This window comes from Platalea leucorodia (genome assembly GCF_965183815.1).
Source record: "Platalea leucorodia genome assembly, chromosome: 4".
In the NCBI taxonomy this organism is placed as follows: domain Eukaryota; kingdom Metazoa; phylum Chordata; class Aves; order Pelecaniformes; family Threskiornithidae; genus Platalea; species Platalea leucorodia.
The window spans coordinates 57,388,167-57,460,255 of NC_138826.1; the positions used below are offsets into that span (position 1 = coordinate 57,388,167).

The 72,089-nt window shown below is 39.3% G+C and overlaps 1 protein-coding gene across 1 annotated transcript; it reads left to right on the forward strand.

Moving 5' to 3' along the window:
• Nucleotides 1-9,436: 9,436 nt before the first annotated feature.
• Nucleotides 9,437-44,271, forward strand: SLC15A5 (solute carrier family 15 member 5; the record flags this gene model as incomplete). The annotated part of the gene is made up of 9 exons (XM_082310190.1): nucleotides 9,437-9,806; nucleotides 11,648-11,870; nucleotides 17,940-18,109; nucleotides 22,010-22,230; nucleotides 24,228-24,414; nucleotides 29,219-29,407; nucleotides 33,806-33,937; nucleotides 42,142-42,256; nucleotides 44,133-44,271. 9 exons carry the CDS (start codon nucleotides 9,437-9,439, stop codon nucleotides 44,269-44,271), a joined length of 1,746 nt encoding a protein of 581 aa, XP_082166316.1.
• Between the last annotated feature and the right edge of the window lie 27,818 nt (nucleotides 44,272-72,089).

Consider the following 72,089-nt stretch of genomic DNA (forward strand, 5'->3'; position numbering starts at 1 on the left):
TTGCGGGCAAAACTGAAAACTTTCAAGTATTTATTTTCCCTTTGTAAAAGGATGCTCTGCCTGCTCTAGCATTCAGCTCTCATTTTCTACCATTCTCCTACATCCAATGTGCCAAACTGTGCTTTTCTCAGATAGTGTTTTCTCACTCCTGTCTGTTGAGGGCTGTCTATGTTGTAGACATGATTAACTATTCATTGACAAAGAGCCTTGAATTTGCCTCTCCCGAAATTCCAGGAGAGCAGCCCTAATCTCTAGGTTACAAAGTCAGCTTCCCTACAGCTCATAAAGCTTTACACAATGTGTTACAGCTCCAGCAGGAGAGATTAAGAGACTATCTGGGCACTGCAGTGGTTGGAAAGCTCTTCAGTGAGGTAGGAGATCTACTGTCATTCCCTTGTCCTGATGAATATTTGCTTCTAAAAAAGATGCTGACATCTTTTCATGGCTTCTCTGAAACCAGTTACGTTGGATCAGGGATGAATTTAGAGCAGAAACTCCGCCATCACATAGTACTTATATATGTGTTTTAGAATACTAACCAGTCTACTAAATGGACTAGAATATAAATGAACTGTCACTGTGGGAGAATAGTTGAAATAATCTTGGATGTACAGATAATATTGTCTCAACTGTGAACCCTGCTTTAGAATCTCATTTCAGTCTGTACCTAAAAATCTATATGTCAAAAGAAAATATCCCGAGTGCCGTCTACAAACCATAACATGACACAAAAAAGCCATTTTTTATATGATAGAGCTAATTCTAATTTTCCCATTAGACCAAACAACATCATAAAGAATATCTGCCAACAACATGATATAAAACCATACCATGCATCATGAAAAATAATTGCAATTCAATTACTCCTGAATTATAAAACCGTCAACTAGGTGCAATAAGACAAGAGCCTTAGAACATATGAAAAACTGCTTAGCATAGATAATTATATATGTTTGAACAAAATCCCCAAAATAAAACGTGTGCAGTTTGAAGGAACAGGGTAATCATGCCAAAATAATTCTCATTTATAGCAAAGGTCTGAGGATCAGCAATTTTAAAACCATATCCCTGAAAAAAAATTATAAAAGTAAATTAGCAAACCTTTCTCACTCAGAGGGCATACCCAGCAACTGTGCAAGAAACTATTTTTTTTTCCCCTCTATCATCTTCTTGCTTAGATTCTGCTTTAGCAAAGTATTTAATGTTGCTGCTCAGAATCACAGAATGGTTGAGGCTGGAAGGCATCTCTGGCAATTGTGTAGTCCACTGCACCTGCTCAAAGCAGAATCAGCAGGTTGCTCAGCACTGTGTCCAGTTGGGTTTTCAATATCTCTAAGGATGGAGACTCCAAAACCTCTTTCAGCAACCTCTTCTGGTGTTTGACAACCACAGAAGTTCTTCCATGTGTTTAAATTGAGTTTCCTGTGTTTCAGTTTGTGCCTCTTGTCCTGTAACTGGGCACCACTGAAAAGAGCCTGGCTCCGTCCTCTTTGCACCCTCCCTTCAGGTATTTATATGCATTAATAAGATCCCCCCTGAGCCTTCTCTTCTCTGGGCTGAACAGTCCCAGCTCTCTCAGCCTCTCTCATATGTGAGATGCTTCAGTCTCCTCATCATCTTCATGGCCCTTCACTGGACTCACTCCACTATGTCCATGTCTTGTACTTTCTTGTACTTGCACTTGCTTAGCGACTGTGGAAAAAGCTGTGGAAGTTTTGCTTCCTGTCAGTTCTGTGCTTTAGCCCCACTCCCTGCTTGAACAGGAGAAAGAGAGAGAAAAAAATTACACTGGGGAAAAAGTGTACATTCGGGGAGAAATGGCTACAGTGGTCTTTCGTAGGACAAGCAGAGAGAAGAAAGCTTTTTGCAGAAGAGGTCCTGTCTGCACTCTCCACAGGGACCTCCTGGGCATTCTTGAGAGAGGGATTTGCTTCTTGGCATGTTACCTGTTGGCAAACTGAAGAAGAAAATGGCATTCCCACATAATTTTTAACTATGACTACACAAGGAAAAATAAACAAATATACTTCTTAAAATACAGCTTTGCTGCTAAAAGTCTCACCCTGGTCTTACACCTTCACAGACAAAAGTTGCCATGGAACAAAACAGGCATTATGTCTATCCTGCAGCAAGACAGAACTGGGCTAAGGTTCCTGGTTATATCTGGCTAAAGTGTGGAAAGTTTTGCAAGAATACTTACCAAAGGGAGAATAAAATTACTCAAACATGATGTGGTAGCATAGTCCCAGAACTTCCCAGAGAATTTCTCATATAATAAGTAATTTTAATAACTGATTATTTCATAGATGCTATTTTTCAGCCTTCAAAGTGTACTTTTATAACGTTTAACAGATCTTTACAAGATACAAAACAATTTTATTTAAGTAGATTTGCTAATCTAACAGATTCCACAAAAAAGCTTTCTCAACCTCCTGATAACTACATTCCAGTTTCTTAATTGACCTTTTACATTATTTACAGAGCACTTGTGTTTTGTCTCTGTTTGTTCTTCTGGCATGTTGTCAGATAAATATTAGTCAGCATTTTTACTGATGCTGATGAGATTCTTCAGAAGGAACTCTAAAAGAAGCACCGTCATATTCTATCCCAGTTCTGATTCGAGGCTATCTGCACAGCAGCCAGTGATAGGCAGTGCAGAAATCACTAAAATGGTTGTCTGAGGTAAGATTTTAAATAGAAGTTCCATTATTCCCCTGTGAAATAGGATATAGGACATAGGGTATAAGACAGTGTCCGAAGTGACACCTAAAGATGAAAAAAGAACAAAAAAAGGTGACAGAAAAGGACAAAGAAAGTTCATACTGGAAGTTAAATCTATTTTTTTAATATGAACCTTTGCTTTACCCCTTCTACAATTAAACTCTGTCCTCACAGACATTTTGAAGTCCTGTGACGCACATTCACAAGTGGCAGGTCATCTCCAACCTGTATAAGACCATGGCTTCCAGCACTTGTTTTTTATGCCTCAAAAGACTCGTAATTTGCATTTGTTGATTTTTCGCCTACTATAGGTGTAACTGCAGGGAAGGAAGAAAAGAGAGAAAGATATACGTAATATCAAAGTGTCTGACCCTTTCTCTGAGGCAACACATTGCCCTAGATGAAAGCAGGTATGAGCAGCATCTGCAGAAAGCGATGGTTAGCTACCCTTGCTGAAGGACACCCTGTAGGGATCAAACTGGGGGTGGTAACTGCTGTTATGTGTTTAACAGTGCATTTCTCATGCACATAAGAGAAGTAAATTAAAGTGGTGATTCTGTGTCATGGTTTAACCCCAGCCAGAAACAAAGCACCACACAGCCGCTTGCTCACTCTGCCCCCCACCCCAGTGGGATCAGGGAGAGAATTGGAAGAGTAAAATTGAGAAAACTTGTGGGTTGAAATAAAGACAGTTTAATAGGTTAAGCAAAAGCTGTGCATGCAAGCAAAGCAAACCAAGGAATTCATTCACTACTTCCCATGGGCAGGCAGGTGTTCAGCCATCTCCAGGAAAGTAGAGCTCCATCACGTGTAGCAGTTACTTGGGAAGACAAACACCATCACTCTGAATGTCCCCCCCTTCCTCCTTCTTCCTCCAGCTTTTTATTGCTGAGCATGACGTCATATGGTATGGAACATCCCTTTGGTCAGTTGGGGTCAGCTGTCCCAGCTGTGTCCCCTCCCAACCTCTTGTGCACCCCCAGCCTACTCGCTGGAGGGGCAGTGTGAGAAGCAGAAAAGGCTATGACCCTGTGTAAGCACTGCTCAGCAATAATGAAAACATCCCTGTATTATCAACACTGTTTCAAGGACAAATCCAAAACATAACCCCATGCAAGCTAATATGGAAAAAATTATCCCAGCCCAAACCAGCACATTCTCCATCGCTTATTCCATACCATTTATGTCATGCTCAGGTCCCACACTCTCCAATACATCTTCATTAACCACCACCCCCCTTCCCATTCTTTGATAATATATACAGATATCATCCCCTTAGTCTATGGACCACCCCTGTAAAATGTCCACAAAATGTCCACAAACGTCCACAAAATGTCCACTGAGTTCATTTAGTCCATGACCTTGGGCTCCATCCCTTATGGTGGTCACTCAGGACAGGAGAGGTCGTGTGTTGTGTGGAGTTATTGGGCACCAAAGCCAGCTCAGACTGGGTCACTGCTGCACTTGCACTGCCTCATGTAAGCCTTGTCCTCCATTGGTTCAGGTGGTTCTTGCTATAGTAATTCCCATAACATGCAACTCACATCCTGGCTTACAACAATTTAAAGGTATTTCCATTACAATCTCCACCCCTGGTCCCTTTGGACCAGACCATCAGGTTTAACATTACAATGAACTCCTCCCATTGCCCCTGCTCCGGCTTAGACTCATCCACAGACTGCAGTCCTGCTCCAGATGGAGTCTTATCTATGAGCCACAGTCTCTCCAGGGGTATACCTGCTGCAGCATAGACTTATCCATGGCCATGTCATTTTGAGGTGCACGTGTTCCAGCGTGGCCTTCTCCATAGGCCACAATGCCTTCAGAGATATACCTGCTCCAAGGTGGCCTTACCCACAGCCACAGTCCCTTCAGAAGTAGACCTGCTCCAAACCTGCAGCCTTATCCATGGTTGCAGTCCCTCCAGGGGCGTACCTGCTCTGTCGAAGGCTTATCCACAGTCACATGCTTTGAGGTGCTCCAGCATGACCTCATGCACAGCCACTGATTCTTCAAGGTGTACCTACTGCAGCATGGAAACAGCAGTGATGCCCTGGCCATCTGCCAGCCCAGGCGCATGGCCATTGCTGTTATCAAAATGTTCCCAGGCACAGCAGAGTAAGATGATAAGCAGTGCAGCAAGCAGCAGAAGCAAAAAGCAGCACTAGACTCTTAATATACATTAGGGCAGCTAAACAGCAATAACAGCTATAAATTCAATCATCTAGCACATTCCAATCGAATCTATTGTTATCTCGAACCCTTCGAGCCCCATGTTGGCTGCCAAAAAGGACTGTTGTGGTTTAACCCCAGATGGCAACTAAGCACCACACAGCTCACTCCCCCCCCGGTGGGACTGGGGAGAGAATCGGAAGAGTAAAAGTGAGAAAACTAGTGGGTTGAAATACAGTTTAATAGGTTAAGCAAAAGCTGTGCACGCAAGCAAAGCAAAACAAGGAATTCATTCACTATTTCCCATCAGCAGGCAGGTGTTCAGCCATCTCCAGGAAAGCAGGGCTCCATCACGTGTAGCAGTTACTTGGGAAGACAAACACCATCACTCCAAATGTCCCCTGCTTCCTTCTTCTTCCCCCAGCTTTTTATTGCTGAGCGTGACATCATATGGTATGGAACATGGTAAAGAAGAAATTCTTTACTGTGAGGGTGGTGAGGCACTAGAACAGGTTGCCCAGGGAAGCTGTGGATGCCCCATCCCTGGAAGTGTTCAAGGCCAGGTTGGATGGGGCTCTGAGCAACCTGGTTTAGTGGAAGGTGTCCCTGCCCATGGCAGGGGGGTTGGAACCAGGTGATCTTTAAGGTCCCTTCCAACCCAAACCATTCTATGATTCAATTGTACTTGCAAAGCAGGGAGCAAAGCATGGCCAGAGAGAAGCTCCTTCACAAAGCCTCGGTGTTGAACCATTCACAGCTCTGCAGCCCCGGCTTGAAAATATCCCTTTGGTCAGTTGGGGTCAGCTGTCCCAGCTGTGTCCCCTCCCAACTTCTGGTACACCCCCAGCCTACTCGCTGGTGGGGTGGTGCGAGAAGCAGAAAAGGCCTTGACTCTGTGTAAGCACTGCTCAGCAATAATGAAAACATCCCTGTATTATCAACACTGTTTCCAGCACAAATCCAAAACATAGCCCCATGCAAGCTAATATGGAAAAAATTAACTCTATCCCAGCCAAAACAAGTGCATTCTGAAAAGCATGAAGTCTATTCTTAACTTGTGCTTTACCACATCTCTTTTTTCTGTCAGTAGCCTGTAACTCTTCTAATTAGCTCCTCTGCAGCTGTAGCCAGACACTTGGTGCCAGAAGCATTCCTCCAAAATCGTCTTTGCAACATCTTCCTGCTTTCTCCCTTTCTGTCAACAAGCTTTGAGCTTTGTGTCTTTACTGTGGCTGCCTGCTCAACCTACCACCTTGGACCTGTGTTTACACCATCAGGCAGCAAACCCCAGGCAGGTTTGCCCCTGTTTGGCAATGCTCTCCCCCAGAGCTTTTGCTCTGCCTTTCTAATGTCTTTGAAATTGCAGTCCTCGGGACAGTGGTCATTGAGCTGGCTTCTCAACCCATGCAAGTTAATGGGAATCCTGGTGCTAGCTAGAAAGATTTGACCCATGTAATTTTTTATTTACAGTGTCAAAATTGTTGTGTTGCATTGTCAATCTGTCCATGTCAATTATGCTTCCTCCCCAGATATTTAGCAGGAACTTATGCTGCTATGATGAAGGGTAACACCTCTCACATGTTCTTTAAAAGAGTAAGAGTAAAGCTGAATTAAATTTGCTAAAACATTAGAGAGACTGACCCTTCTAGAACATAAACGGAGGTCTAGAGCCACTACTGACTTTTAGCCAGAGGAACTGTTGTGCTGGACATTGAAGTTCTGCTTCTTCAATTTCAATAAACTACCCCTATAATAAAAACACTGACAACAACTGTCACTTGTCAGAGAAAATTAGGAGAAAATTTTGGTTCCGACCTGTCCAACTTAATTCATTGCCTAATGCTAATTTATAGGTTCCAGTATGGGTAGAAGTAACCTTCTGCCTTGGTTGATACGCTATGAAAGAGCAACTCTCTTATTAATGGCCAGACCTCTAGAGAGCTGACACTATCATATTAGAGCAAGTATTTTTATAAACCTCTCTCCAAGATCTAACTGTCCCATTTTGAGAGCTATCCTTTAAAGATTTGTTTAAAATACAAAGTCCCTACTGGCAGGCAGAGGTACTGCCAGAAGCAGGGCTGGATTTTGAAATAGCAGTTATTTGGTGCAGCTAGTTTCTAGCTGCTTCAGTATATATAAAGCTCTACATATGTTAATACAAATAATTTTTCAACAGGCATGATGCAGTCCTACTGCCTTGTGTATTAAGAATAAGCCAAGTGAATACCAGGTGATTCAATTAGAATTCAACTAAAACCATGTGAAGTAGTTAGACAGACCACCTATAATTGCTGCAGAAATGATTAAAAAAATAAATCCATAAAGATCATATTGTTATATGAATTTGTATATTCTCTTAGCATTGAGCATGTTAACTCATACTGATTGTGATCTGTGACTATCATCACCACCACACCCATATTAGTCACATGCAAAGGCAATTCAAAAGTAACTATGAAAATCACCCACCTCCTCCTTTCTATGACATTTATAAGGCTCAGTCAATTATTTCTTTTCTGTAGCTTGTAACCCAAATTTAGGGTAAATGAAACCACATGAGGACTAAGATAAAGCCATCCCAGCTAGTAACCCTGCTGTCTCCACCGGTTCCCATGATATGATTCATTTTGAATTGCTAGCACCCATGAAAACAGGTAAACTTTGCATTCTTTTAAGAAAAATAATTTGTAGGAAAAGAGACTATTTTACATTGAAATGTTTATAGGAGCAAGCGTGTATTTATCCTGATGTTTTCTATCTGATTGTAAAATAGGCTCATATTTCCTTAGGAAAAAAAAAAAGATAATTTTCTTTGTGAATAGTTAGATAAGAGTAGCTTCATGCAACACAAGATATATGTGCCTTTTAGTCAAAAAAATATCATCTCTCCTGTTTTGATTTGGGATTGGCTTCATTAGGCTTTGATGGAGAAGCTAAGCTGAGTTACAGGTGATTTCTAGTTTGGATTTCTCTGGTTAGTTCATCCAAATGAAGATCGTTTTAGCTGTCATAGATCAGAAGACAAATAGTTCTTGGCATGCTACAAGTCACAGCTGTTTTCATCCGTAACTCGATATCTCTGAAAACTATAACTTCTTTGGTGTCTGAGTTCTTGCTTTAGACTCGTACTAGATTAAAAAATATATATTTCAGAATTATTTTAGGGAGCAAACTATTGCTACTTAAATTTAAGCTTCAGAGCTTCTAGGCTTTGTGTGTGAATCACAGTTGCTTTAGAAACAAGCCAGGGAAGTAAATCAAAACTTGACAGCAACATTCAGAGATTTTTTCTTTTTTTTTTTTTTTTTTTTTTTTTTTTTGAGGTAATCTTGGATTCTATCTTTATCCATACTGGTTATATACTATCGTGCATCTGTTTTGGGAGGTAGGAGTTCTCATATACTAAATAGATCTGAAGAGGTAAAATTTGAGTAGTTATATGGACAGATGGAAACAAACAGCAGAGCCTGTATCTCAACAAATGTCATCAGAGGTATTGAGAGCTCTATTTAGAGAAGCAGGACTGATTTATCACTGCCTTGTAACATGTGTATGCATTTGCGTTTGTGCAAAATAAATGTAGAATACTTCTCATTCTTGGTTGGGAGTATTTTGAACAGGTGTTAGTGATCTTAATGAGCTCCATAAAATGGAGAAACTGATCTGGGAAGTCTGCAGACTTTTCTGTGGATAAGGTAGCAGGAGCATTATAAAGCACTGTGAGTTTGGCTCTTCCTAATTTCTTTTCAAGCTGGTGGTTGCTTTTGGTTGATATGAGAGAACACATCATCTGTGCCACTGCCCGTTATGATGCATTGTAGCTATGGTGCAATACCTGGCTAGAGAAACAGTTATGGTTTAGCTTGCTTTTGGATTGCTTTTTTTCTTGGCTAATACATTCTACTGACTTTATTTTAAAATTTGCATTTCTAACTTAAATGTAGTAGCATTACTTATTTTTATAATTAACTTTATCTGAATTTCAACCAGAAATAACAAGAAATGTAATAATGATTAGGTATTGTTAACCTTTAAAAAAAAAAAAATCCTTCTCTTTATCTCTACTTGCAGTTTTTCACTTGTTGCCTAATTAAAGTATCAGATTATTTTAACAAAATTATTTCCTTGATCTGTTATTTGAATTCTGCTGAAAACGTTAGCTTTCCTGTGTATTTAAACTTTTATCTTTAACGTACAGATAGAGTTGCACATGCTGTATTGGATTCATATAATTTAATAGGTAATATAATTCTGGGGAAAAATCGTGTTCACCCCCAAATGGACTAATTAAATAAACAGATTGAGTTCCTGAGTGTTGCTAAATTGAAACGTTGATATAGCTCTGTGATTTTTTTTTTTTTTTATACTCTTTGATCCTATATGTAATGTCACAAAAGTGGCAGGTGACCTAAGAAATTTTAGTAGTGAAGTGTGGAATTCAAAGCAAGAGTCTTATCAGTTTGCTAATTACAGTGGAGAAGAGCAGAAGTATACCTGTAACTTAAGCTGCTCTACTCAGTCGTACTCAAAAAAGACAAGTATGCCTGGTGCAGACAGAAGAGAGATGCAAGAGAAGCAACTTTTGAACCACGTGGCTGACGAGGAGCAAAGACCATTATCTGAGAGAAGCAACCATGCTGGAAACCTATCTCAACCTGAGAAGAAGCTCCAAGAGGCTATTTGTGTGCTGCTGGTGGAGCTGTGCGAGCGATTCACGTTCTTTGGCATTGTCTGCAACATGATCCTCTTCTGCACTGTCAAACTTGGCTATCGCAACTACCAGGCAGCTATTGTCAATATGTGCTTTGTAGGCACCTCCATGTTGACGCCAGTACTTGTTGGCTGGCTTGCCGAATGCCTTGTGGGGAGGATCAAGCTTGTGTGCATCTGCATGTTTCTACACTTCCTAGGTAGGTGACACCCTGGTGGCTATTTCATGTTTTAGTAATTCTGTTGCAGAAATGCATTATTGAGCATTGTGTTTGAAATCTGGCAACTTTCTCCAACCTTGTGGCCACCTTCTCTAACAGCTACTTAGTTTCTCCTCTACAAAATGCACTGCAGTATTTTTGCCAATGTACTTTTGTGAGGGAGTGCTTTGAACCAGACTAAGGAACGTTTGCATGTGCATCTTGTGGATAGCTGGTGCACAAACTTCACTCCTCTAAAGCAGCTTAGCTATTCAGAACACAGATGCTCAACTCTTAAGATTGGTCCCTCTAACAAGCATCTAAGGTTATTAGTGTTTGGGGCAAATGTGAGGCTTTAGTCAAAGAGATAGTTTGAGAGAAAGTTTGGAAACTGTTTCCCAGCTGTTGGTGGTAAGATTTTATTGTATGTAAAGGTATATGACTGTTGTATTTGGACAAGAGGGAAAGATGTATTTAAGCATGTACCAGTATAAACAAATTTTGCCTTCATTAGAGAGGCTGTATCATAATACCTGTATTGGGAGCCTGCTTTCAGTTAGCACGTTCTGAATCTTCCCCACATGTTATTCTGGAGATCCTTTACATAAAAACACTGTTCAAACTAAGTGTGACTGTTCTGGAGCAATTGGTGCATCTCACAGCTGGTGGTTATTCTGTCAACTTAAACCAGGCTGAGAGAAATACTTTTTATTGGACCAGTTGTTGAGCATAATCAAGTCTGATTTCTGCAATAGCCATCCAAATTGTTATTTAGATATGCAACAAAGTAAGGAAAAAATCAGAGTCATTCCTGAAATGTTCTTGAGCTGATTGCAAAACCATTGTGCAAGCAGCCTGGAAAAATGATTGCTGTTATGTTCCACTGTTTCTCCCACGGGCTTCTGGTTTGGCATCTCTTTCTGGAACTTGTTCTTTCAATGCATATCTTAAAGTAGAAGACTGGTGACACAAACAGAATTTGATGTATTCAGGTATTGTTTTAACCAGAACTTTTTTTTTTTTTTTTTTGGGGGGGGGGGGGGAGGGGGCGGCGGCGCATGAATCATTAAACATTCCTGATGTATTAGGGTTCGATGCACGGTCATAGTCTTAGGTGTGGCTAATGTTGGTGGTGTTGACACAACAATATATTTTGAGTTTATTCTCCAATTACAACTTGGAGAATCTGTAGCTGATTAAATCTGAAAGACTTACTTTGCAGACTAGAGGTGGTAAATGCAATTCATCACATTGCTTCTATAGGTAAAGTTTCTGAAAATCATGTATTTTCCATGAAGCTGCAGCAGAAAAAAAAAGAAAACTTTCCACAAAAACTTTGAGAATTTACTTATTAAATTATGATTCTCATTACAATTCTGGGGTTTAAAGAAGATGCAGAAAAGGCTACACTCCACCATGGGGTGTTTTTTTTTGTTGTTGTTGTTGATCAGTGGTTCATCAGGTGAAGTTACATATTTTAACTTGGGCCCTTTGGCAAGTGGAGAGCTACTGCCGTCTATGCTCAGGCAATGGGGAAGGCCCGTGAGAGGAGCTATGTTTCCAGAGTGAGATCTTCAGTTGATTGAAGAACCTCAATCCTAAACAAGCGTTTCAGAAGAAGATTGCTTTCCTGGAGGACCTTAGTGGTCTTGCCTTACTATATATAGCAACATCCAGAAAGGTTCTGCCTCTCTATAGAATTAAAACTCTCCCTCTTTGCACTCCTCTGTTGTGTATCTTTGATTTTTCATCTGTCTTTTCAACATAGCTGCTTAAAAAATGTCTTATTCATCAGTCTGATTCTAATCCATTTCAAATGACAATTTTCTTTCCAATTCCAGGCACAGCCCTATTACCTGTTGTGGCATTCCCCTTTGAAGATATTTACATTGACAGACGACATATTCTTCATACACTAACCAAAAGGGAGCAGAAAATAGTATTCTACTTTGCACTACTCACAGCTAGTCTGGGAATAGGAGGCATAAGAGCTATAGTTTGTCCATTAAGTGCATACAACCTTGAGGACTGTGGACCGAAGGAACTTCTTTCTTTTTTCAACTGGTTGGTAACTTAATGTCAGCTAAATATCTGTTGGGGATGATAGAGCATTGCCTTGAAATTCACTGCTGACTTACTAAGCAGATTCTGCAGATGGTGGGTTTCATGTTTTGTTTTTAACTGCAAAACATTTAGATTTTGGAAGAGTTTCCAAGAATTTCTCTAAAAACTTTTCCTAAATTTTTCCTTTTGCTAGGACCAGTAGGTGGTCATCTGTTTCAGCCTCTTGTAGAAATCTTCAGTCAGGATTAGGATGAACTGATTTGCCCAAATGCTCACAGACTTGATAGCCTAGCTGTTGTTAGAACAACATATTCCATTTGGTTTTCTACCTTTTACATGTCTATCCCTTTAGGATATTTTGCTGTTACTCCCTAACTAACAGTGGCAAAATTCAATGATATATTAGAATTTACAGTAGAGTAAATATTTAGCAATGACAGGCAGCAGTAGAGTCTGCTAATTTCTTGGAACTAGGGATTGCTGGTAGTCTCTAACTGCTAAGCTCAGTGGCAGGAATCTGCTGTATTGTTTCAGTTCTGTTGCTGTGAAGTTTTGGTGTCAGATACAAACGTCAAGTGGTTTGTATAGTCTTGAATATTTTAAAGTTTTTAAGAAAACTTTGAGGAGAAATTGTTCCTAAAATGGTTCTTAAAATTCCAAATTTTTTTATATTAACTACTTGTCTCTCTCAGTGTGTCAGAGAGGTCATTTTTTATGTTACGTTTGCCTTTATTTACCACTTCTGTAGCACTATACAGCGTGCTATATACGTTCACCTGTACCCTCTGGTTAAACTGTGGAGTAAGGATCAAACAAGTCACAGTGGGAACCTCCAGATTCCTGCTTTGAGGCAGGGTGAAATAAGTCCTAAACTGCCCCCTTTTCTCTTCTTTCCCTGTGCATACACAGTTATTAAAATCAAAACTGAGCACATTTGCATATTGACAATGCAATGCTGAAGAATCAATTAAGATCTTAGTGAATCAGCTCTCTCTTCCTTTGGGAATGGCTTTCCTGGCTATTCTTTTTTCCTCCAATTATGTTAATATCAGAGAGTTTTGAATTAAATCCAAACTTCAATGAATAAGGCAGCTTTAGCAAAGGTGGATGAGACTGTTTAGTTCCTTAGAGCAGATTCTGCTTCCTTGACCTGCCCATAGGAGAAAAGAAAAAAAAAATATATCCTTCCTTTTCTACTCTATTCTGAGTTTTAATCCTTAATTAGCAACATCATTTTGATTAAATAAGACTCTGGGGGATTAAGACTGGAGAGCAATCAGTTGTTCTGAAAGATAGCTCTGGAGAATTTATTGTACTGTGGTCTTAGCCATTCAGAATTGTGTTTAATCAAAGTGACATTTCTCAGTGTTGATTACAAAGGAGACAAAATATGAATAAAAAGTTCCTTGGGGGGAATCCAAATGGGTCAGTTCTTCGGACTTTGGAAATATCAAGAAAGGCACATGTGCGATTAAAAAATTAATAATTTTTGCAGTGGCATCCAAGGAGGGGCTATTTGATTGCAATTTCAAGATTTAAAAAATTCTTAGCATTCTTAATCTCATTAAAACCTCTTGGAATATAATCATTTTCTCTTGGTAGGTGCTTGTCACAGGGCTGAATTTTAAAATAATATAAAATGAGATGGTTGCATACTCTTGGTGAGTGAGAGTCTGTGTTCTTAGCCAAGTTCTATTTAAACAATCAGAATTATTGGGTTAAAGATTGGGTTAAAAGACCCTGTAAATACCTGCTGTCTAATTCAATCCTTGAAGATTGCTTTGCACATCTAGGGCCTGGTTCTAACCCCTAGTATGAACTATGAGTCTGATATTTTAAATAAACAGAGTATACCAATGCTAAGTGAAGAAGGGACTTGGATTCTGCTGGACTAAGTTTCCCTAAGGACATCTGCTTTTCTGAGGTTAAGGTTGTGGACTGGTACTATTTTTGCAGCAGGAGAAGTAAATTCTGTCTATGGGAGCAGAGAATGAGAGCAAAGGGTACAATCCAGACTAGGGATCAGAGTTAGCAGTGTTGTGTCTTGTCTTACTGATCTGCTGGGGGGGGGGGGGAAGGCAGAGAACATGGAAGCAGTAGTATTTTCCCTTTCCCTCTACAGCAGATCAGTTTCTGCTGTTATCCTGGATGCACTTTACTTTGACTTTTTAATATGTTTTTCTACCTCTTTCGTGTTTTTATTCCCCCACCTTGTCTTTGCAGAGAATTCCGTAGTGACTCTGAAAAAAATGACCTCCTCCTACAAAGCTGTAGTACAGAAAAATATATAGCTTGGATACTGGTCCATACATGGAATATCTGGGTCCGAGTTTAGATAAATCAAAACTTAAATTATGAGAGCTAGGCATGCTTAAAAAATAAAAGCAAATAATATTTCAAGTGACAGGAAATCTACTGAGTCTTCAAAATTAATCTTAAAAAGTGACAAAAGGTCAATTTTGGAATATTTTCATATATTTTACTTGATATCAGATTGTTTCATTGAGCAGCTTCATCTCAATTGTTACATTAAGTAAAAGCTTTCTGAATCATGTATGAACAAACAATATTTTTCAATAACTTTAAAGAAGTAACATCCATTTAAAAGTATCACAATGAATACATTTCTGTAAAATGTTATAAGATTATTAGGTCTTTATGGGCATGTCACAATAACATTTAGGTTTGCGTCTGGACTGCATTCTTGAAATTAACCTCCCAAGTTGGCATTTGGCTCTCATTGTGTGGACACCTCAGAGTGCTGAAGCTCCAGGAACGAGCTGTTCCCTGCAAAGTTTGACATGATATTCAGTTTGTTGTAGTTAACTAATTCAGCTGTGCCCTACTGGGATCTCTGAGACACTTTATGTAATGCAACTCCAAATATTGCAATATTAGATAACTATAGTATATGAGAGCTAGCAAGATGTGTTTCTGTTAGTGTAGGTTCTGATCTGCTGCTGTCAGTATGATTTGGGCAAATCACAAAATTCTGATGTGTGCGTTGAGGTTAGTTTATCTTTCTTGTTTGGTCCATAGGGATTGCTAAAACACATTGGGGTTGGGTTTGGTTGTTTGGTTTTGTTTTTTTTCTCATTTCTGCAAGAGGGCGGGAGCTTTACATTTCAGTCTTACATTTCTTTGCTATATGGTGGTGAAAAACAAAAGCACTCTCCTGTACTCAAGGGTTTTCTTTGAAGGTTCCTACTTCCAGTGAAACAGTCGTAGAGTCATGAAGAGTGTCAGGACTTCAGGTAGCTCAGGCACACTTAGAAACTTTAGAAAGTTTGGAAAACAGCTACTGAAACTTCTAACTTTAAAATTGTCAGTTAGGAATTGTTTCAAAACTTCTACACAAGTTCCAGCTGACCCAGTTGTGTAACTGTATTTTTTTTTTTTTTAAAGCTTTAGTTGAACAGGGGTCAACGTGTATGTACAAAGTCCCTCCAACTATACCATCATCACAGAATAACATAATTCCAAAGTGCCTAGAGACTGCTTTCAGTGGAGGGGAAAAGTCCATGATTCTGATGAGTATCATCTCCTGAAAATGTAAATTACTTAAAGGAAACAGTAACTGGTTTGGAACTTCAGACGTGTTTTGGTGTGACTTCAGAGAAATGCATGAAGCAGGAGACCTCGCTGCTGTCCATGTCCTTGCTGCTTCCAGGAGAGCTGCTGCTGTGTGGCTCTTGGCAGCACTGAGTTTGCCCTGGTGGAGTACATCATTTTTCTTCTGACACTTGCCCTGGGTCCTGTGAGGCAAGCTGCATAGGCATGTTCCCATGCCTGTTGCTGCACAGCCCTGTGGTCATCTCCAATCCCTTAGCAGGGTGAGAGCGCGTTGTCTTTGTAACTGTGCAGACCTGAGTAGCATTACCAAGGTCCATACTTCTGACATGATAAAGGTTTCGCTTTCTTGGCACTAGCTAGATGTGATGTAATGGGCAATGTCAGAACAAGTGGAAGGAGTACAGCAGGCACTTCAATACTTGCAATATCACTGTGGTTTGTCTTGGCAGTTATGGCAGGCCATCTAGAAGTCATTTTAAATGAATGAAATGGGGTTGAGGAAGTCTCCTAGGTGTCAAGAGAGACGTGCAATGCCACTTTTAGGATTTTCAGCTCAAAACATTTTGCTGTGATTGCTGATACAGGGAGCTGCAATGGTAGGACAATACCTTGCTCCTGACCTACCCACTCATTTGCAGTTGAGGAGGGATCAAGCTGGAAAGCTTGGGAGTTGGATTGTTGAAGGGTAACTGGTCTTCTACAACATGTTAAGATTTTTTTCTTTTATTGTTGAGTAGGTAATTCTGGATTAATTAGGAGACATAAATACTCAAGTCCAAATAGCATACATGAGGCAGAAGTGGCACCAGACAAGAAAGCAAGCTTTGCTTCCTCAAGCAATATGTATTAAGCTGTATAATTATATATCAATTTATATCTCACCTACAAATGAAAACATTTTGCTAGGTTTCCAGCAAAGGTGAAGGAAACTCCTCTTGCAGTTGCTTACAAAATGTAATTTGTGATATATTGAGGTAGTACTACTCCACTATGGGTCCCTCTTCTTTGTTTAAAATACAGTTGTTATCTTTAAAGCCAACGAACTTGAAAGTTTAGTCAAAGTTAAAATTCTTAACTTAAAATTTCAAAGGCTAAGTCTGCAAGCCAGAGTCAAATCTGAAGCAAAAATTGCTGAATGACTGACACTGACTCTTCAAATGAAGTATCATACTAATCCCCGACAAGTTAGTATTTTTGGAAACTGTGACTCCAACAAAGCAGGTCCTCCCTAAATCTGATCTCTCTGCTGTGAGATGCTGAATATTCACCGAGTCTGCTCTGTAGCCTCAAACCCCTGTTTTGTGAGAGAGTTATGTTTGAAGGGAAACTTGGCTAAAGCTCTGCTGAAAGCAAAAAGAGAACATAAGTGGCATGAAGAACAGTGTAAGGGGAGCACCTTAGAATTTAAAAGAACTTAAAAGGGTTATAACTGAAACACTTGTAATTATGAATGGTAGAGTAAAAATTGGTCAGTCATGTTGTAAGAAGAGGGCTATGCAATAAAAGAATAAGCAGTACATTTTGTTTCACTTCACTTATGTTTCACTTTAATAAATAGCTATACAGTTAACTAACTTCTTGAAAAAAGCTGAATTTTAGAAAAACTCATGATTTAATGTGTTATGTAGGAGCCAGAATCCAAGGAAAAAAGTGTGGTGACAATATACTCCTCCTAACTGTGCAGATACAAACACATTTGCTAACATAAAGAAAATAAGTAGCTATCTGTTTGCATACTATCAGGGAAATGCATTGTTTTGGCACTTTTTATTTTTGGCAGTTGATTTTTGCTGTCCTTATAATTCCTTAAAGAATATTTATTGTGCTCTTGTCAGGGGTTCCAGACTGCGATAGGCCTATCGCTAGTGGTATGCCATATGCTTCCAAGAGTATGCGATTTTCATTTGAATATATTCTGTGCACATGAGGGGCTCAGCACTTACTTGGGAAGCTCCTCTACTGCCACAGGCAGTCTCAGAGCAAATTATGTTGGGGAACTTCCTTATCAAGATATTTCTAGAAGCCAACAAAAATTCATGCTGAGCCTTGCAACTAATGGAAAAGCCATCCATTCTGAGAAATCAAATTCTAATATTTCTTTAACAAGGGATGGTGGCATTACAACATTTCCTCGTAAGCTTAAAGTATGTGATTTGATGATATTGCATACACAAAACTTATGTTATTGGATATTAAATGTGTAAATGGTAAATGCTGATGTATCTACTTACTCCAATCCACAAGAATATTTCCAGTACTAGATTGATAATTTGTTCAGATCTACGGCCTCAGTACTGTTACTTTAATCATAAACTTCTTGGAGCTAAGACATCCAAGTGAAATTTGATGTTCATTACTGTGTCAGTGTGTGCATGGTACTGATGCTGTCCATGCTTCCTATACTTACCATGCCTTTAATAAAATGTTTTAATCTTCTGTAAAGGCCTTATATTATTCAGACTCTCCACTCTTCTCTCTCTTGTCTGTGTCTACTAGGTTTTATTGGCTGATTAACTTAAATTCAGCACTTGTCTTTGTCAGCATTTCTTATATCCAGCAGTCTGTGGCCAGGAACCTTGGTTTTCTTATCCCATTTGTGTCCATGCTTATGGCTACGATCACAATTCACATGGTGCGTGGTGAAATGATTTACAAACCCAAAACAGGTAAGAGGCAACAATATCTTGGGAAATGTCTTTAGAGGTTATTTTCACAGAAGAGATCAACTTGCATATCAAAATGAGTTCTTCCACAACACTGCCCTGTTTGGTTGGAGATACTTGGGTTTTAACTCTACAAGGTCTGTGTGTAAGAGACAATATCCATCCTCTGTAAAGATGGATCTGGAGATTCTGGATAGGCTGAAAAAGTGGAAAACAGTCTCTGGTAAATTTATGTGCATTTTTGTGTCGTGTCAAGACGTGGCAAAGCATTTGCCTATGCAGTAAGAGGTATATGCATGCTGCTGGTGGACTTTATTTTGGCATGTTTGGTTCAACGTATGCACAATGTGTTTTGGTCAGTTGAAGCAGAGTTTACGCCTATGCTAAGGCACCAAGCACACTTGTGTTTTCTCCTTTAAGTGTGCTCCATACCTTCACCTAAATTCTCACCTCAGCAGCCAAGCAGTGTGGTCAGTCAGCTAAACAGGAACATGCACTAGTAGCAAAGTTGTTACATAATGCCTTTATCTTGCAGAATGTCTGATGCTTATTGTTATTTCAACATCAAGTGTTTTTACACATCTGAAAATAACTAGAAATACTGAATAACTCTAAATAGTTCCTATGCAGACTGTGGAGATATTTTAAAACAGAAGTAGTTCCTACACTTCTGTGGCCTCACTAGTTAGTATCTGAGCTCTTCAAAATCCTTTGATGGCAACTACCCCTCTCCATTGACCAAGCACAGAAACATCAGTGGAGCCTAGGTGACTTGTATAAGGCTGTAAGTGCCCAAACCTTGCTATTCTTTTTCCAATAGAACCCAGAAACTGCAAGGAAATTGTTATTTCAGTCTTTTTGTTGTAAATATAATCTAAGCAAAAATATATTAGCAGTGAGGGAATAAATGCATAAATCAAGTGCCTGGGAATATTGTAATGAGGACGTCACTAGAGAGGTTTATTCAAAACAAATAGAACAAAAGAAATGTGTCCCCTCTTCAATACCCCAAAACCATCATGGTCTTTGCATGGTCTGCAAAGACTAGCATCAAATTAGCAAGCTTCTTATGGAGAGAATGGTGGCTGTCTGGCTCGCTGGGGCTTACTACAGGTTTTACAACCTGAGAAGGTAAAAAGATTCATTAGTATCCACCCCTGAGCTGGACTATTCATATGGACTAAATCTGTAGTTTATCATCTAACTAGTTTAATTCTACTAAGTGGAATAACATAAATTTGTATATTATGTCTGTCTTGGCCATCAATAAAAACAGCAGAATATTTTTTTTTATCAAATGTTTTTCCCCTATGAGTGTTTGATTTATCATATATTTTCCAAGTGTTTGCAGAATGCTGATCTCTACACTAATATCTGCAAAGTTTTTTATCTCCTTAGTCAAGATAAACGATAATATACTTTGTACCTTCCAATGAGATGATGAAATTTGGAAGTTCTTCAGAAGTGCAATTCAAATCCATAGGTGACCTTAAATGATTTTTATATATGCTGCCTTTTTTATTTTAAGGTAGCTCTTCAAATATGGATCATGCATTCAATTATGTTTAGCTGTCAAGCATGGATTTCATTTGCATTTCTTCCCACTGCTATAATTTTGAGGACTGGCAGGTGACCAGAGATGAGGAAAAAATGTGTATCTACCATCTAGGGTGCAATGTAGGTTTTTTATTGTAATTAAGTAGCATAGATATTCATTATTAGATCAAGGTCAAAGTAGCAGAACATTACAGCTAAGGACTGAAGTATAGAGGAGAAAGATAATCACCTTCTGAAAGCTGCGATTTAATATCTATAGAGATAGATTTTATTTTTTTTTAAGAAAACATTAGAAATACAAGTATAGAGTATACGATGTTGATCTACACAATGTGTACTGGTATAAATATTTATGCTTTTAAACATATCTCTTACTAGCTGATCAGATTTGTAATCTGAAGAATTCACCACTATGGAGTTCTGTGGGGTTTACTTGTTTTCTTTTAAAGAAGGGGTGAGATACTTATTCTAACTACATCACTGGCAAAATCCTCTTGATATCGATTAGGTCTATGTGTTATTCACGTTGATTTTTGAACTACAACTTCAAGCAGCTTTATATTCCCAGTTTGCTAGATCTTATAATCTGCTGGAATTCCCTGCCAAGAAACACAGCTAAATAATATAGTTGTCATTATTTTGCATGAGGCAAAACAGACTGAAATTACATTAAAGAGGGCCCCAGCTGATCCATTAGGAAAGGCAGTGAAATGTCAGGACTTGTCTATTTTAGTCTTTTTCTTCAATGAGAATAAATAAGAAGAGTCTGCCCAACATCTTCCATTCCAAAGGAAAGGAGATGACTGTGGCTGTCTTCAAGACTAGGTCAGATAAACCAGGACACAGCCATATTGTCACTTTGTTTGAGCTGTCTGCTAGTCTTGTCATGGGGCATCATGTGCATCTTCTGATTTCAATGCTGACTGGGTTCAAACCCTTGTAGAGCAGTAATAACACCACTTTACTGCTTTTACTTCCTTCTTTGTGAATGTCTATCCTCTAGCATGTGGCGAAGCAAAAGATTATCGCTTCTCTGACTTAAAACATGTAATTACTAGTTCTGCCAATGAGTTGAGCTGATACTGACTTTTCTGCTACCTTTTTTTTTTTACTTATGAAAATGACTCTGCTTTGACAAGAGCCCCACGTCCCACTTGTTTTCTGGTTAGCTGCTTGGTCAAGTCACTCTGGAAGGCTGCATATTTTTCTTTTGGTCTTCAGATTTGGTCTTGAAATGGTTTAGATCCTAAACTAAAACATCACTTAAAATACGTGTTAAGAATAGCTGCCTGTACAGTCATACAGAACAATAAAATCTGTACCAACTCTCTGTGTTTGCAAGCTTTGATATGTTCTCTATTTCAGATTTTATTCAACAGTGCCAACAGTCTACAGGTTAATGCTAAACAGTCAGAGTTTTAAATGTTAGTTATCTAATAAAATTCCCTTTCTTAATACTCTAGAGCAAGTGCTTCCAATAGGTGTCAATGGATATTTCTAGAAAATAGTTTCCGTACCAGAGATAGGGGAGACATTTTTCCCTCTACCATCTTCTTAGTTCACTGTAGTTTTTTGAAAGTATTTTTTATAGATACCCCATTTATTGTAGTGCTTAAACACTCTTGGAAAAGCAAAGAAGTGCTATAACCCCTATTTGCATGGATCGGCAACTTACCAAAGGTAAAAGAACCTGCATTCCCAAGCCTGAAGCTAACAGTTTTATCCTTGTTTTAGTTCCATTGCCTCTGAGTTTGAGAACTAAGTTAGCAATTCCTGAATGCAGTAACCAGTGGGCAAGTTTTAATATGCCAAATACTAGACTGGAAACTTCTTTCCCACAGGAAGCTACCTGGAAGTCCTGATATATTATTTCTGGCTTTGACATGCATCCATGAAAATTCTATCTCATCAGCCCTCTTTTGAGCTCCTTTCCTTTCTCACTTCACTACTACCCTCCCCTTGCTGGACCTCAGCGGATATGCAATATTTCATTACTGTCTTGAATTAAAAACTAACCTCATTCAATCAATAGAAAGCAAAAGCAAAGTAATACTCTACCTGCTCAACCACAGCAACAAATTGTTGTGGTGTGTTAAATAACTGGTAGCAAAAGGCAGTTTTCTCTGTGGATGTTGGGCTGGCTTGATTTTTTAACCATTACGTTGTAAACCAACTGGTTTCCAAAAAAAGAATGTTTTAGAACAAATCCAGACTGTTATTGCCTTCCCCCTCCCCAAAAAGACATAAAGGTGAATGTATCGGGTTGTATCTTCCCTCCCAAAGTGATGTGTCTTGTCTTGTTTATTTTGGCAGCAAGTAAAAACATATCGATGTCTCTGTTTGCAGACAGTTCCCTGCTGACGACTTTTGGGGTAATCGCTAGTGCACTGAAAACATGCTGCATGCGATATCGCTACTTTAGTGGAGGCGTGACAAACTGGCTAGATCATGCCAAGGAAAACTGTGGTGGTCAGTACAGTGAGATTCAGGTGGAAAGCACAAAGTCGCTTGCCAGGCTCTTCCCATTGTTTGCCTTCCAAATTCTATACAGAACATGTATTATGCAGGTGGGTACTCAGCTTTTAAAAAAAAAATCTTGAAAAATACAGTGACATGTGTTTACGACTATGTTTCTGGGCATGTTTTTTTAAACGGTTGTTTTACCAGCAGAGCAACCTTGCAGAGTAGTTTTAATTACATGAGAATATACCTTGTTATATCCTCTCATCTCATCAAATAAGTAAAATCTACTTCTTCAAGACTCATGAAGGAGCTTGTGTAACTGCTTGCTACTTATTTCTCTGAACCCTTACTGGCTGAAACATCTAGTGCTAAAGTCCTGTGCTCCTCACACTGCTGTGCTACGGTTATCAGAGACTCAGGCTCAGCATTCTTTTGAGAGGAAAAAAAAAAAATGAAAACAAAACCAAAAAACTCATTTCTTAAATGTTCACTCCCTTTTTGGGAGAGGTAGAAAATCTTTTTCTCTTTTCGTTGCTTATTTCTCTTACTGTTTTGGCGGGATTATGTGGGTAGTATACCTATGCTGGAAATGGGTGGTTTTCCATTTGTGGAAAGTAACATTCCTTTCACAGCCTCTCTATCAGGCTACATGGTTCTTTCCACTTCTGAGAGTATGTATGTTATATAAATGTAAATGTGTCAAAAAACTACTTACGCTGACATGATTCCTTCAGGTTCATTTCTGTCTGGATGATCCTGGCTAAGCAGGAGTTTGAGGTAGCTTACCCCTTGGCAACTGGCATAACAAATTTATGAGCTGGCTTGGAAATTCATTTTTACTTATTGGTGTTAAAATGCTGCTTAAGGAAATTCTTCCAAATATGTAGTGTATACTGCTTTATTGACACTCCCTCTTGCCATCATTTTACATTCCCATCCATCTGCCTCATTCTTTTTCCTCTTCCCTCCCCACCCACCCAAAAGTACAAAAAACCCAAGCAAACAAAAAAACCCCACCCTAAACCAAAAAATGCACACATATGGCTGAGGCTATGCATTAATGACCATATGGAAGTTAACACGTATCATTAATCAGAGTTTTAATAATCAGGTATATGTCTAGAAAAGATAAAAGTATTTGCACTGCTGAAAGAGGTGACTTTTATTCCTTCGGCAGAATTTCCAATAAGTTTAAGGCTCGCTCTTAGGCTTGGCAATAGATCAGTATGTTTTTTGTAAAGATTAATAGTATTTTCTCCATATTATTAAGTTAACAGCTTTCAGTGCATGTGATTCATGTTAATGATATTTTAATTCCTATTAAGAAGTCAATTCTGATTTGCAATAGGCAGTAGAAAGAAGGAACCAACAAAATTTGGCTCAGTTCTTATCTTTCATAGTTCTGTTGCCATTTATGCACCCTTTTACAATTTATATCTTCTTTTGGAGGTGGAATGTAGGTGAAAAATATTTTTATTAAGAGCTAGCATTTGAGTAATTCTTTAGCACTGAACAGACTCCCAGTGAGTAGGTTTGACTATAACCATTGATGAGAAACCCTAGATGAGCTCAGTTACTAACTATACATTAATTTTCAGACAGCTATAAAGCAGTAATATTCTACCTGGATTTAGCATTGCTACTCATGTTGAAGAGCCATGTGCTGGTAAGAGTCTTAAAAATTACTCCCACCTTGAGCACACAATCAGAAGTGCAAAATAACTGCATCTTGCTATTCTGTTCTGTTAAGCACCATCTATGAAGAAGTAGTGACTAAAGTATTGGGCAGAACCATTTAGTGTATTGACTGATAGCTCTAACTAGGAATGATCAAATAAACCAATGGGCTGGTTCTTAGATTTGTTAAACTGAGGAGCAAATGAAATAGAAGGAAAATGTTACATTCTGGCAGAGAACAAGAATGTCACTATCTGAAAGGCTTTCATCATAAATGGTTGTTCCTTTTGGCCAGCAGGTATTTGGTTTACTGTGATTTCTTCAGAAGGAAAAGAGGTGGAGAAGTTTCCAAATATAGTAAAAAATCTTACTCATGAAAGGTTACTGGTATACTAATGGAGTGGGTTTTTATTCTTCAATACAGATTCCTTCAGGATATTATCTCCAAACCATGAATTCCAACTTGAACTTCAGTGGATTTGTCTTGCCAGTTGCAGCAATGAATGTGATAAGCATCGTGCCACTACTGATTCTTGTTCCTATTTTGGAATGCATTAACTCGTGTCTCTTTAGTTCCAAGGACACTGGACATTCTCCAACAATTTACATTGGTATGTATAAAGTACATGTGTTTATACAGTTTTAGTATGTATTCTGTTTTTGAAAGAGAAACTGCAGTAGGTGATGGATGATCCTACACAATTGTTTCTGACTATAAATATTAAGATGGACTTGTTTTGGGATGACTCTGAAGTATGTTTCAAAGGAATTGTTGAAAAGGCAGTACTGAAAAAACATATTAGATATAAAGAAAAAATGAATAGCTTTTGTTTAGGACAGAGATTGAGGCTCTTCTGACAAATGAAAAATTCTGAGACACACTCACAAATAACTGAGAGTCATCCTAAGGAACTGGTGAGAGAAACGGTACTAACCATTTAGGCTTGAGACTTACTCTGACTTGGTTCTCTTCTGTATGTTTGTTTATCCATTAACTTTTGGAAAGTTAATTTACTTTGGAAATCTTTTTTGGAGATGGGAGAGTCCTTCAGTTGCTCTCTGATACTGGAGAAATGTTCTGTTGCTCAAAATGGTGAGTCTGGACTTAAATAATTAGGTTAAGTAAAGGCTTGGTTTTTCTTACATTTTTATGCTATAACTTCATCAACATTAGGACTGCAGCTTATAAGAGTGAAATTGTATTATCACTAGTACAGTTTAGTTTCATCCCAAGTGAAATAGAAGTATCAAGTCTAATTCTGTGTCTGCAATAGGTGTTTTTAAAACTGGCGAGCAAAAGAAAACATGCAGACAACTATGTAAAATGGATGTGTGTCACTGGACTGCTGTTCCCATTGAGCAGGCTGAACATTTCACAGGTTGAAGGTTACTGGGAGAGGTACAGCTTTCCTTTCTAGTACTAGAATTTTCATTTGAATATCTAGTATGGGATAATCATTCAGGTGTTTAATAATTTTATTTATTAAAATCCGAAACTGAAACATACCTTAATGTACACTCACCTAAAGTAAAGCAAAGAGGCATCTGCAGAGATGAAGTATTGCCTCTTTCTCATAGAAGTGGTACAAAGAAGTTTTCTCTGTTGTGAGTCCCAACATTTTCAGCAGTAAGCATTGTAAACTCAGGCTTGCAAGTTGGTGCTTATTTCAGAGAAGTTCATAGCCTAGAAGTCATCATGGCTTTAATAGGGGTTGGTCTTCCTTCTGTGTGTATGTTGGGTTTTTTGTTGGTGGTGGTGGTTTTTTGTTTTTTGTTTTTTTTTTTAATTCCCCCCTACCCCCAACCATCTTATGTTCTAGGATCTGGAGGGACACTCTGCAACACTCTTCTGATATCAGCTACGTCTATACCACCAGAAAAGCAGCTTCCATTCTGTATTTACTTAAAACTATTCCCTTTTGTAGATACTATCATTAAACTTCCTACATTTTTTTTATTTTCCAGCCTGCATTACAAACTGCAGACAAAAATACTTATAAACGACTATTTTCTCAGTGTGCTACTATTAATTCAGTGCCCCATGGCAAGCAGCACAGTGAGTACTGACACACACAGAGGTATTAATCTGACTAAATTAGCCTAATTAAGAGTGTTATTAAGTTTTATACAAACCAGATGCATATAACGCAGCAGGTTGCAATTACCCTAGTTTTTAAAATAACATCTGCATTAAAACACAAAAAACACATTCAGATAATAATTTTCCTTAAAACCATGGAAATTTCAAGTTAGTATTAATGTTCTATCCTGTTACATTGAACAGCAGTAAAGTATATGCGGTGGTTTATTCTTAATAGCTTCATTTATTAAAATAGCCTCCTGTTAGGGGTGATAAATTACCTGAGGCATAAAAATACCTGTGAGTACAGGCGATGGCTTTAGGTATCAAGGTATATGACTGCACCTGCAAATATGGTAGACCTCTAAGTGCCAATATTTTTGCCAACAGTTAATTAGGTTCACAATTATTTTCAGGAACAAAACTGAAAGTATAAATAGACTGTTGGTGTTGAGCCAGACTATAACTATATTTTAATTCAAGTCTTGTAGGAGGAAGAAATCTAAATAGTTTTCTGGAAATTTTCAGTATGTTAAGAATAACAGTTTTTAAGGACGAACCATGTAGACAATGTTGAACTGAAATATCTGATTGCTTTGTAATAAGGATCTACATGAAAACTGTAATCTATGTTACTTTCTCTATAGTTACTGGTTTATTTGTAAATTAGGTGTAATCTAAAAAACATTAAAATCTTAAAGTGAATTTAGATTGTGTCCCAAATATATTGAGTATCTGGACCTCTTTATGAAAAACATGAGTATTTGGTAAACTTAGAGTTTGTCCAGTTTCATAGTTATTTTGGGTTTTTAATATGTTTTATGCTACTTGATTTAGTCACTAGTATAGAAGATTCAGCAGAGAACTGAACGTGTGTGTCTGCTGGGTAGTTGTCCTTCAGCTACAGGCAGGGGGCTCTAGCTGAAGTGCCTGAGCCATAGAATTCCTTGCTCTAATATTCTTAATGCCTGATTATACTGAATTGCCATATAAATCTTGGATTTACTCCATCCAAGAGCGATGTGGGGAATAGCTGTCTGTACAGTACACAAAAGCAAGCCTCCAGTCCAATGGCTATTTCAGGTGATTTACGAGTTGATGATGACCATTTCTCCCTAAAAGATGTTCTAGTTTGAACAAGTATTCATTTCAGGAAAGCTTTTTGACAAGTTTTACTCAGGATATGAGATTAGGTAATAGCAAATGTCCAATACAACCTTAGTGTCTAGATAATATACACTACCTTGTCCTAGAATCAGCCCCAAGTGTTCCTAAAGCAGCCTGTTCTCCTGTAAAACCAAAGCCTTAGATGGTCATTCCAAACTGCTTGTTTTAAAGAGGACTAAAGGGGGAAGAGGTAGGAGGAAAACCACGTCTTCACAGCTCTCGGTTTCTTCCTCTGCCACATTATGTCTTAAAAGAAATATTACAAATGTTGAGCATTCAGAGGTTACTTTTTCTGAAATGTTTTGGCTTTTAGTAAGGGAAATGCTTAAAATATAGCACTGTGTAGTAATATTGAACTGCTTGAGGTTTCTTTAGTACTAACATAATTTTTCACTAGGAGAACTCTTGCGTTGGTAGATTACAAGAAGTTCCTTGAGGGTTTTATACCTGGCCTCAATAAGGTGCATTGGCTAGAAAATGGTGTTGAATTCCCTCTCATCATCAATTTTCAAGCAATAATTCATTGATGTTCTTATTAAGCACTAGAGGGGCCTTGACAGCAAAACAGCTTCTAGGCCTCAGGTTGGGGGTGGGGGTGGGGGCGGTATTTAAAGTTCTGAAAATGCAGGAATAATGTGCTGGTGGAAGGGTGCGAGTTTGCTGCTGAGAGAAGAAACAGATGCATGCAACAACATAACCAGGCTAAGGCCGCTTAGCTATATGAGTTTTCTGCCTGTTCTGTCCTTGCACCCAAAGAGAAATTTTATATGTATTATACATATAAAATGAAACAAAAGCCTTTGAATGTTGATATCAAATCTCGTAAGTTTAACAATTTCCAGTCATGAAGTGAGATGAGGTTTCTTATGGGGAAAGCAGTGCACAGTCCAGGTATTTGAGCCAAAGCTGTGAAAAGAAACCAAATTCTCACATCTGTACTTATAGCTTAGAAATGCTGAGGAATCACAAACTTAGTCAAAATCAATGGGAGCTCAAAACATCAGAAGTGTAAATGTTTCAAGTTCAGGAGTCTTACGTGAAAACTTTGCGTTCTTTGTGTTTTTCTGACAGGCTACAACCACTTCATACTATCAACATCAAGAAATAGAAAATCATACATTTAAATAGTATCCTCTATGCAATGTGTTGTGAAGTGTGCAGTATTTAAAATACATCTGAGTTTTTATTAGATTTTTTTCTTGCATTATGAGGCTAAACATACAGGATTTTTTCCTGACCTGTGTGCTTGTGCAGTACTTGTACATGTGCCTTACCACTGAGGCAAACAGTAAGACTCCACGCATTGCATGTGCAGTAATGTATTGAAATGTGTTATGGATCCAGCATGTTATGGTTATGGATCCAGTATATTGTGGATCATGCAGCGATACTTCTTCAGGATAACTGAAGAAGGCAGGAGGCAACTGTAGTCCAACGGCTTATGTGTAAATGCTTAGAAAGCTGGAGATTATGTCTTCCAGTAATGCAGCTCATCTCATCCCAAAATGTTAAACAGGCCAGCAAATGCACTATCCAACAAACTTTCAAAAGTAGATCAGGAGAACTCTATAGTGGAGGGAAAGGGGAAAATGTAGGAATGCTTGATCTCCTGAAGTGTGATATGCACTGCTGATTTTTTTTTTTTCTTTCCCATCTACCATGGCCTGCAGCCTTAGAAATCCATGCTTCAACTGCCTGCACTACTACTTTTTGCATAGAAAGCAAATGGGTAAAACATACGGTGTATACGTATATTTCAGAATCTTATTGCTGCTTGAATAGCAGCAATTCCCACCCAATGTCTTGTGATATCTAGAAGGGCTGCTGCCTTTACTTTCTCTCCTCCTTTATTACCTCCCCCAATCTTAAAAAAAAAAAAAAAAAAAAAAAAAAAAAAATTGTTCTTTGTGACTTTGCTCTTCAGAAATGTTTTTCCTCTCTCATTTATTATGCATCCCTAAGTTCTTTCTGTGTTGAGCTGGTGTCCCTTTGCCACATCTTTAGAGTTAGGCTTGTGGTGTAGCAAGTACTCTGTCCATGTTTGTGTCCAGAATGGATGTATTGGGGAGGAGGAGGAAGAAGGGAAGCTGCTCTTGCTCTCTTCATTCTAAATACATGATAATTCTGTAACTACAGCTTGGTGAATGCTCTCTGTGCTCTTTATCCAGTTGTAGGTCAGTTATCTGCTGCACTTTCTGTGATGGTTGCTGGCTTCTCTGAAATACACCGAAAGCACTTCCCTCAGGTGGAGCAGATGCTTTCCGAGGAGGTTCTCCTGGTCTCCTCCATGCCTTGTTTCCACTTAGCTCCTCAATACATCCTACTTGGAGTGGCTGAAGCTTTGGTAACTCCCTCCTGTAAGTAAAATCTAATAGGCTAAAGCAAGAGTGTCCTGATTTGCAGAGAATTATATCAACTTCCTAAAAATAATCACTGTCATCTGATATTTTATCCCTGGCTCTCTTCCATGGGCTTAATGAGCAGATCTGTGCTTTACCTGCTTCAGAGTAGCATAATTTGCCTTGCTGGCTGTAACTCAGTGAGCAATGACGTTGTTCCAGATTAACTAGAAGGTGACACAGCCTGGTCAGGTCCCTGGGGTGCGTAATCCACTGTCCGGCGGGGGGATGATCGGAGCAGTGGGACTCTGGGCTCGGGTGCGTGACAGGTCTTGAAGCTGAACCTGCTTCAGGCAGGGGCTGGACCGGATGAGCTCCTGAGGCCCCTTCTGACCTGAACTCTTCTGTGGTGATTTTCTTGAGACAGAACAAATAATCACATGACAGCTGAGCTGTGGTTACGGTCCATGAGCACTTCTTAGGCCACAGTCAAAGCAAGGTGAAGCAATTTAGCTTAACCCTTTTCATTTGTGGACCTAGCTAACAGAATTATTACGCATTTTTCACTGACACAGAGCATATGCAAGCGGGTAACATAATTCAACTGACAGGCTAACCTGGAGAATATTGTAAGCAGATGCAAGATTTTTGTTTGTGCTCCATTCAGGAGTCATGCGAACATGCTTGCACAGAGCAACAAGCCTTAGCTTGTGGCATGGAGCCAGAGATAAACACTCCTGTTTTCCAGAGCACAGGCAGAGCTTAGCTCATGCCTGCCATCTGTAAATTATGTGGACGTGCTCTTGATTGTGAATCTGAACCTTCTCTCCCTTCCATAATTTACCTTTCCACATCTACGCTGACATTCCTGAGGCTTATTTTCTTCTGAGGAGCACACAGAGTGCTTACCAGTGTTTTACCTTGCAGAGCTTAAAAAAATGTTAGTATAACAAAAATAATCTAATCAACATTCACTTAAAGAGACACAAGTAAAGTAATTGACTAGCTGATCTCTGCAGGCATTTAATTCTACAGGTTGAGTGTCTATTGTTCCAGTACAACCCCAGAAATGTTCAGATTTTTATTTAAGAGTAGGAAATAACTTCAGTGTCTCAGCTTCATTCTTATACTCTAAGACTACTGAGAGCTGTGGGTCACGGTCTGTCACTAAAAAGGTAATTTTCCCTAGTTTTAAATACTTAGCACTTTCATAATGCCTCTTCATCCGATAGCTCTCAAGTACTTAACTGAGACAGGTTTCTAGGCAGGTAATGTGGTTTCTAGGTTACAGGCTAAGTGTAAGTGAAAACTGTGACCTTCTCTGTTTAGCTTAACGAAAAAAAAGGTTAGGAGGTGACTTGCTTACAGTCTTCTCATGCAGAAGCATGAGAAGAATATTGCTGGTACAATAAGGCTTTTTAATCTAGCACACTGGGACACAACAGAAGTTCAATGGCTGGAAGATGACATTACCCTTTAGAAAAGAAATAAAGCTCCATGTTGGCTTTTTTTTGTTTTTTGTGTGGTTTTTTTTTTTTTTGTTTTAAATCTCTTTAAAAGATTGTGATTAGAATTTCTGAGGAAGAAACGTTGTCTTCCCCATTTAAATAAAGATTAAGCATCTTGCTAAGAGCTGCAGTTAGAGGTGTGATTCAAGAACCTAGGTAAATGGGACTAAGCCTGAATTTGAGACTTGCGTGTAAAAAACTAAAGGCAGGCACCTAAAATAGCACGTTACTACTGTAGTCGATGGGGATGCAGGCCTCCACTTGCCCCCACATAGGTGTCTGGCATCGTTTGTCATGGAATACCTAGGCTATGCCCGTGGGGCAAGCAGGCTCTTTATGGTACTTGTGTGGCCCCCAGCTGCTGCTGGGGAAGAGCATGGTTTTCCCGTAGGTCTTGCACCTTATCGGGCAGCCCCGTGCAGATGGCTTAGGGGCAGTAGAGCATTTCGGGCAGCGCTGGGCATCTGTGTTCAGGCTACTGAACTGAGCTTTAGGTTTCTACTTCAATTTGACCTGAACTGCTGTTCAGGAACCATTCAGTGGATCTCCATGGATGGTAATGACAGCCTAGACACTTAAATAGTTGTTTCACCTTTGCTGACATTTTACTGCCTTTGTTATGCAGAAGGTCAAATTCAATTAGCATAATAATTTACTTGACCCGAAAGTACATGATCCAAGTTGAAGACAGAAATGTTCACACTTGTAATTAGAGGGAAGAGAGGAGATATCTCATTTCTGAAGTGCTTGGTTAGAAGAGCTAGATTTGGCATATTGAACTCTTTATCTATATTTGAGTCCTGATACTTACAGTTGTGTTTTATACAATATATTTCATTATCTTGTTGATAGGAGTTTTATATAATCATCTGCTTCAGGTGGCATGAGCATCTCTTAGAATAATATCAGCATTTAATGTCTCCCTAGCATTGAGGTAGTCTTTAAAAAATAAAATAAAACTGATAAAATAATTGCTCTCCTCTACAATGTTAGAATGCAAGATCTCTCAGACCTCTGACAGCTTGAATTTGTAACCTTAGCTTGGTTTAAACTAGGAAATTACTCTTTTAAAGCCCAATGATTTAAAAAAAAAAAACCAAAAAAACCCAAAAAAAAAAAAAAAACCAAACACAACCAAAAAATACCGCAAACTCCCCCAAAAACTGAAAAAGATACTGCCACAAAAACAAACAAACAAAAAAACCCCAAAAAACACAACAACAGCAAACAAAAAACCCAAACAAAACCAAAACAACTCCATCCTGTGGGACAATATTAGCAGGCATTTGCCCCCACAGCGCATGATATTGCTGGTGATGGGAAGCCAGCCTGCTGGCCACAGCAGCTGTGTTACACTGCCAGTGTCCAAGCCGCCTGGTGCACTGTAACTGCTTTGCCCTACAAAGGGTTAGCAGATTTGCAGTGTTTGCTAAAGTGCTGCAAGAATATCATCCGCCCATCAACATGTCTCAAAGCACTTAGAAATGGGAAGCCTTATAACAAACAGCTCTGTTAGTTAAAGGATATATTGGGGATCACTTCACCCACGAATGAAATGCAATAGTCTCCAGGGTGAAATGCAGCAGCTGTTTAATAGTTCACAGCAGCACTGTGGGAGAAGCGAGGAACGGAGTATGCAATTGAAACAGCAGGGGTAATTTAGGTAAGTAGGATGCAATTACCCAAACAGAATTTGGCCAAGATGCATGTTTTGCACCCCTGGTTTTAGAAGGGAGGAATAACCAAAAACTTTTTAGGCTCTCACTGATTCAAATTAGCTAGGACACTGACTGTACAATGTTTCTGACTGTACTGTTGCATCTACAGATGGTGTCCCGGGCTCACCTGCTTTATCTTGCCCTCAGGCTTTTGGTTCCTATTGTGAATGAGGAAAAAACACTGCCCGTGGTATTTTTGTCTTTTCTTTAATATGTTTCCAAAGCTCTCATTTGGACATCCAAATTAAAAAGGGTGGAAGATGATGATTGCAAAGCTTCATTTGTATTCAGAGATGCTTCAGGCAACTCAGCATCCAAATAGGATCCTCTGCTGTCAAGTTTCTCAAGCTGGAGGTCATTCAAACTCAACTAATAAAGCAGGTTGGGAGACACTGGGGCTTGGAGAACAAGTGTGGATGAGGGCTCAAGGTGTGAAATTAGGAAACGAGGTTTTGATTATCAGGGAAAGTTGCTCAAAAAGAATAGCTATCATAAAGACTTACTGTTACCCTAACCTAGTTTAGCCAGATTACAACTGGTGGGATTATTTGTAGTCATCCATGCTACAACAGCATGTTACAGCTCCCCCTCGCCACCAAAGCTGTTGCTTCTTCTGGTTTAGTCTTCTAGCAAGAAAGTGAAGAACAAGGCCTTAAAAATTAGCCAGTGACTCTGGGGGTTGCTCTCTGGGGAAGAGGAGCATTGTCCAGCCTTAAGTTAAAGCAAGGTGACTGTCCAAGTTAAGGTAGAGCTCTGGATTTTGGAAGTATTTACTAGTGGCTGTGCTGCGTGGGCTCTGGCATAGGAGGTTCCACTGTCCTGCAGTTAAATATCACATCTGCTGTCTTCACGCTTGCTGACTGTGGTGGTGTTTCTCTTGTCTTGCTATGCCTGAGGTTTTAAAGGTGAAAGCAGCTGTCTGGGTGAAAGATCTTAATGTACTTGTGGAATATCGACACTTGTATGTGGGGTGATTTTTTACAGAGGTTCATTTAAACAGTTTAGATAATCCTTTGTTAATAGGGTACATGCTAACACGTCTGCCCGTGTGCAGCAAGAATATTCTCTGTGTAAAATATGGAAAGTCCCTATTAGAGACACTTTGGATTTTTTTTCTCTTACCTATCTTCTACCACCATTTACTTTTTTTTTTTTTTTAAACCTGTAACTGTATCTGCTTCTTTTCTAAGGTTCCTTACTTTCATTCCGGCTTGTGCCAGAAAGAATTAGAGGGATTTCCATGCATTTTTTAACTCTCTTTAATGGAGCTGGCTGCTTTATGGGAGCTTTCTTTGTTCTGACAGCCCACGCAGGCACTCAAGGTAAGAATATGCTCATGACCGGTGTTCCTGAGCAATTTTCTAATATTGATTTGGAGAATTAGGCAGCAGAATTAAAGGGGATGCCAAAGTTTTATTGATTTGCTCTCACAATTAAGATGGAATTAAGATAGGAAATAGCCTTCCAGCTGTATTCATCCAATTTTAATGAGTCATCTCAGTTTTGATAGTTGGAGTAATTAGAGGATGGCATCTTGCAGGAAGCCCTCACCTCCAATCTCTATACCTCTGTTCTGGAAGACAAGAAAATAAATTGTCTGGGAAGCACCTTTTTGTGTTCATGAAGAAGTACATTCATGTTAGCCATGCTTACGTGGAAGCCTCTGGCCATGAGAGCAAGATTAGTGCTTCAAAGAATAGAGAACATGCCTGCCTTTCTGCTCCACAGTGTTGTAGGGGAAAGGAGGTTGGGTTGAGTGTTTCAAAGCTGTCTAGGGAATTTGTTTCCCTAGACCCATCACTTCTCTCTTGCCTTCTCTATGCCTCTCCCTTTGCCCAGCTACTGGAAGAACCAGTTTCTGTGACAATATGGTCTCACTGTGATTTTACCCTTTTGCAGATGAATACTGCAATTCCCAGAGAATTTATTGTTTCAAAAGGAGTTATTTCAGATTCAGCCCGTTGAGGAGTAGTTAGTGTAAGCCCTGAACTGGAGTTTTTTCTGAGTTGCTGACTTTCTAGATAGGCCAAGAGTTTCTTAAAGTCTTTTTTCCTTTGCTGATGAATCTTTGTTCAATAGAGAAAAAACTTGTTTTGTAAGTAAATTTAAAAAGTAAAGCACTTGAGTTCTCGAACCAAAGAACAGGGAATCCTTTTGTTCACATATCTGAAATAGTTCCACTTGCTGAAGCAGTACTTCTAAAGATGCTTTCCATTGATAAGCTTCGTTGTTATTGCATTACAGAGAACTGTTCTCTTATAGAGCACAACTGTCATGCCCTAGTGCACGACACTGTTGCAATTACCATGGCTGCAGAATTTTGTAACTGCTCATGGTTAAGTTTTGGGTTCTTCTCTTACCTACATAAAGAACCATGTAACTTAAGAGGAAGTGGGTTGTTTTTTTTGTTTGTTTTTTTTTTTCTGTTTTTTTTTTTTTAGAAAGTATGACAAGAAATTTTAATTCCTACTTGCAAGATCTGAACAAAGGAATGGTTCTTTGACATGCAGTGTTTGTTTTTAAGCTAACAATTCAATTAAAAATTTCTTATGAGGTATAAAAGTATCGCCTAGAGATGGGTAAAAAACAGGAATGCTTACGCAAATGAATCGGGCAAAGAATTATGAAGTATGAAGGCACCCAGTGTGGAAAGCAGAGATCCTTGAATGTCCCCCAGTGGAATAGATTTTTTTTATTTCCCCCCCCCCCCCCCATTGGGTAATATGGGTTCAGTGAAACTAACACTTCAAGAAAGACTGTGTTGCTCACTTTTTTTTCTTCCCCTCCCCCCAAAAGTATAGAAATTAATAATTTCCATAAAGATTGAAATATTTTGTTTTAGTAAAATTGATGTATTTTACTGTAATTTGACTTTGGGTATAATTAAATATTTATAAAATAATTAAGCATAATGTCAGCATCAAAACATTTTGACTATGTTGTGCCACTATATATGTAATTTATTCCTTTATAGAATATTTTTATACAAAATGATAGAGGAAATCAATTTTTGGATTTGGTTTGCAATTCAGTAGATTTTTGTCTAATTTTATATCAAGGTGATTTATTCTTTTTCTGTAAGTGTGTATGAAAACATTTAATTGATTCAAAAAAGACAATGTTCATTTCCTGCAGAAATACTGTCTTATCAGAGCCTTCAAATTCTTATCCTGGTCAGGATCAAAAAGTCTGAACTCTCCAAATTCTCCACAGAGTGCAGTTGCCATGTTCTAACCCTTTTTGCTCAAGATTTTTGAGCAAACTGAAAAAGTTTCCTGGCTAAAATACTCCTCACTTTTATGAAGTTGAGTGGCAAACTTCTCCACTTAGCTTTGAAAAAAAAAAAAGGTATATCTTATGTCTTTATTTAACTTTGTCAGACCTGCCATTGCTGTAGATAAAATTGACCGCACCATTATCCTGAGCAAAAGACACTCTTAAATTTCCAAGGGTTCAGTGACAGTCTGTATTCAGATTAAGGTGCTGTAATGGGACTGAATAAGCCCCTAAATAGGGGAAGTCCTCTGCAAAACTTGAAAAGCTTTAGAGAAAATATAGTGAAAAATGTTTAATGTTTGCTCTGTTGCTCTAGTTAGAACCATTAGAGATTACTTTCCTTATTAGTATGTAAACAACATATTATTGGACTCTCACATTTTATTTCTAAAAATAAGTGGAATATCACTGCATTTCTCTTTCCCAGTGTTCCCTGCTTGAATGAGATTAATTATTCTGAGTTACCACAATTCAGGCGATTCACAGCTTGTAAATAATGGAGATAGTCCTGTATCTTCATTTGTGTTATAATGCTTCAGACTGGAGACTTAGAGTATTCATCTACTCATCACAGCTAAACTTTTGTCCTGCTGACTCGTAAATCAAAATAGGCTTGGGGTCAGACTGCTGGAGCTGGATATAGACTATAACAAAACCAAAGAGGCGTTTAGGCTTGGTTTTGTTTTTCTTCTAGTTTCGCAGGGAATATTATATACAAAATTCTCTTCTTCCATCTGTATTTTTTCAAAACTCTTCCATTGTGCTTCTTACAGTGTTCTTTGGTGCTTGTGATGAAAAGCTTAAGATCAGCAAAGTAATCACTTTTTTAATTTATAAAACCTAATGGTTACCTATTGAACCCTAGAAAGATGACAGCGCTTCAGACAGTAAAATTGTGAGTTCTCTTAGGTCAAATAAATTAAGCTCTCATTACTCACATTGGGTATTTTTTTTTTCATGTCTGTTTAAAGAGCTTGTAAAACATTTGATATCTGGACAATTTATGGAACTGGAGGTAAAGCAAACCAAACAGAACTTTTATTTCCCCCCCCCCTAAAAAGCTGAACTGATTTATTCATATTGGAAGGCCAAAGTTCTTTCTCTTTTGCTGAAAGAAGATGATAGCGTTTATGCAATGATTTTGTAAGATTTAAAAAGGCTTAGTGTGTGACTCTTGGGCTATGGGTGCTTTTGTCTTGTCCCATGATTCTTGTTTCACTAAGACCCGAGCCAAGACTATTTCTGGTTCTCCCATCTCTAAGCAAAGAGACCATGTTTGCCATGAAGCAATTCAGGATACAATGAAGTAGATCCTCCAGTTTGTATTTTGAAGTGCTGAAGCACAGAGGGTGTTGACAAAATTTAAACATTCTTATATCCTATTTCATGCCACTAGTTTAGAATTTTATTTGGGTTTTTATTGGCAAAGTTGATCAGATATCAGTCACAGTCAAAGCTGCATTAATCATTTTTAACGCATCTATGGAGGATGGTGTGAATATGATAAAATAAGACTTTTTTTTAAAATCTGACGAGTGCAAACAGATGACGGGTGACAGTGATATTTTCAGTACAAGCTGGGAAACTGCTTTCTTTTGGATCTCTTACCTCTCCTAACATTTTAACAGAAGAAGATGCAAGACAAAACCTGTCCTCCTATGCCAATCATTTCAGAATACATTTCTCTAAAAATATTAATGTAAATATGTAAGAAAGAAAGAAAAAAGAAAAAAAAGGTCAGAGGAAGGAAACTGCCCCAGACACAGTTTTCCTGCTTGTATTTAGAGAACCAAGGATTTTTTGTGGTTTGGTTTTTGGGGGTTTTTTTTCTTTTTTTTTTTTTTTTTTTCCCTTCATTTTGGAGCCTTGTGTGATTCTAAATACCAATGATGATAAAGCTAAAGGATATTTCTTGCAGTCCAGATGGTGGTGTCCACTGGTGCCTACTTAGCTAATAAGGATTAGAGGCAGACTGAGACTTTAATTTGGATATGATTAAACACTAAATGTATGCCCACTAACCTGATGACATTATGGAAGACAATACAATACTTTTCTAAGATGTGAACTAAATTTTTCTATAATCATAGTCTGGGTTGCAGGATAGGTGTAAAAATGTGGGAATCATACAGAATAGACTAACTTCTGGCATGTGACTGTTTTGCTTTGTCTCGTGTGTTTTCCCTAAAATTACTAAAATATGACGGTGTTATTCAGTAAAAAAACTGAATGCCTTCCTGTGCAACTTTGGCCTTTGTTGTGAATCCCTTGAGGGCTCCAAGAGTGCCATCATAGCACCAGATATACTAGTGCACACAAGGTATGTCAAAGACTGGCTTACAGCCCTTTCCACATCTTCTTTGATGGCTAGTATTGCCAGCAGTTGGTTGCTGTCAGTCATCCACCAGAAACAGCCCAGGAAAGTGTTTTTGTCCATGTCCTAATCCCCGCTTCACCTACTTTTCTGCCTGTGTTGGCAGGATCAGGTGTTTTCTCTTGGTGTTTTATAATATTCCTATTTCTTGTACTACCTGAGCATTTTTGATGCAAAATCGATAGCACTGCAAAATATCAGTGAAAGTTTACTAGGTACTTTACTTCAACAATGTATGGTATAGCAGGCTTGAGGAATTGATTCTGCCTAGACTTAATCTTCTAATTTGTTCTAAATTTGCCATGAAATGCATAACCAATTCACCTCTAACCAGTAAGAAAAGGCTCTTTAAAACATACACAGCTAAAGGAAACTTCTGATTCTCTGTGGTGACTCATGCTACAAAGTATTTCCATTGTTGGAATAAAAATGGAACTCAGGAGCTTGTTGTAGAAAGTTAATTCCCAGTGAGCAATTATCTATGTGACAAACCAACCTTGTAATAGGCACTTCTGTTGGCAATCTCCATAGAAAAGGAAAGGATTGACAGAACCCAAAGGCATTGTCTTTTGGGGGAAAGTGTATTGTTAGCATATTGCATGCTGATTCAAGGATGAGAAAGTGCTGGACTCTTCAAACACAGTAGTGCCCAGGGCATCTTGCTCCAACAAAAACAAACAAACTGACCCAATAGGTTCTTGACGTTCATGGCTGAGAGTAAAATTCTGGAAGTGTAAACCCCAAACCCAGTCAGTGGAGGGTGCTGGAGTCTGCAGACAGCTTGTGGAAGGTGTTAGTGGGGTAAGTGGTGAAAATGTCTAAAGGGAGTTTTGCTGCCTGAAACACATGGCTGATGTTTTAACACCGATGGCTGTTCTCCCAAGGCTTCCTGCCAGCAGAGGATTCTCTGTGCAGTGGGTGTAAGTAGAGGTAAATTTAGCCAGGTTTATCCCCTCTTTCATGGAAAACCAACTTCCATTTGAAAAAGGAAAAGAAGGAGGAAAAAAAAAAAGTTAGAAGTAAATATTTTTGGCTGAAGATAGGAAATGGTTACATTAATGTTTGCTGTACCCACTGATGAAAATGCATATTGGCGGTAGGATAGCAGTCTGGATATCTCTAGGACTGCTACCACCCCTGTTTCTCTGTAGAGAAAGGCACCCCTGACAAACCTTGTTGCCCCTCACTGAAAGGAAAAGAAAGCCTTGCTCCTACCTCTTGCTTTGGATAGAGCGGCGAAGGGGAAAGAGAGAGAGCGAGAGAGAGAGCGAGAGCACACGCATGCTGTGGGAGCTGGAGTCTTACCATGCTCAGTCTGATTTTGGCCTTGCCTATGCTGTTGCTTATTTATAATACAGGATTTTCCAAAGGCTTTGTGTCGTTATCCTGGCCTCACTGTTTAAACACTGGCTATTATTAAAACAAAAAGAGAGGAGACAGAGCAATGGTCTTTGACCCAGGCCATGGAGAAGACCAGTGGTGAAGTGGGGGCAGAATCCAGATCTCTTGCTTGCCAGGCTGCCCTCCCACCCTGATAAAACCAACCATTCCCACTTTCAGTGCTTCAATATGGTGCCTTTGCTAGCGTTAAGACAGTTTCAAAGGTCCATTTTACTCCGTTCTCTTAGAAGCTGCTAAATTCTTTTTTTTTTTTAATTTTTTTTTTTTTATTGCTCAGTGCTATTTTTAAGTACATATTTTCTGTTCAGGTTTCATTGTAAACGCCGTTCCATTAGGAAGCTCCTGCTGCTCATATAGTTAGGCTAGCCGATGTAAATAACCTAGCAGACAGTGTGAACTCTGCTTTGACAAGCTGTAGCACCGAACCCCATGCGTGCTTTCTCTTTCATCAGATACACACGCTCTCTCCGTGACTTCTATTGGCCACTGGGGGATGTGAAATGAAAAACTACCTGATTGTGAATTATGACAGTAAAAGTTTATAAGCTACTAAAATGAAGTTATAGCACCTAGGAGCTCAGTCAACTGACAATGTTAAATGATACGTTTTAAAACTCGCTCTGAGATAATACTACAAAAGGAACGGCGCACGCAGAGGTGAGGTGGTGCTGCTCTGTGACAGGCAGAAAGGTAACGTGGCATGGAGCAAGCTGCGGAGGAGTTAGGGAAAACTGCTGCACCGATGGCAGTTGTTCTCTGTTAATCCCAGGAGAGCTAAAGGTAACTGCTTTGAAAAGAAATGTGTTTACAACTAAGATGTGGAGGGAAGAGAAAAATGTAAATATATGTATGTGGTGGGGTGGGGTGTAATCTTTTGACTGCTGGCTCTCCTGCGCTGTGGAACTGCTCTTTTTCTCCACTTAGAAAAATTTGACAAGCTAAAAGAATGGCATTGGATGGCTAAAGATGGCATTAGTGGCCAAAAGATTGGTTAAGGCTATCAGGTTTGTACAGCACAGCTATGGCAAAGGTGGCTGTTTTTCCTCCTCTCCCTTTTAGGTCATTCAAGTGGTGAATAGCCACTCTGTTGAGATGGCTAGGGTTTGATACTAGACTTTGAGGCAGCAACGAAAGGTGACTTTGGGCACGTTGATGCTGGTGGTTTAGTTCAGATCAGGAGTGCTTTTTTGATCTGGATCTCCTGATCGCCTCTGATTTGCATCACAGTGTGATCTTGGAGTACGAAAAACCTGCATTCCTTTTGGCTGGAACTAGACCAAAAAAATGCTTGTGCCTGACGTGTTCGAGCTGTTAGTGGGAACTGGTCTATGTGAACCCCCCTGAGCTGTGTGTAGTGTGGACATCACGTTCTCAGCACCAGCTGTTTCACGCTCTGCATTTGCTCCTGTTGCACTTCACTACTTGCTAATGAAGACAGTCTCTCTTCTTCAAAGGCGATAAATATCCTGTATTCCCAAATAATGTAAAAAGGTCGTTACAGCACTGTAGAGGTCTCTCTGATATTCTATATCTACTGTAACTTCTTTTTCACCTTGGTTTTATGTTTTTCCTGTAGTTGATTATGGTACTTCAGGTACTGATTGTCTTCAAATGCAGGCTGACTGGGGCTGGCTTTCTTTTGAAGCATCTTGATTTCCATAGTTATTTACTACCTGAGATTGGTTGCAGGCTGGTTGCAATGGACATCAAAAGCAATACAGTTGCAAACTAAAGCACACAAAAATACAGGCAGGGAAGACTCTGCATGTATATAGGTGGTACTGTCCTCTGCTGAATGGAGTTTAAGCTGCCAAAAAGTCCCAGACACTATTGCCAAAAGCCTTGGTAGAAAAAGGTCTGATTCATGCAAATAAATGCTGTGTGTAAGACAAGGACATGTTGCAGACTCATGGCTAAAGGCAGCTATAAAGAAAGGTAAAGTAAAATGTCAGGTAGCATCTTGGTAATGGAGCACCGTCCAAGGCACTGAACAAATGCTTTTTCTGCATGTTTTGGGGTTTGGTTTGTTTTGTTTTTTCTTAAGAAGGGCCTATTAAAAGCGGGAGAGATGTGAATAAGGATTTCTGCAGACCACCTTAACTCTAGCTCTTCCTAAAATTTTCACATTTGACATTCATTTAGCTATGTGCACAGGATAATACAGAGGGAAGATGGCCCAATTATTACAGTAGTAGCTGTGCAGAGTTAGGTTTTCCAGTACACTTCAGATTTGTTAGGAAAGTTCTTTAGTTTCTCTAGATCTCTATTGCCTGTCTGCAAAGCAGAAGCAAAGTACAATGTAGACTCAAAAAAACATAAATGCTGTGAGAATGAAGTCTGTGTAAAGAGCTACAGGGGGGTTCAAAGCACCTGCTGTGATTTTGTCCTACACAAAGTTATCTTCGTGTCTTTCATATAAGCCACGTCTCATCCTGCAAGGTAAACTAATTCTGCTTCAAATATCTGCTTTGCCAGGCAACTGGTTTCCACACTTGCTGCATGAAGGTAAATTGGAGAGATTCTTCTTCTTCTTGGCTTCCTTAATGACGGTGAACACCCTGGGGTTCTGGACCATTGCACACAGGTATGTGTGAGAAAATGAAATCTTGATGTTTCATTTGTAGATATGGGTAGAAATTCTTGCAAAACCTGTAAACTAGAGTGTAATAAAGAATTGGTAGTGATAGATCATATGTTATTGTTCAGGGTTCAGACTTCAGTATTTTTCATCTGCCTTGAGGAGAGAGATTTCACAGTAAAAATTATGCGGTAAGGTTATTAAAAAAAAAAAAAAAAAGACTAGTGTAATTAGCCTTAAATATTTAAGGGGTCTTTATTAGTATGAAAATGCCTTGAAGAAAGAAGAGCATCCTATTCTTTACAGAAGGACATCAATATGTTGATATGGAGTTTAGATCACAGCACCAAGATGTCTCCATCATAGAACTGACCTCCACTGCACTTGGCTTTGTACCAATACGTAGAAAACGTTGCTGTTGTCTCAATGAGTTTATATCTTTAGTTTAGGACAGTAGGCAAAGGGGCTGCAAGAAAACAGCAGACTGCATACTGGTTAATGCTGTATGCAGTGGTTTCAACAGAATAACCCTGAAATACTTTCTGATACTCTACTGGGCAATGAGATAACAGCAACTTTCTGCTGGAGACAATGGAATTGCTCAGTTAGCCCCCGCACAGGAAGCAATTTTAGGCCACCTGTAGAGACTAGGTTTAATGCCTGCATATTGCCTGCAAAATGCAAGGAACTCACAATTGCAATCCCCTTTTACATCCACAGTGGTTTGAAAGTTGGTCTGCCTCCTGTATTCCAGAATAAATTATTTAATCACAATTAACTTTCTGTTGTCAGTGTTATAAGTAATACTTGTAGTTAAGAACAAGGGAGGGAAGTAACCTGTGTCACCAGGAGTGGGGAAAGGTCACATGCAAGTGGCATTCTCTCTTAGACTTTGGGCTGCAATTCTATGGAAATCCTTCAGAAACCTTGACAAAGTAGTGATTTGATAATGACAATAATAGAAAATTTCCAAGGGCAGTGTACTTCTAGAACTCTTGAGAAAAAGAGTGCACTAACTTTGCAGCACCGAAGATTACTATAGTGTCTTGTCAATTATTTCAATGTAACCTGAGACACAAGTGTCCATTCATTCTGGTGGGTAGTTCTTGATTCTCTTATTTTAAATGTGACCTGAGTTATGATTGAAATGTTTCTCCTGCATGTACTTTGTTTCCCTTTTATAAAATGGGATTTTTTTCTTCTGTAAAATGCAATTTTCATTTGTGACACTTACTGCTGAAAACTAAAAGGTTTTGGTTGTCAAAAAGTGGCCATAAAATTGGGTTGAACTCACAAATAATTTTGCGACAATTTAACGTATTTTATGAGGAAATCTGTTGACCTCCAGTCTTCCTAAAAAAAGAAAAAAAAAAAAAAATTGTATTTCAAATTGGTATTTCACTTCAAAATGAAGGTACCTCATTTTTCAATAAGACAACCAAAACCTACATTAAATATGTTTTTTTCAAAGTCAAATGCAATTGCTTCATTTTGTGCTGGATAAGAATTCTTCCAGGGTGGAGAAAAAAGGGTGAGGACTATTCAGATAAACACTGATTTAGTGGGGGGGGGGAAATCAGGCTTTAAAACTCTGAATTAGAAAAAATTTCTCTGAGGAAAAAAGCATGTTTCTTTTTTAAATTTATTAAAACGACACATTACAGCTATTATTAACACCTACATCCCATTTGGCACTTCTCATCCCAAAGTTCTGAAAGATTCTAGGAAAGCACATATCACTATCTTATTCTTTTGGCTGCTTAGAAGTCCAGGACCCAGAAGGCACTGTAACATGCAAAATATTACCTAATAAACAATGGGTGAAGCCAATCCCAGAAAGGATGATTATTTCAGTATTTTCCTTCCTTATCCTCCCTCCCAGATACAGCAATCTGAATCGGGAATACACCAATGAATTCAGAGGAAGTCTTCCTGAAGAAAAACTTCTGAAGCATGAAAAAGCCATCAAGCATTATGATAGTGTCCTGGAAAGTTCTCCCATTTTGTCTCCTATGGAGAAAACTTGATAAAATTTCACCATTGTTTGAAATTTTAATTGTGTTACCAACCAGCTTTCTAACGATAAATTACCTAGCATACTTAAGTGGAACTGCCAATGTATTTATGAATTATCTTAGGAATAATAATGTTATTTATAAGTTTACAAAATAGTGGTTGTCATAGGATTTGGCCTTGTAGGATGCTGCACTGTCGTAATGCACGTCAAGGACTATGAGAGCTCACTGCTTGGCATGGATCGTGGAGATAGGTTTTTAATCTCTATAGGGAAATAAAGAGGTATCCACATGTATTTGTACTTAGTAATGGTTCAAAATTAATAAACTCATGTATACATTTGTTTAGCAAATTACTTTGTGACAGTATCATTTACAGATAATTTTAGAGTCTGGTATTGGCTGGTTGATACTTGCAAAGGTGGGAGACGTGTACTATTCTTGGCTCTGCTACTTATCTCCTACCCAGCCTTCAGCAAGTTGCTTCTTTACCTTAGTTTCCCCATCAGTAAAATGGACACAGCCATACTAACCTTCTTTGCAAATTGTTTTGAGATCTACCAAAAATATACTAGATACTATATACCTGTAATAAGTCCATAAAGTATGTCATGAAACATTGATGCTGAGGCATATAGTCTCTTATTTGGCAGAAGCACTGTGAGATTTGTCATTCCTAAAGGATGATATACAGAAAATTGCTAATAGGAGAACTGGAGACTAGAACTTATTTACATCAAAATTACTAATTGTAGACCAGTTGAAGGGGGTGAAGGGAGTTAGGAAAAGAAGACTGGGAAAGGGTAAATGCAGTTGGAAATGGGAGAAAAAATTATTAGTAAAATGCATTCCACTTTAAAGATCTAAACAATGTTAAACACTCCCCAAATTGGCTGACTTGGGTATAGCGAGCGATGATAATCTAGCATTTAACTTTTTTTTATTTTTAAAGTTTTTTGCTAAAGAGAGTGAGGATGGAAGTGGGGCCTTTATGTGATAAGAAAACATACTGAACCCAAAAACTAAAGGAGCACTTTGATATCAAGATGTTTGTATTGGAAGTGGTAGTCAAGCCAGAATGCTTGTTAGATATGAGGAATGCTCTACCGCAGGAGAAACTACATTAAAGGAATATAATGCACTGAAGTGACACAGAGGGTAGTTTGTGAGCTGAAACTATGAAAGAGCTGGCAAAGGAAATCTCTCCACCATTAACCATATTTAATGCTGTAAGCTGGGGTTGAGCATTGCAGGAGGGGGAGCAAAATGTAGTAAATACATCTAAGAAGCAGGAAGGCAGGCAGGAGCTGTTAGTTTGATCTCACTGGTATTTAAGTGTGTGTGTGTTTGTTTGTTTTTTAAATTAAAAGAGAATATTTAAAGTTTTGAGATAAAAGGAAAATTGACTAAAATGCAACACATGTATCAAAGGTAGATTTGCCAGACTACCTTAATGTCTGTGTGTAATGAGAATTCATTTTCTAAACAAAGCATAGTAGACATGATCTGCCTTGATTTCAGTAAAGCATTTGACATGTCCCATGGGAAATAACTTGTGAAGATGGAGATCAGGGCCAGCAGAAGAGCTACAAGGTGGATGAGAGACCTGTTAAAGCCCAGATGGCAACATATATTGTAGAAAGGGGAGGTACCCATCTGGAAGCTAGTTTTTTGTGGAACTTGTTTAATATCTTCCTTTGTGGTAAAAGAGAATGTGATCCTAGGATGCACTGGTGAAGATGGAAGAAGTAAGTATATCTTCATACAAGTTCATCTGAAATGGTCATCCATGTCAAAGGTGTGCTTTCTGACTGGTGTGGGACGTCATGCCTTGATGGCAGAGCTGAGTGTACAACTCTGCTCTGTAAGAAGTGGTGTTGAGGGAAAAAAGGCTGCTTGCTTGCCTTGCCCTGGCTCTTGCCGTGCCAGCAAGAGAGAGCCTCTTTCTCCAAAAGTGACTGCATAAGCTGGGCTGGTGCTGGGGCTGTCAGAGGGAGACACAGTGGCAGTGAAAGGCTGAAGGACCTAGTCCCCAAGGGCACCGGACAATGGGAGGCAGACTAATTTCCACATATTTGAGTAAATCTGTCCATCCCACCTGACAATTATTTGCTTGTAAGTTATTATTTTCTAAATGGTATTTGTATTGCAATAAACCCAGCTTTAAGCCACGGAAACTCCTAGTTTCTTTCCATAAAGAAAAAGTGAGAAATTCCTGAATGCTTGACTTGACCTTTGTCTCGGCACAGAAAAACTGCAAAGATGCTGACTGGAGTCTGCTGACAAGAGGTATGTGGTCTCTGTCAATGCATTTGAGAGTTATACACAAAAAGAGAAGAACTATGTAATAAAAGGGTAAAATCTAAGATTTGAGCCAGTGACTATAATTGGGCTGGAGATGCTTTTAACACCTAATGATTTATTTTTTCTTTTTTTTAACTGCAAAAATAACAGCAGTTTGGAACCATTTACATCAAGAACAGGAAACCTAACTTTCTTTTAAGATAAAGTGTTTCTTCTGGTGCATGCTCAGGCTGAATGATCTCAAACTTCCTAAGACCTTTTTTTGCCGCCGCACCCACCCCCACCCCCCACCCCCACCCCCCTTGCCGAAATCAAAATGTGAGAACAGATGACAGCAGAGAACGGAATGTAACTATTGCAGTTTAATTGTCTGATGAAGATCATTCTGCAAGAAAAAGAGGATTAGTTAACTCCCTGGACAGGACCTCTCTGTCATGTAATCATGTAAGAAAGGCTTTAAGCAATGGAGAAGGAAGCAGTTGAGTAGCCTTCATAAAGTGGTACTCTGGAAGATATGGGTTAGAATGGGCTTTGGGATGAATAGTTGACTACTGAAAACTCTCTGCCTTAGTCACATGGACTAGAGGGACAGCTTTTTCTATCAGATTTAGTTAAGAATTTGGCCTTTTGGATGGATGGCAAAAGAAAAGGGATACCGATTGCTGGATTTTGGCTTATTTCAGCTGGTGGTGCAGAGGAAGTTATATGTAAAAGTCTATCAATCATGCTCGCTGTTGTGACAGAGCAATTTAGCAGTTATACCCAACAGACAGGGATGCTTCTTGAACTGCAGCATCTGGGACTCCATACAAAGCTGATGGAATCCTTTGTACTTTCAGAGCACTGCCTAAATTTTATAAATCTTGTACCAGCACACAGTGAAATTAGTATAAAGGACTCTATAGGTTTGGTCTTGACTTTGAAAGAAGCTGCTTTTCACATCTGGTTCAATACATTAGAAAAACAGACGGGACAGAAAAAATAAGGAGATGTGTGAACATATGAAATAATATAATAAGCAGCTAGAAAATGTTAGAATAGCTGCCTTTTGTTCAGCATTTTGTTGATCTATGGCAGTTTTCATGGGAGACAGCAAAACATTCAGATCTGATTGCCTGTGTTTGAGGTCACCTGTTGATGTTTCTTTGCACAAAGTAAATCGAAAAGATATGCATGTTTTAATCCTGACCATAAAGGATTATAGTTTTGAAATTTATTGTGGAAAAAGTTGTCTTCTAATTGAGGTTAGGAGTGACCAGAAACGTACTAGTTCAGTCTTGTAGTTTGAGTACTGCCTAAATTTTGTAAATCTTGTCCCAGCACACAATGAAATTAGTATAAAGGACTCTGTAGATTCAGTCTTGACTTTGAAAGAAACTGCTTTTGTGCCGTCTATCAGCTCTGGTTATAACTATTTGAGTAGGTGCTGTGCTCAGCAGAGGTCATTACTAACCCCGAATAGCCATATGTATTGCTGATTACTGCCGGTACAGTTTTGGGGATTTTCTTAAGGGTTAAATGTGTGGTTTATACTGTATTCATGTATGCACATACAAAAAATACAAGTTCTGTCCCAGACAGTTCATTGAGCACCTCAGTTAAGTCTAAATGCATGGGACACCATTTTGAGTGAGGGAGGGTGAAGAAAGCTTGCTGGAGAGGATTAAGATCTCCATCTGTTAAGTTTGCACTGATGATAAAACACATGCTCCCAGTTGGAACAAGATGCATTAAAAGAGCAATTTCACTTCTACTGCCTAGCAACAATGTCATTGAGCACCTGCAATAGTTTAAACATTAAGCATAATTGGCTTTGCTTGACATAAATCTGTAGTTTTGTAAATAAGAGCAGTTGAGTTTCCATGTAATACCAATTAGCTATAAGGAATGCTTTGTTTGCTGAAGCCTGCAGCTTTGCAGAGGAAAGAGGGAGTTGTTAAGACTCAGCAGTAGTAGTCAGAAGGTAGAACCCAGATCAGACATTACATAGGCTTTGAGTGTCCTTGTGCAAGTTATGTAATCTCTTTCAGTCAGGTTCCCTAGGTATGAAAGGAAGAATAACATTCAGAAGTCTTTTTTTTTTTTTTTTTTTTTTTTGGTAAAGAACCCTGAGTGTGTCTGACTAAAATACCTTGGTGGTAATTTTACAGCATTAAACTAAGCTGTCTGGGTCTGTGCTGGATTTCTTTCCCCTTCTTTTAGCTGGAGCTATTGTTGCATCTTGAAAGTTCTTGTAAATTTTCTAGAAACGCTTGCTTTCTGCCAGTGATGGAAGAAAGAGGTGCGTGACCCACTTGGTATGAAAATCAGTCTTGTTCACCTTCTGTGGGAACTCTGAGTTGGAAAGATGAGGTAGGAGAGTGCCTTTTTTGAGGCCCTAGAGCAGAGCTGCAGAGCAGAACTAAAGCTTTTAGACTTCAGTGTGGTGTCTGCTTGCTATAACGTGTACTAGATTTGCCTTGTCAAGCACAAATACAGCTACCTTCCAGAGGATGTTTTGAAAGACTGCTTTTATTTCATCTTTAAAAAAAAAAAAAAATTCACAAGTTTCCTTATCACATCTCTGTTCTGAATAGAATAAAAATGACCTTTGCCTTTCTATCTACCTGGTCTCTAGAAAGTCTCACCACAGAAGTAGTATTCTGTTGGTGTAGTACTTCAAATTATTCTAGTTTCAGTCTCTGTCTGTAACTGTAAGTGTAGATTTCCTTGATTCAGAGAAGGTTGACAGCTGAACCTTATCCAGTCTACTGGTACTGGTGCTGAGTCTTTAAAGTTAGTTAATCAGTTCTAAAACTCAATGGTCGTAAGACTGAAAGGAACTGCTCTGACAATGATTTTTCAGTGTTTTGAAGACACTTCATCTCTGCAGCGTACTGGATAATGCACCCTAAGACCACCAAATTGTAGATACAGTCTACACATTTTGTTGGGGGATACATGCTCTCAAAAAGAAAACTAGCAGAAACTTTTTTAAAAATATTGTGTGACCAGCAACTTTTCCTACTTTATTTTGGTTTGGAGGTTGGTTTGTCTTTTTTTTTTTTTTTTTTTTTTTTTTCCTTGGGAGGGTGTCATTTGTTTGGTTTGGGGTTGGTTTTTTTTGTTGTTTTGTTTTCTAGATCAAATAAAAAATGTAGAGTAGGCATACTTACAGTTTAGCTGAGGGGTAGTCCACCACCTTTCCAAACACCAGGATTTTGTGTTGAGCCAAAATATGCTCATTCCAATTACCTAATACACTTCTGAAAAAATGAACGTGTCTAGAAAGTATTGCAGATATTAACTTCACATTTTGAGGGTTAGGCTTCTTTCCTGTTAATATGGGAAACTCCTGTTTAAGTGCTTGCTTTATCACATCTGGAACAGCTTAGCTTAGAACAGAGGTTTTGAAACTGTCTTGTATACCCAGCCGAGTCTGCTGACTGGATGGAGACTGAATGCAGGTGTGCATATTTTCTGGATACTCCTTTTATTATTTAAAAAAAAAGAAAAAATTTTTTCCCTTTCAGATCAGAAGAAACATTTTGAAATCTGAAACACTTAACAAACAAACCAGAAAACCCAGCCGCCAGAGAGGGGGAGAAGGAAGGGCACAGAACCAACAAAAAAAACTTTAAAGCAGTCGATGTTTGTCCTACCTGCTTTGTCACCTGGTGAAAAACACCTTTTTGAAACCAGATCCTGAATGCTTTCATTGTCATGTCATGTGAACTTCAGAAGCCGGATTGCTGATGAGGTTGGGGATAGTAGTTATAGTAGTGCTTAGTAAAAAGGCACAGCAAGTTCTCAGCTTTGTTTTTCGGGTGGTCACTGAATACAATATGAATACAATATGTCTATTTAGCTGGCAGAAAGAGGCAATCTTTGATACCAAGCAAAATCATAAATTCAAAACAAATGTTGAATATTAAACCAAAGGTTGCAAGAGAATGCCACTTGAAAGCGAATCCAGCGTTACATGCAATTCTGAATTTCTTTACCTTGGCTCATAGAGTTTTCCTATTGTCTTGAAATTGTTCCTTTTTAAAATATTCAAGTGAAAAACCTGAGAGATCTTAATATCATGCTGACAGATGATAACCCCCTCAACAAGCTTTGTTTGTAAAGAGCTGTCATTTAGTGGAAACGCTCTTTAAGCGTAAGCTGTTTGTAAACTAAACTTTAATGGTGAGAATATTGTGTAAAACCTCAAGCAGCAAAAAGTTCTGCCTTACATATTCTGTGAAAAAGAGCTAGGGAATGTCTGTGACTTTAAGGGAGAAAATACGTTGCAGAGATCCAAGTACAGAAATGATGCAGGTCTTGCAAAAATAAGCAAATAGTTTCAAGAGCAGCAAACTGTACCAAGAGGGGAGGAAGGCGATTATTACCTATTGGAAAATGGTGTTGCTTCATTATGGAAGAGCTTTTGATTGCTGCTCCTTGCTTGGGGTAGGAAAGTCATGTTTATGAGAATATGTGAGAGTGGATGAAGGCCTTGTCTGTTAGATTGCATAGATGTTAAAAAGACTAAATACAGTGGCAGTGAGGGCACACCTGAAGTACATATTTCTTGTATTTTAAAAAAATTGACCAGAAAGAGGGTACTCTTGTAGTTCTGGCTGAAATAATTGAAGAGTATAACTTAGTAAATCCTGTGCTTCTTTTCTTTTCAGTTCCAATGTGAATTACCAATCAATTGATTCTTGCTTTTGCAAAGTTTGTTCATCTGATTAATGGCTAAAGTGGACTATTCTTGGCTCAGTTATTTAAAATAACAGCCCCTGTTGTAGTGAGGGTTAACTAAATCATGGTAATTTTGTTTTTGTTCTTTCCCCCAGTTAGCATTTTCAAGCTATCTTCCTATGCACACAGGGATTGTTACGCCTACCTTTCGACATTCTTTAGAAAACAATATTTTCACTTTCTTTGAGCCTTTTTAAGATGCAGTGAATTCCAAATAATCACTTGCGCAGATGCTCATAAATGCCGCCTTCTTTTTTTTTTTTTTTTTTTTTTTTTTTTTTTTTTTTTTTGAGATACTTGTGTGGTTCCAACACAGGCTCAGGCATGTAGATCCTTCAGAAATGCTCAGAGAGAGTGGCCCAATTTAAATTATCTATTGAATGCTGAAACACAAATTGCACATGAAATCCCCAGGCTTCAAGGGTCTCTGGCAGGTCACATCCTACCAGTCACTCAAACATTTAGTCAGTGCTACCCCCATGCACCTATGGAACTGAGGCTGTTTGACACCTCTGAGAATATTTCTCATGTTAGATCTGTTGTAAATGAGCACATGGTCCAGAATAATTAATGGTAACACTTCAGTCCTTTTTTGACAGAGTTGTGTTTCTTATGCAGTTTGTGCTGGTCTGTCTATTTAACTGCAATCAGCCATGCCTGAAAGACGGGAAAGAACAAGACGGACAAGTGTGTCAGTGAGTGAACCTCTTTTCTGTAATTAGAAATGCACAGGGAATAAATTATTCTCTAATTCAAGCTGTCCAGCTCACACTAATAATAACAACCCAAGAAGCAATCTGTTTATAAAAATTAAAAGTGAATTTGTAAGACTCCTTAGTGCAAGACAGGATTTACTGTGTAGTCTTGTTCTAGTTTATCGTGCTTAAAGGGCTCTATCAAGGCATTATGAATGTTTCAGGCTGGACTACATAGCAATTTCATGCATGCATTTTCTATCACACAAGATTAGCTAAAACTTAATCAGATATAACTGTAGCAACTCTGGGCCAAATTCTTCTCTGCTAAATTAACAGCTGATAAGGAACAAATGCCATAGAATAAAGGTATGAGCAAACTTGGCCTAAGCCATTTGTTTTAATTCTGTGGACACCTTTTAATACTTCTCCATTCAATTGTCTTCCAGCTTGCATGGGCAAAACCTTTTCTGTGGAGGCACTCAGGAGGACCCTAGCAATGGCTCGATAGGTTTTGTTTTCTTTACCTAAGTGTAATTCCTATGAGTCTGGTAATTCTTTGTAAACACTAATGGGGCTTAGTTGTATCTGTAATGGCTAAAGATTTAATTTAAATTACTCCGTAGTGGGCCTTACAATTTTCAGACTGTGATAATATTAAAATTGGAGGAATCAGACTGATTCTGAAGGGTCTATCTTACTATCACAGCCATAAGACTATAGGCTAAACTCTTCCTTCTGTGGGCTCTAGGGCAAAGAGAGTGGATGGGATCTTAAACTTTTGGGTCCCAAAATGTTTGGCTCAATGGATTTTAACTGTTTCTTGATATTTTTTTCTATTATTTTTTCCTAAATTTACATAGACCTTAATTATGGCTAACTTCTAATTGTAGCACCTGATTAAGATGCAAAAAGCTGAGTGCTGGAGAGTGCAGAGCACTCTTACTTGACTTCAGCTTGGAGTCAAGTGGACACGTAACATCTTGAGAGTGGAGGAGGTGCCAGAAAACCAGCTTTCCAAGAACGAGTCTAAAAATGTGAGTGCAGTCTCCATTTTAAACCTGGAAAAGTAATCAGGTCTTGGGATTAAATATGTTACTTATCCTCCTTTAGAGCCAAAAGCTATAAAGAAACCGCTCAGAATTTGAACATCTGTCATAAAGCATCCCTGACATTTTTAAGCAATCTCAGATCTTTGGATGAAGAGTCATGATAATAACTCCTATTTTGGAAGGCTGAAACGTACACAATGAATTCTCTCTGTCAGACAACATGCTGCAAAAGAGAGTGTTGACTACAAGAAGTCATCCTAACAGGTAACAATTTTTTATTACTATTGTGAAATCTCAGCAAATCACTTTATCCATTTTATTCTTCATACAAAGCATATGTATTATGGTCAGTTGCTGATCTGAAAGTATAGATGAGATCCAGGGGAGGGAACAAAAGCTATCTAGGTTTTCTGGCACATTTGTGTATATACATCACTTCAAACCGAGTAGAACAAGCTTGAAGAGTCACTGGCCAGTAATTCAGAGTACCTAATTAATTTAATTGCAAACCATGAAATTCTCAAATTAATTTATTATTCAAATATATTCATGCACTTCCCTCCCCCAGGGCCCTCCCCCTAAAAAAACCCCTGCCTTTTCAGTGCAGCTCTGTTTTGTGAACATCTGAAATCTGAACAAAAGAATATCCACAGTGTGTCAGACCAGTCATCCTTCTAACGGTGTGTGAGGGGGGAAAAAAATACAGAACAAAGCATGAAACCCTTCTGGTAAACCCTTCCAGGCATCCAGGCTGAAGGAGTTATCCTTAGTTCTGTGTTTCTGTTTGTCCCAATAGCTTAAGTAACTAATCAGAATACAAATAATAACTAAATGTAATACTAATTGCCAGTTCAGCATGTTCTAGTGAACTGTACGATTTAGATACTTGTTTTCAGTTTATATTTGGTTTTAGTATCCCTCTGCTAGTGTTTGTGCTCTTGCAGGTTTTTTATGCCTTGCTGTTTGAAGTCCGAGGGGAAGTCAGCTGTGGCCCAGACTCCTCACTGATCAGGCTTCTACAAGTGGTAGGAAGGGGAGACAGGATGGAGGAGAGAGAATAAACTCACAAATCACCTTCACAGAGTGCAAACTCTTCAAATATTATTTTGTATGAGCATCTGCAGCCCTTCCCATAGCTTTGTAGTTCAACATCTAACATCAGTGAGCTGCGCTAATAAAAGGAGATGTCGACAGAGGAGGAATCTGGTGCTTTTTGTGGTGTAGCCTCTCATCACAAGTGTGAAATAAGTCATGAGCTATCAGAGCTTGAGCTTTCCAAGTCCACAAAATAGACACATAGTTGATTTGAAATTTGCTTTTGAATCTATTAGTAGGAAATTCCTTCTATTAAAAAACAGGCTGATCTCTTCCCTTTTTATCATAGTAAGCAAGGCACTTGGTCCTTCCTTGATGGCAGAATTGGGTCTGGCTTTTTGTCACGGGACAAAATAAATAAAAATGAGTTGCTGCTAACACCTCAGCTTCCTACACCTTCATATGAACTTAAACCTCTCATATGACCTGACCTCAAAAGAAGGATGTGTAGAAGTAGTCTTCCTGGTGTATTTTGGGGTTTGTTTTTGTTTTCCTTTGCCTTCTCCAGCTTTCATCCCACCAGTGCCCTCAAAGCTTTGATATGAAGAGCACCCCATGGCGTTACAGTAGTTCTTTTGTTATTTCGGCTCTTCTGGATGCTTTTGACTGGCAGTTGCTCAGTGGTCTTATGCTGGCATAAGTTGCTCAGTGGTCTTATGCTGCTCCTGCTCACATTTCCTCTCACTTGTTATGGCACGAGGGTCTTTTCCATTTGCCCCATTGCATGCCACGCTCTAATCCAGGCTCCCTGCACATCTCCTCAGAAGTAACTCTGCTTTCCAGGCTGCCTCTGAGGATCTGTCACCCAGCCTCACTTGGTGTTGCATTATTAAACATCAAGTAGACACCAAGCGAACTTGGTGGAAAGTGTATTCAAAGAGAGTTTCTCTCTCGACGTGTGTGATCTGCTGTTCCCCTGCTCTGCGGTTTGCTCCTGCACATGCGGGCGCGTGTGTGCGTCTGCATGTGTTGGGGATTTGATTACTGTGGGAATCATCGCTACCTGTGTCCTTGCACACTCCCTGCTCTTTGTCAGGTCTGCTGGTTTTGTAACTGCCAGGTAGATGGTGTCTGTGCTGCATTTGAGGAACAGTGGGGACATCCAGTGGTCACATGGGTTATAATTAATTACTCCTGATCCTGTCAATAAGATGAAATTTCCAAGCTTTCTTTTTTCTCAGTGTTTGACTTGTTTTTCATCATAGCTCATTATGCTGTAAAGTGCCTGACAGAAGGTTGGGATGACTTCTTTCTCTCGTCTTTTTCTTTTTCTTTCCTGCTATGTGATGTTGCTTCATATCTGTCAACAGCTGAAATCAGAAAATTGAGTCTCTCTCAGAAGAATATCCGGGGACATCTTTTAATTGCTTTTCAAATGGAGAATTTGGAAGAAAGAGTAAGGAAAATATTAGCTGTTATTTTGAATGCATAACACTGGAATAACTGGTAAAGAAATGTTATTGCTAGAGATGGCAGATTAAAAAAAAAAATTGCTGATAAATAATCAGAACTTAAACTTTTTAAACAACTTTTTCAAATTACCTCCTGCATAATTCATGTGTACCTTGGTTCATCTGGAGTCTGTAATGAGACTGAGAGGAGCCGTCTCCTTCCCTTTTCTGAGTCTGGCGGTGGTCAGATTCAGTCACTGCTCATTGGGGGAGCAGAGTCTCCCATTTTTCTGAGTGGGATTTTCTGGAATAATTCTGAATGGGACAGATTTTAAAATAAATTCATAAAAAAAAGATCTATTCTGTGGTTGTCATAATATAGAATAACAACATCAGTGAATTCCAGACCTTTACATCAGATGATCGATGTTTCTTGCCCTGCTGTGTCTAATGACTACTTGTTGTATGATTGTGCAGAGGAGTCAACTGTCCTTTGCCCATGTAGTAACTCCAGAAATGGTACTAGCTGATCTTCTAGTTAGTAGTATCAGATCAGCAAAATGTCTATGCACTGTGCATCAGTATAGCCAACTTTGCTCCCTGGTTTTGTTCAGAAATACGAAAAAAGAATATGAACCCTCCAGGGATTGAGAGAGCACATAAAAATCTAACTGAATTTCTTAATTTTTTTCTAAAGAAAAAAAAATTATTATAACTTTGTGTAATATTACTATAGTCCCTCTGCTACTGGAAACACTGCCTCTTTTTGTTGTCAAACTATGAATTAATTTAAACAATATGATTGTTTCTCTGCTGTTTTTTGTTTCCACATTGAGATAAAATTTGTGGAAGCCATGGGAGAAATTCTAGTAAAGGTTACTGGCTTAATCATAAAATGTCTTTAAAATTTTTATGATCCTTTAATGGAGTGCTATTGGATAATTCCTTCTGGAAAGGATCTAGCTCTGTAATAAAGACTTTCGAAGGAAGATTGCAATTTTCGTACAGCTCTCAGCAACTCTTTTCCCCAGGTTTTGCATGTGATACCATGGTGGCAGTGACCAGTAGAAATGCCTTAAACGTTTGGAAAAAATATGGTGCAGAAGTGAAGCAAGAGAGAAGTAATGGAATTTAAACATTACCTTGATGAAAGAGTATGACAATTTCAACAATGAAAACTCTTATAAAGGAAAAACACTTATATAAAATGCATTTGTCATCTGAGCAAGTCATATCAAATTATCTCCACTTTATTTGTGAAATGATAACTGGCTTGTTCCAGTGTATCATGATGGTTGAATTTCAACAAATCCTTAATTTTGTCTGGGTGATGAAGATGGTGGGAATGCCAGACTGGAAAAGCTGTGGTGTTCTCCCATTTTCTTTTCTTCTTTGCTGGTGTTTTCTCATGCAAATTCATCTTCAATCCCTGTTTAATTTGGGTAAATATCATAAGGTAAATAATGAGTGTGACTGAATGCATGTCAGAAGTGAGCATTTACATACCTTAATTTCTAAAAACAAGTTTATCTTTAGGCCAGCCCTGTGCCTTTTATTGTCTGGTGGAAATCTTCCAAATATTGAGTTGTTCTTACTGATACCGAGCTTTGAAACAAACTAATTTCGAAGGGCTTAATAAATGTTATGTACTTGGTTTTTACATCTTGCTGACAATGCAGTATTGACCGTTCTTGTTATTTCCTTAAAATGAAATGGAAGTCTAGGACATTTGAGGGGGCACTCAGGAAAAGTCAGGGCTGTACATCCTGTGTAGCAGGTCATTAATCAGCTCAGTAGCAGAGCTGAGACTACACGGCTGCTCACCTGTTTCCTCCTCCACTTCTTTTTGGAGGGAGCTGCAGCTTCTACTTAATGTCTCCAAACAACCTACAGTTATATGCATTTGAAGTTCTGCCAAAGGAAAGCGTAACAGTATTTGACGGTAGCGGATATTGTGAAGATGGGGGGGGGGGGGGGGTTTGTTTGGTTTTTGATTTCTTGAGATGAGCCTTTCCATTTTTGCTTGAAGTTTTTCTTGATTAATGCATTCATTAAAGAGGAGTGACGGTAATGATTAAACAAAAACATCTTTAAAATGCAGAGTTCATTTCAACCCATTTGGTTTTGTTGCACACAAATTGGATTGGCATTGCATCCTGCACAGCAGGTACTCCACTTGAAATCAAAGACAGATGCTTTTATAGGATTAGAAAGGATATCTTGAGGGGTGGAAGAAGAGATTGAGGTTGGGGGTTTTTATTGCTTTTTCTTGTACTTTTTAGTAATAATGGTAAATGAATAATGATAATACTGCTGTTTTGTCTGCCTTGAGTACTAATAATATTGTTTGCTTACAATTAAAAGGAAAGAAAAGCTCCATTGTAACTTGAATTGTTAACAAATCAAGAATACTTAATTGAGATTCTTTCCCTCATGAATAGCTTATGACACCTGAGTTTATTTGAATTTTAATGCTAAATATCTCTGAATGAAAATATTTGACTGCTGAGTCATGCCAGGCAGCCACATTAATTTTTATTATTTTTTTTAATTATCTGGCAGTGTACATAACTTAAGTCTCTGCTCAAACAGAAACCTGGTGAAGGAGCTGCAGCTTGCAGGGGATTGTAGTTGGTTATAATAAATACAGTTGAAGCATGTCTCTTGAATGGGAGATCTCAAAGACTGAGTTGTGTGTAGAACTGCTGAAGATGCTGATCTTCCTCAAATCCACTGCAGCCAGTTGACTAAGGAAGCAAAGAGGGGGACAGGTCTAGGGTCACTTCTATGACTCCAGCAGTACCTTCTCGTTAAAATGCCCATTTTGGCTGCCCTTTAAGAGGTGTGATCTACAAGAGTCATGAGCAACCTGTGAAAATCGAGTTCGGGTGAAATATCATCTTGAGCACCCAGATACCCTTTGTCAGCAAACTACAAGCCAGCATTTCCCACAGAACATTTTGAGATTGTTTGGCATGAAAAATGATCATATCACCATGTTGGCATTGGGGCTCCTGAGTTGGAGTATCTTCCTAGTAATCTGCTGTGCCTAATCATCCAGTTTGTCTGCACATTACAGCCTTTCTGAGAGCGGCTACCGTAGTTTGCAACATTCACTACTTTCCATGCAACCATTCCATTCCACATTTATGGCTTTACAAAATATTTCTTATTTAATCTCTTTCTAAAGACATAATTCAAAGAGCTTCTCCTGCCTCTTGATGCTATGAAGCATCAAAAACATTGGGTTTTCCCCTGAAAATACAAAAACTTTTTTTTTTAAATACTGTATTATCTTTAGTCAAATCTTAGCCTGACCTGTACAGAAGAGAGTTGAAGGGAGGAGCAGCTTGCTGAGAACATTCACTTTTTTTAGTGTCGCTGTTAATTTCCTTAGTGTGTCCAAAGATTCAGATTATGTCTGGGGTTCACTTCTCTGTGTATTGTTCAAATACAACAGATGGAGTGTCTCTGACCCCAGGAACTTGTTGGTGCCTTTTGAAACAGTGAAGAAAAGAATAAGAGAAATGAGAGAAATATCACGTATTCCAAGCAATTAAAATTTTTCTTCAGCTAATGTCTTTTGATAACATCATTGCATGTGGTTTGAGTTTCATCTCAGCTGTTGGTGAATAATACCAGTTCTAGATCATAAGAATCATGACTGCAGTGGACCCTTGTTCAGGGTTTAACACCTGGTTTCATTTTGCTGCCTGACTTGACTTAAAGTCTTTTGTGAGGGTCTGAGTGTGCCCAGTATGTTTTGCATGAATGTGTGGTGTGACCCAGGGGATTTTTCAACCATAAAGTCCTAAAATTGCCATAAAGGTTTTGTTTATTGTTACTGGGTTTTTAAAATTTTCTACATTTTATCTGTAATGTATATGGTTTACAGAAGCTAAGAACTACATTTAGATTTTGATGATCATACCATAATAAGGTGTGGCACTTTGTCATTCATTACTTTACTGATGCAGAAAAATACTAAAGTCCAAGAATCTGAAAATTATAATTATTGCCCCAGACTCTTACCTGACTCTGCTTTCAAAACTGATCTCTACTGCAGATTTAACAATGTATTTTTCTCATACTTAAAGCCTTTTCAAGGTTTGCCTAGCACTAAATTTCTGTGTTCAATATGAATTCCTAGACTGGTGTAGTCAATTCTTGATGGGGCTGGTTTGGTTTGGTTTTCAGAATAAAGGATCTTAACCTATATAGTTCACATAGCCTGGGCCAAGGGAACAAATCAATAAGCTGCTGTTGCATGTTTTTTCTTGTCCTACTTCAGAAGCAAACTTTGCCATTTAACTACATGCAGGGCAATAACTCTGTCTTTCACAGTTACTCTCTCATTCCAGTCTTAAATCAACCTACAGATTCCAGAGGAAGACGTTCATTCCTGAAAATGAATAGACAGCTGGAAAGCAAAAATACAGGTCAGGATTTGTAGAGGGATTTTTTCTAATCCTAATATTTTTGCATAAGAGTCAGTTTGCTTTTTTCTGCCCCCATTATTAGTATATAAGCTCTTTAAATAGCTGAGACTTTCAAGAAGAACTCGGTAATGAATGTTTGCTTTCCATTGAACTTTTGAGAGAGAGACTTATGATGCATTCTTTTGAATTCATGAACAGAAAAACAGTTTGCTTACTCAAGAAGAGTATCCCCATTGAAGAAAGATGTGGTGTTTATCATTCAGCAATCAACTTAATTGGCTTCCATTATGAAATTGGCTTGGATTTTTGGGTTTCTGCCACGACAGTTTTTAATAGCACAAATGAATTTTTCATAGAATGAGAATGAAAATAAGTTCAAAAACTATGAATTCAAAGATATGTTTTTTCTACTGTGCATTCTTCTGTACTCCTGCTGGAAATCGGAGTCATATGTTGTTATTGCCTGTCAGAAGACTCATCCAGATGGGAAGTCCTTCTATTTTGTATTAGCAGGGGCTGTAGGAAGCCAGAAATAGGGAACTGGAGACAGTCCTGTGATCTTCCAGAACTGAATGCAAGAGGCATGTGATCAACCTCACACAAGCACTTGAGAAGTTTTACTTCTGCCTGACTTCAGTAGGAGCTTGGGTACCTATATAGTCATACTACTGCGAGCCTCGTCCCTGATCCACAAAACTTTTTAACGCTTATTTTCTCCATCGTAGAGGGGAGTATACAACAGGTCAGGCAGTTGCCTTCCTCTCGTCTTGGAAATGTTGGCCACTTCAGATCCACAACTGAGAAACACGCTTTGTGTGTGTGGTTGTAGGAATGCCGATAGACAGGCAGATTTGGGGAGTTTCTTTCTCAAAAGTGCTTTCCTCCTTTCCCCTCATTCTTTCTGCTTCACTCTGAGAACTGTGTGGTTCCTCTTAGGTTGGTCTGAGCCCTTACTAACTGCAAAAATTAAATCTGAGAGGGCAGCAGAAGCAACAAGAAGCGGTATGAAGGCTTTCCTAAAGGCACTGCTTAACGGGGTGATGTCACTAAGTATCTAAAAAAAAAAAAAAACCCTTTACTTTTATGAACTTGGAGGGGTTTTTGAACACAAAATGTGTAGCTCTTTCAACATGTCTGATGTTAAAACACTAGGATCCCTTTCCTCATAGGTATAAAGATAACTTCTGCTGCTATAGAGGGTTTTGCACATTGGAAGAAAATCTACATTAGTTTATGCCAATTTAACCAGGACCAGTTGATGTTTGATTGTGTCATAGCTATTTCACTTTAAAAAATAATTGAAAAGCACCCCTTAACTTTCTGTACTAGAAAACAAATTTTGGTTAACTGTTGTATTTTGCTGTGGGAGCTGGTATTCATAAACAGCATTTCACTACTTATTTCATGTGTTGTTTTCTCAGTCTTTCTCTGCTCCTGCGGTCTGAATATTAACATATCACTAAAGTTAATATTTAGAGAGATTCAGGAGACTTTCTAAAAAGAAACATTTTGAGGGTGCTGTAGGGTTAAAAAAAAACCAACACAGCTTTGCAGTGCTGCTTCTGCTTTGTGAGCACTGATTTCCTGGCTGCAGTTTTTTATTCGATTTTTTAAATTTTTTTTTAACTAGGTAATTTGTTATGCAAAGTTTTTTAATACCACTGATTTTCATGGCTACGTTATTGTAACACTGTTGCAGAAGATGCATTTCTCTAGGCATTTAAAAACTACTACTTAATTCTAAGTAAAAAATCTAAATTCCTTGTATCTCCCATGTAAAATGCAGTGATGAAAGCAAATGTTGCTATCAAATTTCATGTTCTCTATTCTGAAAGAAGAGGAAAAAATTGAAAGCTTTACTGGGATAAAGTTTTAAGGGTTTTTGCTGGATAATTCTTTTTTGGGAGGGGGAAGTTGTCATGAGAAAGAAGAAAAAAATGCAAATATAATTGTATAGAAATTTTTAAAAATGTTAAAATATAACTTTGTAAGTTATGCTGAAAATTATCAGAATCTGTGTTTATCTAAATTTCTCTAAAAATAGATTCTGAAGCCAAAGTACTTTAGAATCTTATAATGTAGGAAAATCAGACTAGTATCCTACACACATTAGTAAATGCTGACTTCTTCCACTGGTAACTGCACTGTGTGCTTGTAGCTGTCAGGAGATCATGTGGATGTGTTGTCTGATAAGAGCTGTATTTTTTTAATACCTGTCAAATTTGAAAGGATGTATTGATGGCATGCATGGTTTAAAAGGGATGGATGTGGATGTATACAGTATATGTCTGACAAGGAAAGTTGGAAATGTATGAGTTAATTGTATATTGTTTTGTAGTAGGGTAAATTTTTAATCACATTGCATGTGTACTTTTTTGGTGAAGGAAGTAATTGATATTTGGGACACAGAGGGATATAAATATTTTATTCAATCACCTAAAAATAAAAGGAGTCATGTGGGTTCTTTCATGAACTTATATGTTTATAAGGTTTAAGATGAAGGAATTTATTCATGAATGTTGAGAAGCAAAGATACCATCAGCAACAACAGCTGCCTAAATCAGTTGAGACAGTAGTGACTTACATAGTTTTGTTTTAGATCTACTTTTACTTTTGAGGGATGGGAGCTTGTAAACACTCGCACCTTTGAAAATAAGTAAAAATCTCTGTAGGTGGTGACACACCTCCTTTCTCTTTGTTTACTAAATCCCATCACCAGTTCCTGCATTCCCATCCCTCTTTGGCACTGACGGTGTAGTACAGAGTTACCAATATGAGCTGCAGAAAAGTCCGGATTTTTTGGAAGGAACTTATTTTCTGAGACACTAATTGGTCTTTCCTTAACAGAGCAAAAGTGGCTCAAACCACTGCATCGTACACGCTGTTCTTTTCCTTAAAACGAAACAACATCCACCGAGGCTTTTTGTAGACTGAAAAACCTTGTTATGCTGAAACGATGAGTGGAGCTTCTGGACACTAATGTGACAGTACTGTTATGTACTTAATGTGGCTGCTGGTTGTTTTTTTAAGGCTTTGTATTCAGGTACTTAAAAACAAGAAAACATCAAAATGACACAATAGTATTTTATTTAGTCACACAGCTGAGAGAGGTGTGCCAAGTTAGATGCAAGTGGTGAGTATTAGTGACACTGCTGAACTTTTTAGGTTCCAAATCCCTCTCATTTGTATCCCAAATTTTCCTATGAAACTTCCTGTGGAATTTCCTAAGGCCCCCTTCTTTTTTTTTTCCTCTTTTTTTTTTTTTGATGAAAACAGAAATATGAAGGGAGTAGAGGAAATACAGCTTTTGCCTGTGTTCAGACTGACTGTGCAAACTGTACAGTGAAGCATTACTGTTGCTAGCTCTGCTGTAATGTACCAGATTGCCTGGGCAGAGAGCTTTGTACCCATCACCAGGTTCTGATTTAGGACAAATGTGATTAGAGGAAAAAACTGAAATAGTGTAGCAAAAGAAACATTTCCTGCATTTCCCCCTTTCTTTAAAAATTAGCTATTAATAATCCCCATCTATGCAAGTGCAAACACAGTCGGACACAGCCCCCATCTGACCCGGGAGCAGGGGCGAGGGCAGGAGAAGAAAGGTAGTATGGGTGCAGATGTGCTGGGGAGGTGTGAGCATCGTATTGAATGTTGTCAGCAGGGGGGTTTCAGGCCCGTCAAACCCTGTCCTCTGCACTCAAATCCTGCCTAGTTAAACAGATGATAAATCAAGAGTTGTTTTTAAAAGCTCACCAAAAGCAAGTCTAATAGGTTTGCTAAATCTGATCAGCATATTGCATTGTCGCCTCCCTGTTTATCCAACTTTGGTAATGCTATCACCAGCCCCTCATGAATATAGTTGGCTTAAAATCTGTGGTGTAGCATCAGTTGTTTGGTTTTGTGGCTGTCTGGGGTTTTTGCCCCCTCTCTTTACTGCTTGCTGCCATTTGAGCACAGCACATTGTTTAAAAAGCCGGTGAAAATATAGATTGGGTGATCTGTCTCTTTTAGACCATTCAGTGATGAAATTTCTACTGTATTACTTTATTGTGACATTACCTGACTAGATAAAGCCATTTTCTGTCTGAGAAGGGAAAGAAGCTGGCAGTGTCTACATAAATCTTGTTACTCATTTCATGCTGAGACAGGGGTTCCCAAAGGGAGATCCTCTGGGACACGTCCCTCCTCAACAGAAAAACAAACAGAGGCACAGCCTGTTTCTGAAGGATGAGGCTGATCAGTTTTATAATGTTGCTGTTATTACAATAAACATTTGTGGTCCAGCTATTGGAGTTTAGTTTAACTGATATCCCAATAGCTATTTAAAAGTAAAGTGTATATGAAAGAAAGACACCCTCCTCCTGCTGCCTCCTTTCCCCAAAGCACTTGGACTCTAATTCCAGGGGAATGACTGGATATCTTAAAATAATATAATGTGGGATCAGTCATGCCACAATTGCTACTTTGTCTGGCCCATTTGAATACTATTGTCCAATACTAGCGTGGCAGCTGTCAGATATGTTTGTGAAAGCACTGGTTTTTAATAGCTCTTTATTTTGTGAGCTGTTCACCCATAGATCCTAATGTCCTTCATGAAAAGAAGGTAAAATTCTTATCCTTGTTTTGCAGATGGAGGACTGTGGTCTTTAGAGATAGATAACTGAATAGGGGAACTGGACAGGATTTCTGGCAAAAACTATTTTTTGTCAGGAAACATTGATTCATTAAAGCTCTTTTGCAGAAGCATATGCTTTGATGAAACTCCTGGCATGAAGTTTTCCTGGAGTCTGGAACAGAATTTGAAGACACAATTTCTGCACTGGTAGAAAAGTGAACATGGACCTTCCTCCATTGCTGTGCGGGGGCCTGGGTCACCCAGCTGGGCCGTTCGTCTCCTGCTGGAGCTGCGACGCCCTCCACAACAGTGCTGAACAAGGCTGGCCCCTCGCTGCAGGGCACCTGCTACACACCAGTGATGCCAAAGATGCTCTTACAAGTGTTTGCTGCTGGCTCCAGCAGGGAAACCAGCCACCGAGCCCCAATATGGCTCTTCAGAGCAGAGCTGTGGGCCAGCCTGGCCAAGGCTGCGGCACTGCCACGTGGTTGTAGGTGTGGTGTTACCCAGGGTTGTCTTTTGCTGTTCTCCCCAGGTGCTGTGGTCTGAGACCTCTCTGTGTGGCAGGGAGTGGGGAAGAGGCCAATTTTCCGGAGTCTGCTTTGTAAGACCTGTGGTCTGCCCCTCACCTACAGGCTGTCCAGGGCTTGCTGTGTGCTCTCATTAGGCAAATACCTGGAATAACTTTGGGGACAAATGCAAAGCAGTATAAAACAGTGGAAAGCTGTATAGGAGCTAGAACTCAGAAGAATTAGTTTGTACTTGACAGAGAAAACACTTTGTTCTGTGCTATTGGTAGTTACTGGGAAGCAACTACTGACAGCATCCTAGAAATCAATAACTCTGTGTACGCACAGTATTTCTGGTGAGTCTGTATGGGCATCCTTACTGCTGTTCTGAGCCTCTAGGAAGAGGCTATTACTCTTCTGGTGGAGTCCTTGATCTGCAATGAACAGCCACAACTCTAACAATAATATTCTGCGCTTTTTTTAGTACCTGCTACACGACTCAAAACTCCTTTACAGAGCCAGCATGAAACAACCTGATGTGCCTGAGCAGTGGGTAGGATAGCCAGTCTTTTCGCACACAGGGGAACTGGAGATCTGACAGACTAGGTGATGTGCCCATGGTCGCACGGGAGGTCTGTTGCACACCGGAGAACAGAAGTGTCAGCTCCTTCAGCATGCAGAGCGCGCTCACCTGTGCTTAGCATTGCACTTCAGGTCTCCTGATGCGCCGTTCCCTGCCTTGCCCACATTACCACATCCCCACCTAGAGGCTCAGTACTCCAAGAAGAAATTAAAATGCAAAAAAAAAAAAATGCTACCTTTTTATATCATAGCTGGTTTGGGGTTTTTTAAACACAAACACAGGTCTTTTTTTTTTTTTCTTTTTTTTTTTCTTTTTTTTTTCTCTTCCTTTTTTGTGTGTTCGTGTGCCCACTTTGTTTTCCAGCTCTGTTCAAAACACCCAGGACTATGTAGTGGGCTGATTACTGTCTTCTGGGGTCTTCTCTCCTTTGATAAAATGCTGCTGGCTGTTCTGTACCTGCTACTTCATATCCTTCCCCCTCTCATATATAGCTACCTATATCATATGGAAACGATCAAACAGTTTTGATTTTTCCCAATGATACTGAGAAATGCAATATTTATCACAGGTTACTCACAGAGAAGAAGAAAGGAGAATCTAAGAGTGTTCCCTTCAGCTGTGTTTCTGTCAAGGCACAGTGTATGTCCCAGTCCACCTGTGTTTTGCTCAGTGTGTTAGTTCTGCTCACTACAAGGTGTAATGCAGCAAGACTGATAAAGTTGGTTGCCCACTGGCCACGCGGAGGAGGAAAAATGACCAAAGCTGGTTGTTAGTTATCCCTACTAAAGTGCTAAACAAATCTCCCAGCAGCTAAACTCCCTTCCCTTTTTATTACTTACTGTACCTTGTAAATCAAATATTTATTAACTGAAAACAGCTTTGCTCACTGACTGATCTTGCAAACATGGGACAAATTCACTGCAGCTGGCTAGTAGCCAATTGCTTATTCAGGCTGCTAAAGGAAATCAGCCTCGTGGAAAGACAAACTATGTGAGGATTTTTCTTCCCCCCCCCCCCCCCCCCCCCCCCCGCCTTACTTCCCAGAAACACTACTTTGTCTGCCATATTTACCTTTCATGAAAATGAACATGTCTGAATGAGGTCACTAAAGAGGACTTTATTTTTATCGTGCCTGTGTCAAAAACAGAGCTTTAGTGGTTTGAAATCACACGAGCAGACACAGAGATTGTTTCAATTAGGATATCAGGTCCGTCACCTGGTGAAATGAAAAGATCCTTTGAGCATCCGCTTCTGTGATTGCCGTCTGATCATCTCTTACCATCTCCTGGCTTCGTGTTAATCCGTGGGGGTCCTCAACAGTCCAGCTGCAGCAAGCCGAAGCCCTTGGATATTAAGGGATGACAGGATGCAAAGAACAAAACTAAATTCACACTCGCTTTCTCTTTCTCTGGAAGCGCTGCCGGTAAACTTGAAAGATCTTGGCATCATTCGAGGCTTTGCATTTGGTTGCTATAATGAAGGTGATTTGCTGGCCGTTGTCTAATATATATCCCTGGGGATCACAGAGTGACAGTGCAGTTACACTCATTGACTGAAAGGGAAGCAATAGAAGAAGCAGGGATTGCAGGCATTTGAGCAACTCTTTGTAGAGTTGTTCATGGATACTCTTTCCTCCTCCCCCGTTAATGCCAGTCACCTGCTGCAAGCACATGTGTTGCAATAAATGCAGGCAGCAGGCTGGGTGTTGTCAGCAAGTCAGTTTTCAGTGACTCGTTTTGTGTCTGAGGATCCACACCTCATGCCCTGAAGTTTTGCTCAGCAACTCTGTGCTGATGCTTCTGTCAGCTGTGGTTGCATTGATTTCACTGTTTATTACTAAAAGGCCTTCAAATCTTATTAATGCTTTGTGTAATTATCTTTGTTCTCTCTCTAGGACTAATTTAAGGGAGTCTAGAGTGGTACGCACCTCACAGCAGCACTTGCGCCCAGCCTGAAGCAGCAGCCAGCTCCTGGGTGCGTGTTTTGTTTCCCCCCCCAGCGTGCGTGGGTTGCTCGCCCTCCTCCACAGGCACCGGTGGCTTGGTAAGTCCTGCAACACAGCGTCCTGGAAGGCACTGGGGAGCCATCTCGGGCCCTAGCACTTCTGCTGCACTTTGGGCTTTGTACTGTCTCTCTGAATCTGTAGGTCTATGCAGCAAGTAGTGGTCTTGCGAGAACCGATTTGCTGGACCGCAGCACGGAGCTCCTCGGTCGGTGGGACCAGGCTGTGCGGTGGGGGCAGCACAGGCAGCGGCAGCCTGCTCTGTGGGTCGCGGCCGTCTTCGTGTCCTTCAGCTGTGAGTGCACACAGAGCAGTGGGGTTCACTGCCAGAAGAGGACAGGGTCCTTAATACCTGTACCTGAAGTCAAGGGTGACAAGTTCTTACCAGGCTAACCACATTTTTTTTTTTCAAAGGCTAAAAACCATAACCACATCTGGGTCTTCTGACCCATCCCCTTGTGAATTATTGCTAGTATTTTCCATTTTCATTTTTATACCTTTGGATAGTTGAAGATGGATATCCCCTGTCTTTAATCACTTTGCCAAGCTGGAATTATTTATACATTAAAAAAAAAAAAAAAATCTACATTTTATATTTGCGACAAGATGCACGAGCATTACTGAGCAAGCAGCAACTGCCAGAACCCACAAATCTCTGTGTTTGTTTTACATCCACCAAGCAGGGACAATATAATTCATAACATGCATTAACAAGGTGGTCATCTGGGACTACTCATTTAGATAACAAAATAGCCATCAAGTTACTGTTGCTTTTTTTTAGAAAAAAATCTTTTTTAATGTGTATTAACTATTTTCTTGAAAGATCCCTGAATACGTAGCAAGAGCAGCGGAGGGAAAGGCAAGAAATCCATAGAAAGCTTCCCACAGTCTGACTGTAATAGGCAACACAGAAGGTATTCCATTAAACGACACTTTAAGATTTATGTAATATTGTTCTGACCTTTAGTAATTAATGACTTTGTGAAACTATTTGATGTGATACTATCCCTGGCTCCATCACAGGCTTGTCTATCCATGAAAGCTAATTTGACTGATGAAGACATAGATATAAATCACGATAGCTAGTTTGACTTTTCCATGTACAAATGGTCATCTTTGCTATTAAGAATACGTTCCTACTTAGTTTAATCTAGGATATGAGAAAAATTGAAGAACCTCTTTCGCGCCTCAAGCACCCGTGCAGAAGACGCTGTGTGATTTCGCAAGGAGAGTCGACCTTTTTTGTTAGCTGAATCTTTTGCACGTTTCTCACAACTTCCCAGGCTTCACTTCCAGGTGATCAAGGTCTTTCTAGGTACAGGGTGCTGGCTGGGGGACAGCACATCTGAATCTCAATAGTTTCTTCATCTGAGGGAGCCATTACAAATACCCACCATTTACTCAGTTACTGGTTAACTGGGACAGGATGGGTGGAGCCTGCTACTGCGTCCCAGTTCCTGCCCTATCCGCTGAAGGATGTTTGTCTTGCCACAGGTGGCTGATGAATGAGGATGTGACGGGTGTCATGTTATGCATAACACAAGCACCCAAAGGTCAAAATGCTAAATTTATTGTGTGACTTTCCTAGGTGAGAGCTTGTTTATTCTTCTCTGCAGTTTTGAGGTTTCAGATCTCTTTCCACTCTACGCCAAAACATCTGCCAACAGCTGAGAAAACATTTTGAGGAAAAACTTGGACACAAAACTATGTCCAGAGCAGTTTTGTGTTTACACCCCTTGGACACTTACCTAGAAGTGTGGTTTCAGATCTTTGTTTGCCTGCTCCAGACTAGTTATTTCATTTCAGACAAGTATTGAAATTGGAGCATTCTTACACAAACTTTTCTGGTTGCCATGAAGTGGTGCTTTGTCAATTAAAAAAAAAAAAAAAAAAGAAGAAAATAACCAATTCCTTGTATTGTATATTGGAATGCATTTCTTGTGTCTGGAAACAGGCCTTGTATATGGTTAAGGCAGATATCGTCTCTAGGTTCAATGTACCGCTCACAGGAATGCTTATTTACTTGCCATATGCTGTTTGTTATTCTGAAATTGCATTCTCTTCTTTAAGTTTTTGGTTTGGTTTGGTTTTTAATTTGCCTTAAACTGGTCCTGATTTTCCAGATAGTGCTCTCTGACAATAGAAAGCACCAAGTACAGGATCTCTGGGGCCCCTTTACTTTGTTATTCCTCATGTTTTGGATAAAAGGATTTAGGCTGAAGCAGAGACAACCAAATTGTTGTAGTTAGGAAGTAACTGTATGCATGAAAAATGAATTGGCCCTTGAGTTTTTTAGTTTCAGCCAATCCTTAGGTATACCACATCATAAGACTACAGGATTTATTCTTTCAAACTCTTCTTTTTCTCTGAACATATTTATTAAAAGGCCAAGCTATATCCAATTTGCACCTGACCGACCCCAGGGAATTAATCTCATTTGCTGTCTGTAAATATGGAGGTGTAGTTTGCCTGGAGGCTGAGGGAGAAGGGCAGGCAGACAGTGTGATGAGAGGGCTCTCGCTTGTGTAGCACCCCATAAGTGAGGAGAAACACTTTAGTTGGGTGTCAAAACCAGATCAGAGAAAGCAAGCCTTTCCCCCTAATTGGTTTCTAAGCACTATTCATTCCTCTTGTCACCAGATTCACTCATGCCTCTGGGAGCACAGAGCGCTGTGGCATTCCTGAATATGGCTTCATCGGGTTTCTTTGCGCACCGTCACGATCTGCAGTGTGTGGCAGCTGCTGTAACCTTCGGAGCACCATATACCCCTAATGCAGTTGCAGGGGGACACTGAGCCTTGCACCCCTGCAGCAGGAGGGTTGCTGAGGAGAGCAGAGAACCAAGCTGGGTCCTCCTGTCCGCTCCCAGCAGACAGCCCTCTATCAAAGCCTGTCATTTCTAGTACCTTCATTACCAGGAGAGCTGGCCATGGCAACTTGGGCTGCAAGGTCCTGGTCAGTGGCAGTGCCGCTGCAGTCACAGCGAGCAGGGCTGACCCTGCACCCTGCACTGGCACCCTATGTCTCACATGGGAGATGCAGCGGGTGAGGGACACAATCCAGCTGAAAAACAACCTTGGGATATGGTGGAAAATGTTTATTTTTTTTAAAACCAAATCAGCTCCCTGACCTGGCCAGCTGTGCAACCATGCAAACAGCTATTATAGGCACAGCATGAGGCAGGAGGTGCAGAGTGACCACGTAGCAGTCCCGCTCCCTTGCCTCCCTCCTGCCCGAGCAGCAGGGCTAGCTCAGGAAAACTTCTCGAGCATCTTTCTCTCTGCATTCAGGAGGCAGCCAGGCTGGTGTCCTCCCGGGAGGGGACGGGAGAGGGAGGGGAAGAGTGACAGATTGGCAAACGGAGCATTATACCTCTGACAGCTTATGGATGTATGGGAAACAAGGTTGGCAAAAGGCAGCATTAGGTGTTCCCGCTGCCAGCTAATGGTGTCCAGTCATGTGGGTTAGTCTAACAAAGACAGATAGTAATGGATTAGCTGTACCAGAGCAAATGTTTTATTGGCAAGTAACCGTTTACAACTTGCTGTGCTCTTCCACCCAGAATTTTCCTACTAAATTCCCTGACAAACCACTGTCCTAGCACCACCTAGTGTCCAGCCTGGCAATTCAGATGTCGTTAACGTGGGAACACAGCCAGTTGGGGGGAAAAAAGGAAAATAAAATTCAGGGGCGTCTTTTTGGTTTTTTTAAGCTACCATAGGCTCCTACAGCAGCTTCAGAAAAAATTACAGTTGCAACAGCTCAACTACTGCTTTTATTTCCAAATCCTGCCATCTTCTTAGGAAGATCATCTTCTCTCGGATGTCTGAAATCTCTCAGTGTAGAAAAGGGTAGAAAGCAGGGACTGCACTTTCTTGATAGGGATGGTGAAATCCTCACTTTCGGTAAGAGTATCTTGGCTGAATGAGTGAGGATCACAGAGGTAGCAAGAAGAGACTTCATGAAAAATGCAAGTTCTTAAATGTCGGTGGCAAGGCAAGACAGCAGTTAAAATTCCCCTGCTTAAGAGCACTGGATTATTTCCAAGAGGATGGAGCGATGGAGAGCAGAGTGTGCTGCAGAGAACGGCAAAATGAGACCATGGTGTGTCTGGCAGTACGAGCTGGCGTGTAAAGCTACAGAAATTATTGCGAAGTGTCTTATTTCTCATGAAGTCAAACACACAGCAGGAATGTTGGCACTCCTGATTCCAGTCTCCGAGCACCATGTATCATTATAGCTTATTGCCAAACACCGAGTTTATTAGCATTATAGAGCCAGGAGCATGCATGTATCCCTTCTCTCATATTACATCTATAGGGTTAAGCCTTGCAGTTTGTAAAGTGGAGCAGACTAATTATCATACATAAGAAATGACTGAAGTCTGACAGTCACATGTCTCCTGGGAAGGACAGCC